General features: G+C 43.0%; 1 non-coding gene across 1 annotated transcript; it reads left to right on the forward strand.

Moving 5' to 3' along the window:
- The first annotated feature begins 37,546 nt into the window (after positions 1 to 37,546).
- Trnat-ugu (transfer RNA threonine (anticodon UGU)) lies at positions 37,547 to 37,619 on the forward strand. Its single transcript has one exon. It is a non-coding gene; the product is annotated as a tRNA-Thr (tRNA).
- Positions 37,620 to 72,089: the final 34,470 nt, after the last annotated feature.

Here is a 72,089-nt window from a genome sequence, read left to right on the forward strand (position 1 = left end):
ATGTTTTAGGATCATAGAACCCACTGATAGGGCGATATGGCGAAATTCGTCGCAGAACCTAGTTTGGGAATAAATAAATAACAAAAGTGTTTTGCGTCAAGGCGGACCCACAATCCCATATTGTTGTTTATTTTTTTACGTTCTGACGCACAGCGCCCCATGCCTAAGAAAACGTTTGACGCAATGTCCTGCCGTCTGCACCAGGCAGCGAAAGACGCAAGCGTATTCGCAGCGCGCTGCGATAAACTTCCGCACCTAGGGAAACGTAGCTGTAGGCTACTGACGACGCACCGCGTCTTTCTTATGAAGTTTTCCACAGCTGTCTTAGGCGTGGGGCGGTGTGCGTCAGAACGTAAAAAATAAACAATAATATGGGACTGTGGGTCCGCCTTGACGCAAAACACTTCTGTTATTTATTTATTTATTCCCAAACTAGTTTCAGCGACAAATATCGCCATATCGCCATCATCAGTGGATTCTATGATCCTAAAACACGCAGAAGTAGCTAACTTATAAAACAGTGTAAAACATTATTACATGTTTGGTCCGCTGTTATTTTCTGTCTACATAAATGATCTTTTGGATAGGGTGGATAGCAATGTGCGGCTATTTGCTGATGATGCTGTGGTGTACGGGAAGGTGATGTCGTTGAGTGACTGTAGGAGGATACAAGATGACTTGGACAGGATTTGTGATTGGTGTAAAGAATGGCAGCTAACTCTAAATACAGATAAATGCAAAATAATGCAGATGAATAGGGAAAAGAATCCCGTAATGTTTGAATACTCCATTAGTAGTGTAGCGCTTGACACAGTCACGTCGATTAAATATTTGGGCGTAACATTGCAGAGCGATATGAAGTGGGAAAAGCATGTAATGGCAGTTGTGGGGAAGGCGGATAGTCGTCTTCGGTTCATTGGTAGAATTTTGGGAAGATGTGGTTCATCTGTAAAGGAGACCGCTTATAAAACACTAATACTACCTATTCTTGAGTACTGCTCGAGCGTTTGGGATCCCTATCAGGTCGGATTGAGGGCGGACATAGAAGCAATTCAGAGGCGGGCTGCTAGATTTGTTACTGGTAGGTTTGATCATCACGCGAGTGTTACGGAAATGCTTCAGGAACTCGGTGGGAGTCTCTAGAGGAAAGGAGACGTTATTTTCGTAAATCGCTACTGAGGAAATTTAGAGAACCAGCATTTGAGGCTGACTGCAGTACAATTTTACTGTCGCCAACTTATATTTCGCGGAAAGATCACAAAAATAACATAAGAGAGATTAGGGCTCGTACAGAGGCATATAGGCAGTCATTTTTCCCTCGTTCTGTTTGGGAGTGGAACAGGGAGAGAAGATGCTAGTCGTGGTACGAGGTACCCTCCGCCACGCACCGTATGGTGGATTGCGGCGTAGATGTAGAACATTTCTGCGACACTCTCGCTCTGACTAAATGGAATCTTTAACGAAGGGCAGGCGCTGCGCGAAAGCGAGGCTGGTCGGGCAGCAGCTGCCAATGCCCGCTAGAGTCGGGGAGGTCAGGCAGGTTGCATCAGCGGAGAGGTGCCGCGCTCAGCCACGTGGTCCAGGGTCCAGAGGTCGCTTTTCCCGCCGGCCGCACGAGGCCGTCACGCACAGCCGCGGCTCGAAGTCCGATCCGGCGCTCAACACGCCACCCAGGGCCACGTCACCTCCACGTAGGGAAGCAGCGCTGCCGGGAGCGGCCGCCACCTGTTGCAGGCCACTGCGGCGACACCTGCGCGCGTACATAGTTTCGTGACGTCACACCCGCTGCGTCACAGACTGCGGCTGCGCCGTTTGTAGGTCTGGGCCATCTCTCCCACAGTGCCTGACCTTCTTCAGTTAACGCACGCGCCGTACCTGGCGCGACTGAGAAGGCTGACGTGCCTATGGTACTGCCGCTTCAACAACCCAACACACACAAGCGACGGATACCAGCAATCCGTCGCCAGATCGTGCAATCTGCCCCTAGTTCTACAGTGTGTTTCACAATTCATGTTACACACTTCTAGAGGAAGTTACACACTTCTGTAGAGGAGACTTGGTAGATCAAGTTTTACATACACTACTGGCCATTAAAATTGCTACATCACGAAGATGACGTGCTACAGACGCGAAATTTAACCTACAGGAACAAGATGCTGTGATATGCAAATGATTAGCTTTTCACAGCATTCACACAAGGTTGGCGCCGGTGGCGACACCTACAACGTGCTGACATGAGCAAAGTTTCCAACCGATTTCTCATACACAAACTGCAGTTGACCGGCGTTGCCTGGTGAAAAGATGTTGTGATGCCTCGTGTAAGGAGGAGAAATGCGTACCATCACGTTTCCGACTTTGATAAAGGTCGGATTGTAGCCTATCGCGATTGCGGTTTATCGTATCGCGACATTGCTGCTCGCTTTGGTCGAGATCCAATGACTGTTAGCAGAATATGGAATGGGTGGTTTCAGGAGGTTGATACGGAACGCCGTGCTGGATCCGAACGGCCTCGTATCTTATCCGCATGGCTGTAACGGACCGTGCAGCCACGTCTCGATCCCTGAGTCAACAGATTGGGACGTTTGCAAGACATCAACCATCTGCACGAACAGTTCGACGACGCTTGCAGCAGCATGGACTATCAGCTCGGAGACCATCGCTGCGGTTACCCTTGACGCTGCATCACAGACAGGAGCAAATGCTATGGTGTACTCAACGACTAACACGTCATTTTTTTGGATGAATCCAGGTTCTGTTTACAACAGCATAATGGTCGCATCCGTGTTTGGCGACATTGCGGTGAACGCACATTGGAAGCGTGTGTTCGTCATCGCCATACTGGCGTATCACCCAGCGTGATGGTATGGGGTGCCATTGGTTACACGTCTTGGTCACCTCTTGTTCGCATTGACGGTACTTTGAACAGTGGACGTTACGTTTCAGATGTGTTACGACCCGTGGCTCTACCCTTCATTCGATCCCTGCGAAACCCTTCATTTCAGCAGGATAATGCACTACCGCATGTTGCAGGTCCTGTACGGGCCTTTCTGGGTACAGAAAATGTTCGACTGCTGCCCTGGACAGCACATTCTCCAGATCTCTCATCAACTGAAAACGCCTGGTCAATGATGGCCAAGCAACTGGCTTGTCACAATACGCCAGTCACTACTCTTGATGAACTGTGGTATCGTGTTGAAGCTGCATGGGCAGCTGTACCTGTACGCGCAATCCAAGCTCTGTTTGACTCAATGCGCAGGCGTATCACGGCCGTTATAAAGGCCAGATGTGGTTGTTCTGGGTACTGATTTCTGAGGATCTATGCACCCAAATTGCGTGAAACTGTAATCACATGTCAGTTCTAGTATAATATATTTGTCCAATGAATACCCGTTTATCATTTGCATTTCTTCTTGGTGTAGCAATTTTAATGGCCTGTAGTGTAGGAACCCATGTCCGGAGACGTCATCCAGCGATGCTACAGAGCATCAAAGATAAAGGCGTCAGCGTCCGTAAATGTGTGTATATACACCGTGACTCCGTGATGATGTTACAGACTTTCTAGGATGATGTAAATGGTTAAATGTATCAATTTGAGGTAAGGGTCCCTGTACCGGAAACGAATGAGTCGCGAGTTATAAGCGGAAACCGTCCTGATACTTCTGAGAGTGGAATACATGTATTGGTACTGTTGTTGGTAAGACTGTATGTTAGGCAATTTTCAGAGTTGGCAGTATGGGCCAAAACAAGGACAAAATGTCCAGTAAACAAGGGCTCTAAAGTGTATGCTTTGAGAGCTATGAGCACTTGTTCAATAGAAATATGTTTCGCAGTAGCGGAGATGAACAAGTGCTCGTCGTTCCTTAGGTATGCAGTTTACTGCCTACGTTTACCGGACATTTTTTCCTTGTTTTGGTTCATAATATCACATCTGAAAGTTTTCTGCCCTACAGTCTTAGTAATAACAGAATGTTCAAATGTGTGTGAAATCTTGTGGGACTTAACTGCTAAGGTCATCAGTCCCTAAGCTTACACACTACTTTACTTAAATTATCCTAAGGACAATCACGCACACCCATTCCCTAGGGAGGACTCGAACCTCCGCCGGGACCAGCCGCACAGTCCATGACAGCAGCGCCTTAGACCGCTCGGCTAATCCCCCGCGGCTTTACTAATAACAGTACCAAAAGATGTATTCCACTGTCAGGACGGTTTTCGCTTACAACTTTCGACTCGTTCGTTTCCAGTGTAGAGACCCTTATTTCAAATTGATACATTTATCCTTCTCTACCACGGAATCACCGTGTATACAGGGTGGTCCATTGATAGTGACCGGGCCAAATATCTGACGAAATAAGCGTCAAACGAAAAAACTACAAAGAACGGAACTTGTCTAGCTTGAAGGGGGGAACCAGATGGCGCTATGGTTGCCCCGCTAGATGGCGCTGCCATAGGTCAAACGGATATCAACTGCGTATTTTTAAATAGGAACCTTCATTTTTATTACATATTCGTGTAGTACGTAAAGAAATATGAACGTTTTAGTTGGACAACTTTTTTCGCTTTGTGATAGATGGCGCTTTAATAGTCACAAACGTATAAATACGTGGTGTTACGTAACATTCTGCCAGTGCGGACGGTATTTGCTTCGTGATACATTACCGGTGTTAAAATGGACCGTTTATTAAATGCGGAAAAGGTCGTTATCGTGTTGATGTATGGCTATTGTGATCAAAATGTCTAACGGGCGTGTGCTACGTATGCTGCTCGGTATCCTGGACGGCATCATCCAAGTGTCCGGACCGTTCGCAGGATAGTTACGTTATTTAAGGAAACAGGAAGTTTTCAGCCACATGTGAAACGTCAACCACGACCTACAACAAATGATGATGCCCAAGTAGGTGTTTTAGCTGCTGCCGCGGCTAATCCGCACATCAGTAGCAGACAAATTGCGCGATAATCGGGAATCTCAAAAACGTCGGTGTTGAGAATGCTACATCAACATCGATTGCACCCGTACCATATTTCTATGCACCAGAAATTGCATGGCGACGACTCTGAACGTCGTGTACAGTTCTGCCCTGGGCACAAGAGAAATTACGGGACGATAACAGATTTTTCCACGCGCTCTATTTAGCGACTAAGTGTCATTCACCAACAGCGATAACTTAAACCGGCGCAATATGCACTATTGGGCAACGGAAAATCCAAGATGGTTGCGACAAGTGGAACATCAGCGACCTTGGCGGGTTAATGTATGGTGCGGTATTATGGGAGGAAGGATAATTAGCCCCCATTTTATCGATGGCAATATAAATGGTGCAATGTATGCTGATTTCCGACGTAATGTTGTACCGATGTTACTACAAGATGTTTTACTGCATGACAGAATGGCGATGTACTTCCAACATGATGGATGTCCGGCACATAGCTCGCGTGCGGTTGATGCGGTATTGAATATCATATTTCATGACAGGTGGATTGGTCGTTAAAGCACCGTACCAAGGCCCGCACGTTCACCGGATCAGACGTCCCCGGATTTCTTTCTGTGGGGAAAGTTGAAGGATATTTGCCATCGTGATCCATCGACAATGCCTGACAACATGCGTCAACGCATTGTCAGTGCATGTGCGAACATTACGGAAGGCGAACTACTCGCTGTAGAGAGGAATGTCGTTACACGTATTGCCAAATCCACTGATGTTGACGGACATCATTTTGAGCATTTATTGCATTAATGTGGTATTTAAAGGTAATCGCGCTGTAACAGCATGCATTCTCAGAAATCATAAGTTCACTACGGTACAAGTATCACATTGGAACAACCGAAATAAAACCTTCAAACGTACCTACGTTCTGTATTTTAATTTAAAACCTACCTGTTACCAACTGTTCGTCTAAAATTGTGAGCCATTTGTTTGTTACTATTACAGCGCCATCTATCACAAAGCGAAAAAAGTGGTCCAACTAAAACATTCATATTTCTTTACGCAGTACACGAATTTGTAATAAAAATGGGGGTTCCTATTTTAAAAAACACGCAGTTGATATCCGTTTGACCTATGGCAGCGCCATCTAGCGGGCCATCCATAGCGCCATCTGGTTCTCCCCTCCAAGCTAGACAAGTTTCGTTCTTTGTAGTTTTTTCGTTTGAGGCTTATTTCGTGAGGTATTTGGCCCGGTTGCGATTAATGGACCACCCTGTATACGCCGTGATTCCGTGATGATGTTACAGACTTTCCAGGATGATGTAGAAGGTTAATTGAATGTATCCATTTGAGGTAAGGGTCCCTGTATCGGAACGAATGAGTCGAAAGTTATAAGCGAAAACCGTTCTGATACCTCTGACAGTGGAATATATGTATTGGTACTGTAGGGTAGGCAATTTTCAGAGGTGACATTATGGACCAAAACAAGGGAAAAATGTCCAGTAAACAAGGGCTCTGAAGTGTATGCTTTAAGAGCTATGAGCACTTGTTCAATATAAATATGTTTCACAGTAGCGGATGAACAAGTGCTCGTCGCTCTTCAGGTATGCAGGTTACTGCCCACGTTTACCGGACATTTTTTCCTTATTTTGGTCCATAAATCACCTTTGAAAGTTGCCTACCCGGCAGTCAAATGTTCAAATGTGTGTGAATTCTTATGAGACTTAACTGCTAAGGTCATCAGTCCCTAAGCTTACACACTACTTAACCTACATTATCCTAAGGACAATCACGCACACCCATACCCAAGGGAGGACTCGAACCTCTGCCGGGACCAGCCGTACAATTCATGACTGCAGCGCCCGGACCGCTCGGCTAATCCCGCGCGGCTACCCAGCAGTCTTAGCAACAACAGCACCAATACATGTATTCCACTCTCAGAAGCATCAGGACGGTTTACGCTTATAACTCGCGACTCATTCGTTTCCGGTACAGGGACCCTTACCTCATATTGATACTTGTAACCTTCTACATCAACCTACTCGTTCGTTTCCGGTGTAGGGACCGTAGGCTCAGTACCGTTTCTTCCAAATCCACCAGAAACAAACGCAAAATAATTTTATTTAAAAAAGCGGATAAAGTGTCACTAGAAGCTTCCTAAGAGACAATCTCCAATCCTTCCGAACTGACTATGCAAATGTAGAAGAGATGTGGCACAAATTCAAAGATATAGTAGCAACAGCAATTGAGAGATTCATACGTCATAAATTGGTAAGAGATGGAACTGATCCCCCATGGTACACAAAACAGGTCCGAACGCTGTTGCAGAGGCAACGGAAAAAGCATGCGAAGTTCAGGAGAACGCGAAATCCCGAAGATTGGCTAAAATTTACAGACTTGCGAAATTTGGCACGGACTTCAATGCGAGATGCCTTTAATAGGTTCCACAACGAAACATTGTCTCGAAATTTGGTAGAAAATCCGAAGAAATTCTGGTCGTATGTAAAGTACACAAGCGGCAAGACGCAGTCAATATCTTCGCTGCGCAGTGCCGATGGTACCGTTACCGACGACTGTGGTTGGTTTGGTTGTTTTGGGAAGGAGACCAGACAGCGTGGTCATCGGTCTCATCGGATTAGGGAAGGACGGGGAAGGAAGTCGGCCGTGCCCTTTCAGAGGAACCATCCCGGCATTTGCCTGGAGTGATTTAGGGAAATCACGGAAAACCTAAATCAGGATGGCCGGAGGCGGGATTGAACCGTCGTCCTCCCGAATGCGAGTCCAGTGTCTAACCACTGCGCCACCTCGCTCGATCCGACGACTGTGCCGCTAAAGCGGAGTTATTGAACGCAGTTTTCCGAAATTCCTTCACCAGGGAAGACGAATGGAATATTCCAGAATTTGAAACACGAACAGCTGCTAGCATGAGTTTCTTAGAAGTAGATACCTTAGGGATTGCGAAGCAACTCATATCGCTTGATACGGCAAGTCTTCAGATCCAGATTGTATACCGATTAGGATCCTTTCAGATTACGCTGATACAATAGCTCCCTACTTAGCAATCATATACAACCGCTCGCTCTCCGATAGATTTGTACCTACAGATTGGAAAATTGCGCAGGTCGCACCAGTGTTTAAGAAGGGTAGTAGGAGTAATCCATCGAACTACAGACCTATATCGTTCACGTCGGTTTGCAGTAGGGTTTTGGAGCATATACTGTATTCAAACGTTATGAATCACCTCGAAGGGAACGATCTATTGATACGTAATCAGCATGGTTTCAGAAAACATCGTTCTTGCGCAACGCAGCTAGCTCTTTATTCGCACGAAGTAATGGCCGCTATCGACAGGGGGTCTCAAGTTGATTCCGTATTTCTAGATTTCCGGAAAGCTTTTGACACCGTTCCTCACAAGCGACTTCTAATCAAGATGCGGGCGTACGGGGAATCGTCTCAGTTGTGCGACTGGATTCCTGATTTCCTGTCAGGAAGGTCGCAGTTCGTAGTAATACACGGCAAATCATCGAGTAAAACTGAAGTGATATCAGGTGTTCCCCAGGGAAGCGTCCTGGGACCTCCGCTGTTCCTGATCTATATAAATGACCTGGGTGACAATCTGAGCGGTTCTCTTAGGTTATTCACAGATGATGCTGTAATTTACCGTCTAGTAAGGTCATCCGAAGACCAGTATCAGTTGCAAAGCGATTTAGAAAAGATTTCTGTATGGTGTGGCAGGTGGTAGTTGACGCTAAATAACGAAAAGTCTGAGGTGATCCACATGAGTTCCAAAAGAAATCCGTAGGAATTCGATTACTCGATAAATAGTACAATTCTCAAGGCTGTCAATTCAACTAAGTACCTGGCTGTTAAAATTACGAACAACTTCAGTTGGAAAGACCACATAGATAACATTGTGGGGAAGGCGAGCCAAAGGTTACGTTTCACTGGCAGGACACTTAGAAGATGCAACAAGTCCACTAAAGAGACAGCCTACACTACACTCGTTCGTCCTCTGTTAGAATATTGCTGCTCGATGTGGGATCCTTACCAGTTGGGATTGACGGAGGACATCGAAAGGGTGCAAAAAAGGGCAGCTCGTTTTTTATTATCACGTAATAGGGGAGAGAGTGTGGCAGATATGATACGCGAGTTGGGATGGAAGTCATTAAAGCAAAGACGTTTTTCGTCGCGGCGAGATCTATTTACGAAATTTCAGTCACCAACTTTCTCTTCCGAATGCGAAAATATTTTGTTGAGCCCAACCTACATAGGTAGGAATGATCATCAAAATAAAATAAGAGAAATCAGAGCTCGAACAGAAAGGTTTAGGTGTTCGTTTTTCCCGCGCGCTGTTTTTCCCGCGGGAGTGGAATGGTAGAGAGATAGTATGATTGTGGTTCGATGAACCCTCTGCCAAGCACTTAAATGTGAATTGCAGAGTAGTCATGTAGATGTAGATGTATTTCAAATTGATCCATTTATCCTTCTTTATCACGGAATCACCCTGTATATACGTACGTTTAGGGCGCCGGTGGCTATAACTTTATCGCTCTGTGGCGTCGTTGGATGGTCATGGGTTCCTATGTAAAACTTGGTCTACTAAGTTCCCTCTACAACCTCTAGAAGAGTGTAAAATGAACTGTGAAACACCTCCATCATTATGCGGGGAGTTCGGAAAATCCCGTTACAAACTTCTAGTACTTGTGGAGGGGTGTGTGCACATAATACTTTGAATAGGAACCTGTGTCCAGACAGTTCAGATGTTCAACTCATCCATTTTTGCTTGAGGAATTAAATTAGGCGTGACGCAGTACAATTATTAGGTAAGAACTGGAAAGGAAAAATAACGAAACTACATTTATCACTTTAGCACATTTGTTTGTATTGATAGTTTCTTTTTTTTTGTAAATAACTTTTCTGATAACTGTCATGACTTTCCTTTATTCATATTTTACACGACGCTTTTCGGGAGATGATTACAATTTTCAAGTGCGTTTTCACTTTGTACTATGCCATTTTTACGTAATGTTTTCGATGTGTGAGTTCTGTTTTGTTCTGTTGACTTTACTGCAATATTTTTTAAAACGCACAATTTTTAGTTATTTATCGGTTTTTCCATTAGTTAGTGGCGAAATTTTGAAGAACATGTACTTTCAATTTACTTATGGGTCTTTTGTGCAGTCTCATACGTGTTAAACACCACACACAGTTTTCGGTGCACAGTATACATCGAGAATAGCTTACATAAACAAACAGTTACAAAGAAGTTTCTATATGTAGTTGACAGAGGTAATGTAACAAGTCTTCCAGAGAGTATGATATGCTTTTGTACAGAGGGTATTTATCTTAACAATATAAATCATAATTTGCTTATATCTATTTTACAGTTGTGCTTATTTCTACGTGTTACTGTTTTTATTGAAGTATATTGTCAAAGCATCTGAAGAAATTCACTGATTCATTTTCAACTTTTTCGTTTAATATTTTATTTTCGTATTTTCTGTAATATGAATATATCTCCATTTCTTCTAACAAATCCACTTTATGCCCCGTATTTCGTCAGTGGAGTACTTTCACGTTTTGCTCTACTTTTCCAAATTGGTTATATGTGTGTGGCTATTGGTGATGTTTTTATGTCGGTTGGGTATGTAGGCTTTAATGTGCCCTCAGTAGTTGGTATTGAAATTTCGACCTGTTTGTCCCAGGTAGAACATGGAGCATTCCTTGCATGTTACTTTGTATATTCCACAGTCTGAGTAATGGTCATTAACACATAAACATTACGTGTTGACATTATTCCAAAACAAAAAAGAGCCCAGCAGACTGTACCTGCAGAACAGTACTGATGCATTACAACAGCGGCTCGATGTGGCAACAACCAACGTCGCCACAGACATTGTACCTGCGAAGCCTGTTCTGGTACACACTTTCTGTTTCTAGCGCAGCGGCCGGAACTCATGCCAGCAGATCTTCCTGCCTCTACAGGAGTGCTGTAAATTAAACTTGGCATACGACACCACAAGGAGAAGTCCATTGGAGGTAAATCCGCCGTTCTACAAGTCCCAGAACTTCGCGACGGAAATTTCCGAACACGCTGTATAATCTTCACGCCACTGTATAGTGCATGGCGGATGGTACAGCATAACAATGTTATCGATTTTCTGTCTTATTGCGTTCAGGTACTGAGCGTGGGAAAAATGTCATGTTTATGTGCCTAATCGCCTTTGTCTTATTCTCACGATTCCTACGCGAGATATAAACTGGTTGCGACATAGTTGTCACACATTCTTTTTCTATTCAGTATTTGATAGATAATGCCAACTGTAATTTCTTGAATGACTTCATCAAGCTACAGTTGGAAGAACCTATAATTTTTATCTTATCATCACATCCATGATACAAGTGTCAACATTAGCAGCTGATTTCATTTGTAATCTAAAAAAAGGCACACTGGAATGGGAAGCCATGCATTGAAACAACAGATATTACTGCGCCTGTGCTCCGTTGTTATTGGTGTTTGTGTTATTGCTAGCAGTGATTAGATGACATATCGTAGGCTTCGCTTGAATAGTTGCCAGTCAACACTCGAAAACAGGTTACTGCTCCTATGTAGCTACGCTGACATAGGAAACTCGTGCTTGTTGTTTGCTCTGCTCATACGCTTGTCGTTGCATTTATGTTTGGAAATTGGAGCGTCCTGAGGCATCACTTGACCATGTGCAGCACTGCGGCATGTTGTTCAAAGGGCGCATGCGGAGTTACTGTACTTTGGGAATTGTTTTGTCATATTCTATCCAGAAAGGAATGCAAAATAAGGAAGCAGTTCTTGGCATAACATTCATTTCAAAACTAGACTCTACAGCACAACTACGTGTTGACTTTAACACACATTTTTTTTATTCACGCTTTGCAATACTGTTATGCAGCATTTCCAGTCAGGTTTAGATGTATACAGCACTGCAAAAATCTTGTAAGAAGGAACACAAAATTCTCGCATAAATAAAACAGACAGTTTCCAGAATGATATTTTCACTCTGCAGCGGAGTGTGCGCTGATATGAAACTTGCTGGCAGACTAAAACTGTGTGCCGGACCGAGACTCGAACTCGGGATCTTTGTGTTTCGCGGGCGAGTGCTCTACCAACTTTTTTTTTTTAATCTCATTTTGTTCGTTTATCGTTCGTCGTATCTGCTCGTGCGGACGTCGCAAGGCACCCGTTTCAGTTTGTCGTTGATCCATTAACTCAGTTTTTTTATTACAGAGGGCAGCTAACCCTCTGACCGAACACGCTGAGTTACCGTGCCGGCTCCAACTGAGCTACCCAAGCACGACTCACGCCCCGTCCTCACAGCTTTACTTCTGCCAGTACCTCGTCTCCTACCTTCTAAACTTTACAGAAGCTCTTCTGCGTACTGGTAGAGCACGTTCCCGCGAAAGGCAAAGGTCCCGAGTTCGAGTCTCGGTCCGGCACACAGTTTTAATCTGCCAGGAAGTTTCAAAACAAACAGTTGATTGTGTACATCAGAACTAAGGACAATAAGTTATTTTATGACTATTTCAAACTGTATAAAAGATTAACAAGGTTATCTGTGAAGCCAAGAAACTGTACAATTGGAGGTCTACACCGATGATTGGAATGGATTGTTTGGGGGAGGAGACCAGACAGCGAGGTCATCGGTCCTACCAGGTTAGGGAAGGACGGGGAAGGAAGCCGGCCGTGCCCTTTCAAAGGAACCATCCCGGCATTTGCCTGGAGCGATTTAGGGAAATCACGTAAAACCTAAATCAGGATGGCCGGACGCGGGATTGAACCATCGTCCTCCCGAATGCGAGTCCAGTGTGCTAGCCACTGCGCCACCTCGCTCGGTACACCGATGAGCCAAAACAATTATGATCACCTGCTTAACAGCTTGTTAGCCCGTATTTGGAAAGAAATACGTACTGATTCTGCGAATCAGGGAACCGACAGTTTGTTGGTGGGTTTGTAGAGGTGTGTGGCATTAGATGTCTACGCACAGGTCATGTAATTCGCGTAAATAACGGGCCGCTGATTTGCGTAAGCGGTGATGGCGCCCGATAGCGACCCAGATGACTTCCATAGGTTTTACATCAAGCGAATTTGGTCACCGAGACATCACCGTTATTTCAGTATAAAGCTCCTCAAATCACTGTAGCACGGTTCTGGCTCCGAGACACGGACAGTTGTACTGCTGTAAGATGACATCGCTGTCGGGGAAGACATCAATCACGAAGGGAAGCAGGTGGTTCGAAGCTCTCAGCGTGTCTTCGATTACTACCACAGGTCCCATGCAAGCGCAGGAGAATGTCTCCCATAGCATAACGCTGCTCTCACCAGCCTGCGCCCGAAGCGTGCTGCAAGTTTCGATCCGCCGTTCACCTCGATGACGGCGTTTGTGGAGACAACCATCGACCTAGCGTAGCAAAAATGTGATTCACCCGAAGAGCCAACGCGCTTCCATTGATCGACGGTCGAGCCCCTATCGTTCCGTACCCTGTGCAGTCTTAAGGGGAGGTTTACTATCTTTTGGTTAAAAAAAAAAGATTTTTTTAAAATTGCATTTTTGGATCCATAAAAGTGTTTAGAATCCACCTCTGAAACGGTTTTTCCGAATACGGAACGGAAATGTTTGTTATTCTTTGTTGAACAAAAAAAGTGCACCTGCCTGAAATCGGCCTTTCTCCCGCACTAGTTTTTTTTTTTTTTTTTTTTTTTTTTTTTTCGGAGGACGAGTTATTGTACCGGTGCTTGGGAGGAAACACACAAAATTCAATTGAAAGTTTGAACGCGTGTGTTTGGAAGTTAGCCCCCAAGCATTTGCATTCTAGTGCGAAGACTGTGGAGATTGCGACTTTCCTAGCAGTGAGCAGCTTCAGCGAAGTGTATTCAGCAATTCTGAAGACCATGACAACGATGGACGTCACCCTGGGACTCTATTCGACGCAGTTCGCCAAGCATTCGGACGACCACCGGATTCAAGCGGCTGAAAACCGCTTCTCACCGGCCGTACGAGCGGCTCTGGAGCAGCGCAGGATGGCCCAGATCGAGCAGAACGCCCTCCATGAGGAAGAGGAAGGACTAGTTTATGGACCCGGAATAGCAGATTGAACGTAAGTTGCATAATATTGCATTTATATGTAGTTTTTCTCGAATTGACTTTTTTTTTCGCCCGGTATGATAACTTCAAATCTACTGAACCGATTGGCATGATTATTTGTTTCCGACGAAGCTAACTAATTTGTCTAGGAGCTGTACCACTTTTATTCCGATCCATCAACTATAAATACTTTTACTTGGCCGACGAAGTCGAAAAATCGATAAAAAAAACCTACTTTTTTTCAAATGGCCGCCATTTTGTTTCCTATGGTCCAAATATCTTAAGCGAGGTACAACTCCTAAAGAATCGTATATACTCCGTTAACGTCAACTCAATTTTGATTCCAGACGAGCCGGATGACCTGTGACATACGCGCGTGGAGGTCTACATCGAAATTTTGTTTCGTTCCGACGGTACGGCCGGCTTTGCTTTTCGACTTTTCCAGTCGAAAAAATTCCAGTTTGTAGAGGAAATATCAATAAACATTTTGACCAAATTTGACACTGATATCTATAATACATACCGAGAAAAAAATTCTCAAAGAACATGCTTTTATCGGGCCACAGATAGTAAACCTCCCCTTAACTGACGATGTCGTTGACTCGACACGCGAACACGCCGGCCGCGGTGGTCTTGCGGTTCTAGGCGCTCAGTCCGCAACCGCGTGACTGCTACGGTCGCAGGTTCGAATCCTGCCTCGGGTATGGATGTGTGTGATGTCCTTAGGTTAGTTAGGTTTAAGTGGTTCTAAGTTCTAGGGGACTGATGACCACAGGTGTTAAGTCCCATAGTGCTCAGAGCCATTTGAACCATTTTCGACACGCGAACAAGTAGGTGTGGTTTGCTGCGGAGCTCCATGTTCAACAATGTACGATGGACGCTGTGCTCCGGAACACTTGTGCGTGGGCCAGCATTGCGCTCTTTCGGCAGAGATGCCACAGATCACCATCTATCCTACTTTACAGAGCAGACAAGCATCCGAACCCCACGTTCTGTAAAGAGTCGTGGACGTCCAGCATTTAACGCCAAGTGGTAGTTTTACTGTCCTTCTACCTCTTTCCGTACATGATCAAGACCGTAGCACGTGGACATTCTACCAGCTTCACCGTTCTCGAGACACTTGTTCACAGGGTCTGCGTAATAATAATCTGCCCATTGTCTAAGTAGCTTATCTCAATGGATTTCCCCATTTGCAGCCCGTATATTCTCTAGTGTGATTTCCTGTCCGAGTCTGCTATGCTTATATACTTTTGTTACCGCGTCACGTTGCCGCAACACCACCAGACGCAATCCAACGACGCGTTGGGCAACAGTCATAATGTTTTGGCTTATCAGTGTGTATTCTACTCCAGGAGTAAATATAAAGCCGTGTGGGGAGTTAAAACTATAAAACACGGTATGCTGCCGGTGTATAATTTACCACAGAATAGCACCTAAGTCCGCAGCTCGTGGTCGTGCGGTAGCGTTCTCGCTTCCCGCGCTCGGGTTCACGGGTTCGATTCCCGGCGGAGTCAGGGATTTTCTCTGCCTCGTGATGACTGGGTGTTGTGTGATGTCCTTAGGTTAGTTAGGTTTAAGTAGTTCTAAGTTCTAGGGGACTGATGACCATAGATGTTAAGTCCCATAGTGCTCAGAGCCATTTGAACCATTTAGCCAATAGCACCTAAGACTTACAACACTAGTTAAGAAATAACGTGAAGCCTCTAGAGGACTTAACAGACAAATGTCTTCTAATAGAGAAACATTGTGTTTCACAGAAGGCACATTTATAAAAGTCTGTTAAAGCTGTCAATATATCTGAAACAAAATATTTTATTTAATACTACTGACAAAATCTGCCTGTTTAGTTATCTTCAAGTGAACATTTACATGTGTTCGTATGTGTACAGAAGTAAGAGACCTTACATTATGGCATAATAGAAACGGAACATCAGAGAATACACCAAGAGCAGCAGAATTTCGTAAACCATACTAAAATGCGTGATTCAGCTTACACTGCACATTCGCATGTCCAGATTCACACTGAAGTAGCTGGTATTGAGCTTCTCTGTATGGTTTTCGGGTTGCCAATGTTCTTGGAGTACCAGAACTGTATTCTCATGTTTTGTTCTTTATTATGGCATAACGCCATACGTGCCAGAAAATGAAAACGTCAGTGAACAATTGAAAGTAGCCAGTAGTGTGGAACGAAACACTTTTTTTCAAATAAATTGATTACCTCTACGGAAAAAAGTTAATAAATGCCACATTTCCTTAGCAAACCGACAAAAACAACAGTTTTGTGACGCGATTAACGCTTGATTGCTAATAACATGGTGATAAAACCAAAAAACTGAAGTTAATAACATATTTTAGTCTTCTGTGATTACGTGTATGTATTTTAATTCATTTGATAGCTCCCAGGCACAGAAAACCGTTTTGTTTTCATTTGAAGTGAGAGCTGTAATCGAAGAGAAAGCAGGAGTCACGAAACATAAACACGGGTCACTTGGAGACTACCCCCACCCCCCGCTACAACTCCGACTGGTCTGCGCATGTGCGAATCTGGCAGCCTGGACGCGGCAGTAAAATTTTCCCGGGTAGCACCAGGCTGCTTGCTGCTACTGCGCTTACAGCTAACACACACACGTCAAGTAGCCGGAAGTGGGAGAAGACGCCGCTCATACGCGACTTCGGCTATGCGCACGCGCGTAAGCCAGCTTGTAAATGCTCAAACGAACGTATATACACAACAGCGGGCCAGATCAGAAAACCAAAGAGTGGACAACATAAACTGACTGGTCCTCCACCAGAGCTGTGTGGCTGAAAAATGAGAATGTGTTAGCGATGTTCAGTATAATACTAATTTATTGTGCCATGTTTTGTCAGTGAAGGACTTGCCACTGTGGCACAATATGACATAAATTCTTGCGAAGGGAGAAGTGGCACATCTGCAGTTTGTTCAGCACAAATAATTATTCTACAGATTAGATTCAAACAGATTAGATTCACAGGCTCTGTGAGAATTCCTTACCAATAACAGAGACAGAAAAAAAAAGCAATGGACCTGCTAAACTATTAATCTTTTACCATTAATGAGGGTATTTACTTCAAAGTGGCAATAATCTTTAAGAAACAACTGTTTTAAGTATTCCAGCTGTTTGGTTTGATTGATACTCTTCTGAGAACAATTAAGGACTGAGTTCTTATGCTACATATATTCGTAAACCCCTGTGCTATGGAAGGTTGTATATGTGAGCTACCACACACATAAAATAAAAGATTAATGTACTGAGCGTGAGTGGTGAACCCGTATTGCTCAGCTCAAGTCTGTATGATTTACAATCAGGGTGGTATTTATATGGCCATCTAATAGATAAAAATAACCTAAAATGCTTTCAGGAAAGATTTTCCGGCATTTCAAACTGTGGCAACACGCATATAGAGTTGTAGAAATGCCTCCAACACATTCTGTATGGAGCTGTGCTTCCTAACCCCACGACGAAGTGCATGTCAGACCATGTAGGACATTAGTTGCAACCTCTTTCTGAAGGAAACACACAGATCAAGTTGCAGTAAATTTAGACGTAGTGTACAGATGCGGCTCCAAGGGGTGAGATCACGGGGGTCATGACTACCCCTCATGCGCAACAGCATTTGACTAAAAGCGTTTAAATTTTTAGTTACATCGGTTTTTAAGATTCTTAGATAATTTTTGGAAAATAAAGAAGCATGAAAACAATTTTAAAATGGCAAGGAATTCTATAAAATGCAACCTATGTTTAACACAAGACTTTTACAAATTCCTCGCTTGAAGGCTAGGCACGTGGGTAATGAAGAGACTGATTAGTGGATATAAACAAGCTGCACATATGAGTAGAGAGAATAAGGTGAGAGGAGGAGTTGACATATATGTCAAAAGTTATCACTGTGTAGAAAGCTTAGATACAAAAAAGTTTTGTCTAGAGCAACGTATAGAAGCATGTGCCTGTCAACTTAAACTGAAGGAGGGCTCTTTTATAATTGTAGCAGTATATAGGTCCTCTTCAGGAAACTTTTATTTATTCCTGGAAAACTTGGATGCCTTGTGTTATCTGTCAGATAGGGGAAAGCAAATTATTATTTGTGGGGACTTCAATGTTGATTCACTGAAAGAGTGTAATAGGAAGAATGACCTAGAAGTCTTGCTCGGTTCTTTCAATTTGACATCTGTCATTAATTTTCGTACTCGGGTAGTAAAGGACAGCATTGACAGATAACACTTTTATCGACCAAGACAGGTTTAAAAACATAAATTCTTGTCCTGTTGAGGAGGAGGGGAGGGGGAGATTAGCGTTTAACGTCCCGTCGACAACGAGGTCGTTAGAGACGGAGCACAAGCTCGGATTAGGGAAGGATGGGGGAGGAAATCGGCCGTGCCCTTTCGAAGAAACCATCCCGGCATTTGCCTGAAGTGATCTAGGGAAATCACGGGAAACCAAAATCAGGATGGCCGGACGCGGGATTGAACCGTCGTCCTCCCGAATGCGAGTCCAGTGTGCTAACCACTGCGCCACCTCGCTCGGTTTGTCCTGTTGAGAATGGGCCTTCTGATCATGATGCTCAGCTAGTTACAGTAAATGACATAGCTCTATTCAGTAATTTAAAACTACCCTCCAAAGTTGTGCATTCAATTAATGACTCAACAATTAGAAATTTCAGAGAAAATCTTCAGCAGTTAGACTGAGATGAGGTGTACAAGGCACCCGATGCCAATTTAAAATATAACTTATTTCATGACACACTTGTAAGAGAATTTGAAAACTGTTTCCCCAAGAAAGTAGTCAAATCTAATTATAAGAAACCATGCAAAAAACCTTGGCTTACTAAAGGAATAAAAATATCTTGTAACCACAAAAGGGAACTGTATCTAACAACAAGAAAGAGTAATGACCCAGAAACAGTCAAATATTATAAAAACTACTGTGCTACATTAAGAAAGGTTATTAAAAAGTCCAGAAGCATTTGCATCATGTCTGAGATTAATACCTCTGATAACAAAATCAAAACAATTTGGAATATTATTACAAGGGAGACAGGATGACGGCAATGGACCTGCTAAACCATTAATCTTTTACCATTAATGAGGGTATTTACTTCAAAGTGGCAGGATGACGGCATCACCATCAAAGCGAATGGAAACTTGATAAACAACAAGCCAGAAGTCGAAAACATTTGGAATAATCATTTTTTAAATCTTGTGGAGAAAACAGGATCTAAATGTTCATTAGAAGAAGCAAGGCAGTTAATGGAAGAGGCCTTACCCACATAATTTGATACAATTCAAATTCCACCCACCTCTCCTTCTGAACTTAGGAAGATAATAAACTCTCTCAAGAATAAAAGCTCACATGGAATTGACGGCATTTCCAGCAGGATATTAAAGCTTGTTCCCAAGAAATAAGTGGGATTCTTAGCCACATATGTAATAGCTCTCTGAAACAGGGTATTTTCTCAGATAGACTGAAGTATGCCATTGTTAAACCACTGCATAAAAAAGGGAATACGTCTGATGTCAACAACTACCGCCCAATCTCTCTTCTGACTGCCTTATCCAAAATTCTTGAAAAAGTAATGTATTGTAGAGTAGGTTCACACCTTTGTAAAAATAAAGTTTTAACAAAATGTCAGTTTGGTTTCGAGAAGCGTTTTTCAACGGAAAATGCTATATATACTTTCACTAATGAAATATTAAATGCTCTGATTAATCGGAAGTCACCCGTTGGTTTTTTTGTGTTTTCTATCAAAGGCTTTTGATTGTGTAAATCCTGTGGAATACTTCTAGATAAGCTCAAGTACTGTGGTATGAGTGGAACAGTACTCAAATGGTTTAAATCATACCTAACTGGAAGAGTGCAGAAAATTGAAATAAGCAGTTGACATAATATGCAAAAAAAACTGGTGATTTCTCAAACTGGGGAAAAAATCAAGGATGGGGTGCCGCAAGGTTTGGTCTTGGGTCCTCTGCTGTTCTTAATATATATTAATGACTTGCCATTCTATGTTCACGAAGGTTTAGCTGATAAAATTGTAAACAATGTTTTTCAGAAAATCATTAAGTAGTTCTCTGCAAATGGGCTCTCATTAAACTTTGACAAAACACAGTATATACAGTTCCACACAGTAAATGGAATGACACCATTAATAAATATAGACTTCGATCAGAAATCGGTAGCTAAGGTAGAATATTCAAATTTTCTAGGTGTATGCATTGATAAGGGGTTGAACTGGAAAAAACACACTGAGGACCTGCTGAAACGTTTGAGTTCAGCTACTTATCTAATCTAATCTAACTGACTGGCTGCAGAGAACGTTCCAGCAGGGAAAGGGTGCCTATTTGCAGGCTGACAACATCTACTATCAACAACAAATTGACAGTCATCTGTTATATTGCGTATCTGTCAACTTCCTGGATTTTGTGTATTACTTGTCAATTATTCACGAGCAATTTTTGCTGTTATCTCTGAACCTACTGATCGTCTTCGGCTGCGGTGTGTGCTATGATGGTTTCTCTGCTGAAGTTCTTTCGGGCATGGGCGGCGTATGGCAGGGAGGGGCGAGGCCATGTAGACGTCACTACAGGCATGTTTTTGTAAATTTCAAAGGAGTACAAAGCCTTTGTTTTTTTTCTTCTGTTCGAGGTTGCGATAGAGCAAAGATAATATATATATAGCTCCTCTCATACGACTATTCTGGATCAGAAGGTAACATTTTTCCATAAGTGTATGGCAAGACTAGGAAATGAGACACTTAAAGTAGTAAAGGAGTTTTGCTATTTAGGGAGTAAAATCACCGATGATGGTCGAAGTAGAGAGGATATAAAATGTAGACTGGCAATGGCAAGGAAAGCGTTTCTCAAGAAGAGGAATTTGTTAACATCGAGTATAGATTTAAGTGTCAGAAAGTCGTTTCTGAAAGTATTTGTATGGAGTGTAGCCATGTATGGAAGTGAAACATGGACGATAACTAGTTTGGACAAGAAGAGAATAGAAGCTTTCGAAATGTGGTGCTACAGAAGAATGCTGAAGATAAGGTGGGTAGATCACGTAACTAATGAGGAGGTATTGAGTAGGATTGGGGAGAAGAGAAGTTTGTGGCACAACTTGACTAGAAGAAGGGATCGGTTGGTAGGACATGTTTTGAGGCATCAAGGGATCACAAATTTAGCATTGGAGGGCAGTGTGGAGAGTAAAAATCGTAGAGGGAGACCAAGAGATGAATACACTAAGCAGATTCAGAAGGATGTAGGTTGCAGTAGATACTGGGAGATGAAGAAGCTTGCTCAGGATAGAGTAGTATGGAGAGCTGCATCAAACCAGTCTCAGGACTGAAGATCACAACAACAACATGGCAAGCCATGTTGACTTGTAGAGATTTATCTGGGTCATACATTGAATGCTATGGCAGAATGAATTCTACAATTACGATTCAGTGGGGCAGATTCCATTCTGTTTATGAACCTCATTTAATTCACACCGTGGTTTAGCAAGTCGGTATTCACTCACCAAATAGTTTTTGCATTTTTCATGCTTTTCCAACAATATATTAAGCAAATGGTATTTGTATAAGTGTGCTCAGCTTTACAGAAGCTCTCCTGCGAACCTTGCAGAACTAGCACTCCTGAAAGAAAGGATATTGCGGAGACATGGCTTAGCCACAGCCTGGGGGATGTTTCCAGAATGAGATTTTCACTCTGCACCGGAATGTGCGTTGATATGAAACTTCCTCGCAGATTAAAACTGTGTGCCGGATCGAGACTCGAACTCAGGACCTTTGCCTTTCGCGGGCAAGTGCTCTACCAGCTGAGATACCCAAGCACGACTCACGCCCCGTCTTCACAGCTTTACTTCCGCCAGTACCTTGTCTCCTACCTTCCAAACTTTACAGAAGCTCTATTTTAATCTGCCAGGAAGTTTCACGTCAGCGCACACTCCGCTGCAGAGTGAAAATCTCATTCTGGATTCTACTGTTTTCTTGTACAGAGAACCTTCGATACATAGCGTTGTAAGGTACCGGGTTCGATTCCCGGCCGGGTTGAGGATTTTCTCTGCCCGGGGACTAAGTGTTTGTGTTGTCCTCATCATTTCATAATCATCATCATTTGTGACAGTGGCTAGATTGGACTATGTACAAAAACTGGGCTGTATAAAAATTGAGACTTAGTAAGGGCGCTTATGACTATGCAGTTGAGCGCTCCACAAACCAAACATTATCATCGCATAGCGTTATAAATACGGACTATTCGCCGAACAGGAAGCTAGCTTACATTAAGAAGCAGAACTATTAAGACTGAAGAATGAATAAGTAAAAAGTCCTAGCACTCTTTGTCACTAAAAGAGACCATTGGGAGAGATTCATCAATACAAGCAAACGAGCATAAACGCCCTTAATGATCGTGATTCTGTTGTGCAAGCGTTGCCTGATTGTCCTAGATGTGACTGTCCTACTTTGCACACGCTGTACAAAATATTTTTTCTTGTCTACCGGCACTATTGCTCCAGTATAAAGAAGTTTTTCAACATCGCGGCCTACAAAGACATGGCTGAGGTCGACAATGAAGGAAGATCGAATTAATGGCTTAGCTCTGTTGAACACTCACCGTGACATTGATTGTCCTATTGACGATGTAATCAACCAATTTTCCAGGAAGAATAGACGCATAGAATTCATCATTTAAGGAAGAGAATCACAGTCGTAACTTCTTTTTATCATAAGATGGCATTATCTTGTACAAGAGTATAATCATTTTAAATAAAACTTTCTTAAACTTTGCATGTGACCTGATTATTTTTTATAACAGTAAAAGTAACTCCGCCAGTGCCGGTCCCAAGCCCGGGGCCTCAATATGCAAGTGGTGAGGGAGGAGGAGGGAGAGGAGTAACAACCTCGTTAAAAAACCTGGGACCATCTGGCTCCAGATGGTAGTACCCTGTAAGGGCCCCTCGCCAGTGTAACAGTTCAAGACAGACAACGGTTGGAAAGCGGAAGAGGATTTTACAAGTCCCAACGGTGTAAAAGCGGAGGATCTGTCTTCGTATCTTACTTGCCTTAGCGTCTGTACTCCAGCGGGGCTGCTACAAACAGCGTCTGTTCCCCATGTTAGGAGCGGCCTAAACATATGCTGGCAGCAGCTCTAAAATGCCTTTGGGAGTGGCGACCCGATCGTAATAATAGCCTATATTTGAAATGGTACTTCAAAACCAGCCTCGGAAAAGGTTAGGGTGTTCCCTGCAGGTGATGCACAGTTTGTGGGGTGCTGGGGGAACTGTGAGAAGTGGGCGACTAGGCACCAGCACAATGAAGGTGGGTACCATTAATGTGATGACCCTTACTGGGAAGACAGAACAGTTGATAGATTTCGTGGAAAAGGAGAACATAGAACTGATGGGATTTAGTTAAGTTAGATGGAAGGGAAGAGGAAGGAGGAAAATGAGGAAAGGCTGCACCCTCTACTAGAGTAGTGCGCAAGAAGCAAAAAATGGAGTAGGTATCATGGTAAAACCAAACCTAGAGGAATGTGTGGAAGCAGTAGAGTACACAAGCGATAGGGTGATGAGGATTCAGCTGAGGACAAGGAATGTAGTGAAGGACTTCATCCAATTATATACACCACAAACAGGAAGTAAAAAAGAGAACATAAAAGGATTTTCTAGAGGTATTAGAGAGTATAATTACAGATATGGAAGCAATAGTAATGGATTACCTAAATGTGCAAGTAGGCAAAGAAAGGCTAGGGAAGGAGGAGATAATTGGCCCATATGGATATGGGAGGAAAAATGAGGAAGGAGAGAAACTGGTTGATATCTGTGAAATAAACAGGCTGATTGTGGGCAACACATGGTTCCATAGAAAGAATAGCCAAAAGTTAACGAGATATGGATGGAGTGATAGACGGACGAAGACGGTCATCGATTACTTTCTGGTGGAAAAGAAAAATTGGAGACGGATGACGGATGTAACTATAATCCCAGGTGGGGCTATTGATGGAGACCATCGAGTGGTGGTGGCAAAGATGAGATTCGATGAACTGAAAGACATAAAGGAAGAAAGGGAAAGGAAAATAAAAGGGTGGAAACTAAAGGATGGCATGGTACAAGAAAAGTTTGCTTAAGTGTAAAATCCCTAACACCGAGTATGGCAATGTGGAAGAGGAATGGAGTAAGTTCAAAGAAGCGTTTGTAAGCTCTGCTGAGAAGACCTGTGGGAGAGTGACTGTAAGGGTAAAGGAAATGGAGACACCATCGTGGAATGAGAGGGTGAAGGAGGCAGTATGAGTAAAAGAAAAGAAGAATGCCTGGCATGAATGGAACAGAGACCGAACAGCTGAAAGTAAAAGGAAATACCAGTATAGTAAAAATAAATGTAAGAAAACGGTAGCAGAAGAAAAGAGGAAAAGCTGGGAGAAATTCACCCAAGAGTTGGCAAAAGATGTTACTAGTGGTAAGAGGATGATATATGGAATTACAAAGAGTATGAGGAAGTGAAAGAAGAAGTGGAGAGCTGTTAATGCTGCCAGAGGAGATAAGGAAAAATGGAAAGAGTACTTTGATAAATTACTAAATGTGAACAATGGCAATGGAGAGGGAATATAAGTATGGCGGGGGGGGGGGGGTGTCTGGAAGAAGAGGAGGATATAACGTTAGAAGTGGAACTAGCTCTGAGAAAAATGATAACAGGAAATGCACCTGGGATAGGTGAAATTACTGAGGAGATGATAAAGGCAGCTGGAGCAGTTGGGCTACAGTGGTTATATAGACTAATAAGATGCATTTGGACCCAAAAATGTGTACCTGAAGAATCGGGAAAGGGAATAATAATCCCAGTTTTTAAGAAGGGTGACAGGAAAGTATGTGACAACTATCGAGGGAGACACTCATATTCCAAGTAGCAAAAATAATGGAGAGGATACTGGAAAGAAGAGTGAGAGAAAAAATGGAAAGGCAGTTAGAAGAGGAGCAGTATGGCTTTCGTCATGGTAGATCAACAATGGACCCAATCTTTAGTATGAGACAGTTGATGGAAAGACATTGGGAGTATGGGAAAGATCTGGTGATGACATTTTTCGACCCTGTGAAAGCATATGACAGTGTTTCCAGGGAAAAGGTATGGACCTAATGAAAGCATATGACAGTGTTTCCAGGGCATCCTTGAAGAGAAAGGGAGTTGGAAAGCAAACGCTTGGAGTCATCCAGGAAATGTATGAAAAAAGCTCTAGCTGTGTGCAGACACCAGTCAGAAGAACTGAATGGTTTAATAATGTTACAGGTCTAAGACAAGGAAGTGTGATATCACCACTACTATTTATAATGGTGATGGATGAAATAGTCAAAGAGGCGAAAGAAGCCCATAGAGGAAGGTAGATGAAGCTGTTACTATTTGCTGATGATATTGTGGTTTGGGGAACAAGCAGTAAGGAGGTACAAAAACAAATAGACATCCTAAATGACAAGGTCGAGAAATATGTAATAAAATTTAGTGTGGAGAAAAGCAAGACCATGGTGGTAACCAGAGGGGATAGGGAGGGCAAGGGACAAATTCATATTAAGGGACAGGATATTGAAATAGTGGACAACTTTTAGTATTTGGGAAGTGTATTAATGGGGAATGCTCGTTTGGAGACAGAAATTAGCAAAAGAATACAACATAGTACTACATTTTACCAGTGTGTGAGGGGTGCTATACTAGACTTATTTCACACCCATACCAATTTACCGTCAGAGACTTGGACTATGATTAGAAGAGAGGAGAGTAGGATACAGTCCAGTAAAATGAAGTTCTTGAGAAGTATACTTGGGAAGACGAGGAGAGACAGAGTGAAAAAATGAAGATGTTAGGAAGGAAATTGGAGTGGAGAAGTTGACTGAGAAAATTGAAAAGAATAGATTAAAATCGTTTGGGCATGTGAGAAGGATGGGAGAGGGAAGAATACCAAGAAGAGTGATGAAGTTCAAGATTGAGGGCAAGAGGCCAAGAGGAAGACCTAGAACAAGATGGACTGATACAATAAAGATGAGTTTAAGAAGGAGAAACCTCCTCTGGAACCAAACTGTGGAAGAAGAATGGTGGAAAGACCGAGTAAAGTGGCGAAGTACCATTGATACCCCAACCTGACCAGATGTTGAATAGAGGGGAAACGAAGACGATGATGACAGTAAAAGTAAAGGTAGCTCAAGGTATCTTTAGCGCCCCTTCCTTGAGGTTTTTCTGTATCTGCCACTGCCTCTCATGCAGCACGGCCTATATGCCAAGGGCTTGTAAACCCTTTTTCCGCCCATACATAAGGAAAATGATACTAAAACAGAACACACATATTCTGTAGACTGCCTTTGCACCAGGGATTGGAAAACGGTTTATGGCCTGTTATGTGTAGGGTGCCTGCAGAGCAGGTCGCTAGTGCTGGTCGATACTATTCCCACACAACACACTGTTTTGCAGGGCAGCCTACATAGCAGTGAATTACAATGTTACATGTCTGTATCTCCATATTTGTTAGAGCTAGTGTGTTATAAACTCACCTCTGTTGGTCCTCTCACAGCAAGGAGTTTGTGTGACAAATTTGGTCCAAATTGTCCAGGGACTTGAGAGGAGTTCCTGGACATACATACATATTCTCAGCTTTATATATTAAAGTATAGAAGTAACATTCATTCATTTACAGATATCGTACGAAATACGTCACAGTTTGTGAGTGCAATGGTGGAACTGGCGAACCACAGATAATGAATTAAAGCAAGACAGAAGGGAAAAGAACAAAAAACGATCTTTGCTGAATGTAGGTAGGGACAACTGAAAGAAACAGTATTTCTCTCATTTAAACACTCCTATAGCCATAGTCTGGAGACTTATGTTCACAATCATAGTGCTAACTAAAATACTGAAAATGGAGAGTGTAAATTATAGTTATTCTAAAGGTATGTACTAAAAATTAATGTAAGCAAATAATAATTATCATTATATTAAAGCATTTTACTATTGCTGTTATTATTAAATCCAAGGCAATTGTAGCACATTATAAGTTGGAGTGGCAGCGAATTTATATGCTGGGGGCAGAGGGAAAGTGAGAAACAATCCCATCTTTCTTCTACCCCTCCTCAACCTTGGACCTGTGCATATGTAGTGATAGTCAGGCAGTATTCTCTGTAATGAACCATTCACTAACTGTGACAGTTAAATTACTGTCATAAGACTCTATGCATTTTCAGAGTGATTTCTGTCATTTCTCAAGAGTACATGGGCTCTGGAATGCGTAAATGTGAAATACATTGTGCAATGCGGATGTACTAACGGAAGATACACAGCAAGCACACAACAAATGTTAGTTGTCTATGGTGACAAGAAATGTGCCACATGATACTGGTTGTGCAAATACATCGGATCATTTACAGAATGTCAATGATTAGAATGAGCAAATGAAGTGTTTCTGGTGGAACCATTTGACTTAACAGCTCCACATTCCTCCCTATGAAGCACATGGAAAGTCTTGTGCTACATTAGTTGACCCAGGTATAAATTTATTGTGTAAATATTCTTTTTAAACAAAGTTCAACACGAACTCCTCTATCCAGAACATTTAGAAACCCCACGATAATGAAATGAACAACTGGTTTGGCGTAGAGACCTACCACCTTATGAAGTTGTGTCTAAACATGTACTGGACAATATTTAAAATGTGAGTTTCATCATGTGTTACTAAACATCTGTCTTTTCGGTGTTCTACAGTTTATCAAATCCCACTTTAGTGGACAGATAAATCATCCTTGTTTGAAAATGTTTGTTTATGTTATTGAAAGATTATCCTTTACCTGTAGTTTGGAAATACAAGAAATTATCGAAAAACAAAAAATTCGTAAACTATCTGGAAAAGATGGAATACAGGCATAAATGTAGAAAATAGTAAGTGCAAACCTAAAAAAGATCTTGTGCACTAATTCAAAAATGGAGATAAAATAGATGTCGATAATTGTAACAGAACCCCATTCCTAGTCAATAACCTACAAAATTCTTCATGGTGCAATGCTAAAAAGGCTAGAAAGGCAATTCGAAAAACATGTGGGAGTATATCGAGAAGGTTTCCTGAGTGGAAGATGAGTGGAACAAATCTTCAACCACATTTCACTACGAAGGTACTACACGATGTCCAGGCTAAACTAAGTAAGATTTTAAGAACGCTTCGATTATACTTACAACCCTGTTCTCTACACTACAAGAAGTTCGAGTAGATAATAAACTACTTCATATCAGTAAAAAATCTCCTGTGAACACTAAATCAAAAGTTAAAAACTACTGTGAAATTTCTAAATTTTTTGAAATCAGAACAGATGGTCTTGGAAAAGTTCATCAGAGAATGGGAAAGTGCTTTATAAAAAGCTGGAATAAATCGAAAAATCAAACTATGAAAGAAACATTACGGAATTAAAATCAACTGCCTGGACTTCGCCAGTGATTCTGGAATCGTTGCCAAAAATATAGAATAACCCATCACCCAAATAACCCTCCTTGTAAGAATATCAGAAAAACAGGCTTACAAATCTGGGCATCCTAAACAGATTACTTGACAACTGTCGTAGGTGCCCAGTTGAAAACAGATTTTAAAAATAAAAACGAACTTAAAAAATTTAAATACCTTGGAGAAGTCACTTAAACCAAGAAGAAAACAATGCCATATCCCGAAGATGGAGCAAAGAAAATAGGAATATTCCACTAAATTACAGTCTCATATCATTAAAGTCGATATGCCACAGGATTCTGGAACATATATTGTGTTCGAACATTACGGATTACCACGAAGAGGGCGGTCTATTGACACTGTCAACACGGATTTAGTAAACATCGTTCTTGTGAAACACGCGAAGTGTTGAGTGCTACTGACAAGGGATTTCAGATTTATTCCGTATTTCTAGATTTCCACAAGGCTTTTGATATTGAATCTCACTAGCGGCTTGTAATTAAATTGCGTGCTTCTGGAATATCGTCTCAGTTATGCTACTGGATTCGTGATTTACTGTCAGAGAGGTCACAGTCCGTAGTAACTGACGGAAAGTCATCGAGTAAAACAGAAGTAATTCCTGGTGTTTCCAGAGGTAGTGTTACAGCCTTCTGCTGTTCTTTATCTATATAAACGATTTAGGAGTCAATCAGAGAACCCGTCTTCGGTTGTTTGCAGATGATACTGTCATTTATCGTCTATTAAAGTCATCACAGCCAGGTGTGTGTAATCGGCGGCCGCGATCTCGACTCTAGTCCTCCACCGTCATGGAGGATGAAGCTTTGACAATGCCAGCCACTCGTGCTGGAGAAAAGTCAGAAAAACCATGAAACAAACGTAGGTCGAAAAACCCGAGACAGAAAGCAACAGGTAATTTGTCAACAAATGGCCACAACAGCTTTAACAATTTTATACTTGTGAGTTAAGCTACCATTTGCAACAAACGCCATAACTGTAACGCGGAAAAGACTTTATCCTGTACCGTGCGGCAAAATATCAGCACAAAACAACATCGGGCGTGCGCTAAGGAACCTTAACAGCACCGATAATGTTCTCGATGTTCGCGAACTATTTGTCAGACAGCTTCAGCAGCGCTAATTCGGTGTTGGTTCTTGTACGGTGTATGCGGCAAGATATCCCAATAGACGTCAACAATCTCGGCGACTGTTTATCAACCTCTTCAACCGGTTACGTGAAAGTAACACCTAGACCACGTAAGTAAAAGAAACAAGCCATGACTGAAACGGAGGGGACGGCAATTAGTGTTTTGCTGCTATTGCAGTTGAATCGCACAGCCGGCCTCTGTGACCGAGCGGTTCTAGGCGCTTCAGTCCGGAACCGCGCTGGTGCTACGGTCGCAGGTTCGAATCCTGCCTCGGGCATGGATGTGTGTGATGTCCTTAGGTTAGTTAGATTTAAGTAGTTCTAAGTCTGGGCGACTGATGACCTCAGTCCCATAGTGTTTAGAGCCATTTGAACCATTTGATCCGCACATTAGCTTCCGGGCAATCGCAGGAGGAAGTGGCATGAGTCAGGCTAGTGTTCCAAGCATTCTCCATCGGCATATGAGCCATCCTTATCACATCTCTCTCCATCAAGAGCTGCCTGGAAACAATTATGAGAATCGTTAACTTCCGTACGCGGGCATTAAGACAGGATACTGGATCTTGTTTAGTGATGAAGTGACATTTATCAATCGTGGCCAGATAAACCGCCGAAACATGCGCCATTGGCCTGTTGCCAATCACCGTCGGCTTCGTTAGGTGAAAAATCAGTGTCCATGGAGTCAATTCAATTACATTCAATTTATTGCCACGAATTTTAGACCTGTTATCTGGAGACTTTAGACAGGGCGCACATATAAGTTAATTATGGTGACATTTAATCTTTTATATTATGTATGTAGCAGTAAATCATGTTAACGGCAAACAATGGCAATATTAAGCTAGAAATAACACAGAATATTTAAAAAATAAGAATCAACAAAAAAAACATAAAATAAAGGGAATTAATTCAAGTTTCAAATGAATAACGTCCATCTTACATTACTACATATGTTACTGACAGCCTCGGAAGAACTCGATGTTTGCCAACTAACTGCAACTACATCTACTTCTAAACCTATTGTTGTCACACTATTCTCCATAACCCACACTGGTATGTGCGTGCCTCGGAGATATATATATATATATATAAATTAGGGTATGCGTAGACTCGAGGATTTCTGAGGCACGCACATATGTATATAACAAGAAAAAGAAAGAAAGAATGAATACGTCAAAGATCCGCCTCAGTTGCGTGAAGTTACTGTTCTTAACCCAAGGTTTCAGCTAGATTACACTGGGATCTTTGACGTATTAATTTATCACAATTGCTGACAGGGTTGCAATATATATACACTACTGGCCATTAAAACTGCTACACCACGAAGATGACGTGCTACAGACGCGAAATTTAACCAACGGGAAGAAGACGCCATGATATGCAAATGATTAGCTTTTCAGAGCATTCACACAAGGGTGGCGCCGGTGGCGACACCTACAACGTGCTGACATGACGAAAGTTTCCAACCGATTTCTCATAACACACAGCAGTTGACCAGCGTTGCCTGGTGAAACGTTGTTGTGATGCCTCGTGTAAGGAGGAGAAATGCGTACCGTCACTTTTCCGACTTTGATAAAGGTCGGATTGTAGCCTATCGCGATTGCGGTTTATCGTATCGCGACATTGCTGCTCGCGTTGGTCGAGATCCAATGACTGTTAGCAGCATATTGAATCGGTGGGTTCAGGAGGGTAATACGGAACGCCGTGCTGGATCCCAACGGCCCCGTATCACTAGAGTCGAGATGAAAGGCATCTTATCAGCATGGCTGTAACGGATCGTGCAGCCACGACTAGATCCCTGAGTCAACAGATGGGGACGTTTGCAAGACAACAATCATCTGCACGAACAGTTCGACGACGTTTGCAGCAGCATGGACTATCAGCTTTGAGACCATGACCGCGGTTACCCTTGACGCTGCATCACAGACAAAAGCGCCTGCGATGGTGTACTCTACGACGAACCTGGGTGCACAAATAGCAAAACGTCATTTTTTCGGATGAATCCAGGTTTTGTTTACAGCATCATGATGGTCGCATCCGTGTTTGGCGACATCGCGGTGAACGCACATTGGAAGCGTGTATTCGTCATCGCCATACTGGCGTATTACCCGGCATGATGGTATGTGGTTCCATTGGTTATACGTCTCGGTCACCTCTTGTTCGCATTGACGGCACTTTGAACAGTGGACGTTACATTTCAGATGTGTTACGACCCGTGGCTCTACCCTTCGTTCGATCCCTGCAAATGCTTACATATCAGCAGGATCATGCACAGCTGCATGTTACAGGTCCTGTACGGGCCTTTCTGGATAAAGGAAATGTTCGACTGCTGCCCTGGTCAGCACATTCTCCAGATCTCTCACCAATTAAAAACGTCTTGTCAATGGTGGCCGAGCAACTGGCTCGTCGCAATACGCCAGTCACTACTCTTGATGAACTGTGGTATCGTGTTGAAGCTGCATGGGCAACTGTACCTGTACACGCCATCCAAGCTCTGTTTGACTCAATGCCCAAGCGTATCAAGGCCGTTATTACGGCCAGAGGTGGTTGTTCTGGGTACTGATTTCTCAGGATCTATGCACCCAAATTGGTTGTTCTGGGTACTGATTTCTCGGGATCTGTGCACCCAAATTGCGTGAAAATGTAATCACATGTCAGTTGTAGTATAATACACTCCTGGAAATGGAAAAAAGAACACATTGACACCGGTGTGTCAGACCCACCATACTTGCTCCGGACACTGCGAGAGGGCTGTACAAGCAATGATCACACGCACGGCACAGCGGACACACCAGGAACCGCGGTGTTGGCCGTCGAATGGCGCTAGCTGCGCAGCGTTTGTGCACCGCCGCCGTTAGTGTCAGCCAGTTTGCCGTGGCATACGGAGCTCCATCGCAGTCTTTAACACTGGTAGCACGCCGCGACAGCGTGGACGTGAACCGTATGTGCAGTTGACGGACTTTGAGCGAGGGCGTATAGTGGGCATGCGGGAGGCCGGGTGGACGTACCGCCGAATTGCTCAACACGTGGGGCGTGAGGTCTCCACAGTACATCGATGTTGTCGCCAGTGGTCGGCGGAAGGTGCACGTGCCCGTCGACCTGGGACCGGACCGCAGCGACGCACGGATGCACGCCAAGACCGTAGGATCCTACGCAGTGCCGTAGGGGACCGCACCGCCACTTCCCAGCAAATTAGGGACACTGTTGCTCCTGGGGTATCGGCGAGGACCATTCGCAACCGTCTCCATGAAGCTGGGCTACGGTCCCGCACACCGTTAGGCCGTCTTCCGCTCACGCCCCAACATCGTGCAGCCCGCCTCCAGTGGTGTCGCGACAGGCGTGAATGGAGGGACGAATGGAGACGTGTCGTCTTCAGCGATGAGAGTCGCTTCTGCCTTGGTGCCAATGATGGTCGTATGCGTGTTTGGCACCGTGCAGGTGAGCGCCACAATCAGGACTGCATACGACCGAGGCACACAGGGCCAACACCCGGCATCATGGTGTGGGGAGCGATCTCCTACACTGGCCGTACACCACTGGTGATCGTCGAGGGGACACTGAATAGTGCACGGTACATCCAAACCGTCATCGAACCCATCGTTCTACCATTCCTAGACCGGCAAGGGAACTTGCTGTTCCAACAGGACAATACACGTCCGCATGTATCCCGTGCCACCCAACGTGCTCTAGAAGGTGTAAGTCAACTACCCTGGCCAGCAAGATCTCCGGATCTGTCCCCCATTGAGCATGTTTGGGACTGGATGAAGCGTCGTCTCACGCGGTCTGCACGTCCAGCACGAACGCTGGTCCAACTGAGGCGCCAGGTGGAAATGGCATGGCCGTTCCACAGGACTACATCCAGCATCTCTACGATCGTCTCCATGGGAGAATAGCAGCCTGCATTGCTGCGAAAGGTGGATATACACTGTACTAGTGCCGACATTGTGCATGCTCTGTTGCCTGTGTCTATGTGCCTGTGGTTCTGTCAGTGTGATCATGTGATGTATCTGACCCCAGGAATGTGTCAATAAAGTTTCCCCTTCGTGGGACAATGAATTCACGGTGTTCTTATTTCAATTTCCAGGAGTGTATATTTGTCCAATGAATACCGGCATCTGCAGTTCTTCTTGGTGTAGCAATTTTAATGGCCAGTAGTGTAGTTCACTTCTAAGCTGTGCAAGTATTTGGGTATCTGTGTCTTTGTTATCATCAGGAAGTAGTGCGATTAACAAATATTCTGCTGATTCCCTTCGTCGAACCGTTATTGAGTCATCCCACTTACGAATTGTGGACGTGATAGTAGGTCTTTTAACCTTTTCAGTCAATACTTTATACAGTCTTCCCTTTACCTCAAATTGCATTTGCCTTTGTCGAAATTTTTTCCAGTGTTTTCCCTTAGTTTCCTGATGCAATGCTTTCTAGCGCATCTTAATTGCCCTTTATTAATGGAGCCTAGCAGTGGGCTCTGATTGCCCTCGAGCACGTTGATAAGCTCTTCTTGTCAATCTTACGCTTCGCCTCAGTGTGGAACGTTCTGGGCTCCTAACGGTTTACCTTTTTCTTACGAATATAAATGTCGTGCGCTCTTTGCAAGTGTTCAGTCACTATCTGCGTATCAAAATCTACATGTACAGGAAGTGATTCCATTGGAAATGCTGCAAGGTAGGCAATTAAGCCATCCCAATCCGCTTTCCTGATGTATAACCCAATCTTGCTTTCCGCTGATGTCTCCCTGTGATTAGTCTTAGCTGCTGCAATGCGGTTTGCTAAAGTGACATCTATATTAGTAGCTACACCTGCTCGCCCCTCTATTGTACTCGGCTGGACTTCTAGATTTAAAACAATGCGGTCAATTTCCTGTAGTGCGTCCTCTAGTATCGTCAGTTTGCCTGCTGTGCTACAAAGAGGATTTTGCATTCGCGTCTGTTGCCACAAGGAGACACGCACCTAGCCCATATAGAGCAACCGCACTATATGCATAAGCTTACTACAACCAGCTTCGTCTGCGCGTCCTTCGCTTCTATGTGACCATGTGCTTGTCACACAGCTGTGCCACATTTGTCACAGGGAACATCCTACTTGTAACGACAATGGCAGACATTGCCTCATCGTGGCCAGTTACCGTTACACCAGCTGCGACATAGTCGCGCATATGGACAGTGATCCAACACTGACAAATGTTTTTTATTCCAGTCTTTGATCACAATATTAATTCTTTTGACAATGACCAGCTTCAGTCAGTAATGACCATCCTACACTTTAGGACATGGTGTAGAAGAGATCTGAGGATGGTCATTACTGACTGAAACAGGTTATCGCCAAAAGAATTGATATTGTGATCAAAGACTGGAATAAAAAAATTTGAGTTACTGTTACCATATCGGCAGGAAAATGTGGGACCTGATTACCTCTACGGTGCCGGCCACTGTGGCCGAGCGGTTCTTGGCGCTTCAGTCCGGAACCGCGCTGCTGCTACGGTCGCAGGTTCGAATCTTGCCTCGGGCATGGATGTGTGTGATGTCCTTAGGTTAGTCAGGTTTAAGTAGTTCTACGTCTAGGGGACTGATGACCTCAGATGTTAAGTCCCATAGTGCTTAGAGCCATTTGAACCATTTGAACCTCTACGGTATGTTTCTTGCAAACAGGTTGTATCAACACTCACCTCGTCAGTTAGTTTTCGTAAATGAGTCATTGACAGTTTACTTCGAGCAATATTTACCTGCAGCATCCTTATCCTTTTACGTGTTTCGAGTGTAAACAAAGCACTTCAGAGAGGGGAGTTCATGATCACAGCAAGTGCATCCACACGCCTTTACAAGATCCACACATAAATACTCAATGTCGAATGGCTCTTTTCCTCTCGTGAACGCCTGCCGAAGGAGGTCACATAAAAAATGTTCAAATGTGTGTTAAATCTTATGGGACTTAACTGCTAAGGTTATCAGTCCCTAAACTTACACACTATTTAACCTAAATTATCCTAAGGGCAAACACACACACCCATGCCCGAGGGAGGACTCGAACTTCCGCCGGGACCAGACGCACAGTCCATGACTGCAGCGCCTGAGACCGCTCGGCTAATCCCGCGCGGCGAGGTCACAAAATGGTTGAAACTCTGTTGACAAAGTATTTACTCTCAAAAGAATCCTGTTTAATGCGCCGGGTGTAGTATACGTAATAGATTTTCGTTTAGGATGCCCAGTTCAAATAGTATCTCTAAGAACAACTTGCAGTACACTGGGATACTCCAAACGACTTAACTGGACATTAACTTCTAAATTATTATAAATTTTGTTAGTGTGCAATTGAAAATCATTTTTAGTAGGGCTCAAAATGGTAGGCATATTTTTTTGTAGTTGATAGAAGGACCTGATTTTTCGCTGCACTTGGCAGTTTAGTGATTCTTGTACTCATCGGAATTATCACGGCCACCACACTTCTCGCGGAAACAGAGGAGGCTGTGGAGACGAGTTATAAGTTGGATGGGCATCTATTGCTACTGCAGATGCAGTGACGATGTTTTCATGATCATCACCATCTTTACCATACGTCCATGTAGTGTAAAAATGTGGAATGGGGTACTGAACCGTCAGCTCATAGGCCCGTTTTTCATAGTCGAATCACTGAACGCCCACAATAATCGCAGCCTCTAACAGACCATCTTCCACGGATACAGACGAAGTTCCTCTGGAGACTTGGAGAAACCTGTGGCACCAACATGATGTCTGTCCAGACCATACTGCACGAAGTACCACAGTTTGTCTTCTGTTTACAAGGACATACCAACTACACATGATGAAATGCACCGACGTATAACTACAGCCTGCTCGGACATCCCCGCTGAAATGCTAGGAAGTGTGCAGCAGTCGTTCCACACGAGACAGGAGAAGTGTGTTGCCGTTGCCGGCGGTCATTTGGAACACAATCTTTGATGTTGATGCTCAAATGTCTCGTTACTGGTGATAATCCATGTAACTAGTGTATGCAAATACATGTAACTAGTGTATGCAGTTGTGTTTTTCTTTAGTGTGTGGTACAAGTGTCGGTGTGGGAACGTTTCAAAATACGATATCTCGTAAACGACTCGCACTAGAATCTTGCAACAAACCCATTGACATTCGAATTTACCCTACTTTTAGTTTGTTAATGCCAATGGGTATTGTTCCATTTTAAAAAAAGTGTATGTTAGCACAAAAGACACACTTCCTAAGTATTATTACAATCTGTTGATTGGTGAACAACGTGAAACCCTGACTACCAATCCATTCCATGAAAACCACACATCAATAGTACTTCCAATTTCGGCAGTATTTGCGATGCAAGTTTTAGGTGATTCTATAACTTGAAGTCATATTGACCATTAATCGACCGTAACTGCTTCAAAAGAAGGAAAAGATCTCAGATACCGCTTCTAGCCACAAACTTTATTGACTACTAAACTATTTATTTAGCGACATGTTTCGAGGTGATACCTCATGATCAGGCTATACTGGCATTATAAAAATATTTAACACAAGTGTATACAGATTCTAAAGTTTCTTTACATGACTCTAGTGATCATCCAGTGGAGAGAGGGAAGGATAACCTACAAGGTCACTTTGCATATTGGTCCGTTGTTCAGATGAAAATTTTTATAAAACTGGTAGACGTATGTGAAAACCTTTTCATATTTAGGTGATTCATCCTGTATATAAAGTTCTAGGCGTATAGTGAACTGGAGACTAATTTCAACTTCGTTATGCCATAAGACGATGACGTGTGCTAAACGATCGAATATGTACCGTTGTTAAAGAGGAACGAGGATGCCAGATAGCAGCAAGATAACAGTAGTACACCAGCCAGTGCGCTGAGTCACGCTGCTCAGTGACAACACAAGGAACGGTAGCGCAGTTGCGTCTGCCTCCTTAGCTCAGGGGCTAGAGCACTGGTCTTGTAAACCAGGGGTCGTGAGTTCGATTCTCACAGGGGGCAAACATTTTAAATAGAAGAAGGATATGTAACTCTCACAACCGGAGCCCTGCATGTGAACGTAGATTTCGTATAACATTTGGTCTGAGCAATGAACTGTATGTATTTTATCCATAATGGTTGCAGTTGAGAAAAGGTAGATCATGTGCAGAACAGATTCTTAATTTAAAAACAATTTTGAGAGTGAGAGCTATACAAAATAAAAATACAGTAATTACTTTCGTAGACTTCAAGAAGGCCTACAACTCAGTTGACAGACAAACACTATTCCAGATACTTTATGAATCAGGGATAGATGAAAACACCAGAAGACTTGTTGAACAAACGCTCACAGATACAACATCAAGAATTAAGTTTCAAGGCGAAATTTCTGAACCATTCAAAATCAAAACAGGAGTTCGACAAGGTGAGGGACTGTCCCCAATTCTCTTTAACTTGGTTTTAGATAAAGTAGTAAAAACATGGGAAAACACATTAAAAAACAGAGGCACAAAGGGTATAAGCATGGGCCAAGGAAAGAACAAATTTGAAGTAAAATGTTTAGCCTTTGCGGATGATATGGCATTGATAACTGAAAACCGAACAGACGCAACAGTTATGCTTGATATGTTACACGAGATTGCTGAAAAGACCGGGCTAAAAATATCCTACGAAAAAACCGAGTATATAGAACACAAACATAATACAGAAAAGTTTATGAAAACAAAGTATGGAAAAATTAAAAGAGTTGATAGATTCAAATACCTGGGGGAGTGGATCCAAGCCAATGGACTGGATAACACAACAAATAAAGAAAGAATAAAGAAGTTGGAATTTGCATATAAATTAACACAAAACTACTACAATAAGAAATCAATATCCATACAAGCAAAGATTAAACATTATATTTCAGTTATTAGGACACAAGCAACATATGGATCAGAGTGCCTAACACTGAATAAGAAAGGCGAATTAAGAGAACTAGAAAAAAGAGAAAAATATTAAGAAAAATTCTAGGTCCTGAGAAAAACAAGGAAAACAGGTGGATTAAAAGGAGAAATGAAGACCTAACAAAAATACAGAAAAGATCACAGATACAATGAGGAAGAGACGGCTAAAATTTTATGGACATTTAAAAAGAATGGAAGAAACACGAATTACAAAGAAAATTTTTAATTACGTTAGTAAGCTGAAAAACACCGTAGGATGGATAGAAGCAGTAAAGAAAGACGCCAACAAAATAGGTGTTACAGAAGAAATAATACGTGACAGGAATAACTTTAGGCTACTTATAGAAAACGCAAACTATGAAGAAGATGCGCCAAAACCTCGACCCAAGAGAGTGTGGACAGATGAGCAGAGACGAGCAGTTGGCGAGAAAATGAAGAAGTACTGGGAAGAACGGAAGAAAAAGAAACACCATAAGTCTTAAGTTGTATGCTGTCCATAGCTGGCCAAATTCATAATTAAAAAAAAAATGGTTGCAGTTGAACTCCGTGACTCTTCCTTTACAGCGTGCAGAATAATAATCGCTATCAGTGGCAATAATGTGACTGCGATTAAGGATGACCTAGATTGTTCAGCGGCCCAGTTGGTTTACGGCGAACAGCTAAGGCTGCCAAGTGTAACGGAACCTATTAAAGGCTTTATTATAAAGAAGTATGTGATACCCTCCTAATTCAACCAGTTTAACTAGCAATTATGATAATAGAAAAGTAATGGTGTATGTTAGCAATGATTGCATAACATGTCTACATAAACAGTCAACCCATTAAAATATAATTAATAACTGACCCACACAAAAGTTAACATCACTTGAACGCTGATACAGCAAATTAATATGAAATACGAATAATATTGGTCAACTTAGGTATTTTGGACCTCCTTAAATAAAAATTATCCAGTGAAACCTATTTATTCACTAGGACTGTTTTCACTCACTATTCACGTAAACACATCTATTTTAAACGAGAACCACTGTAATTTTTAATAACTCACGTTATTTACTTATGTATGCAAATGAGAGAAGTCAATAGATGTACCTTTGAAAAACGGCCTTTTGCAACAAAGAATTGTTCTGACAAGTTGACAAATCTGTCTGTCATTTTAATGACCTGTTAAATTATGTCACTCGATGTAAATTAATGACTTTTTTGCACAAATTACGATAACAGATGGATGCCTGACTTACAAACCACATCTCTTCTTAATAGTTCTTTGACGAGGTTATAAATACAAGCAGCTAGAAGCCTCGTCAGCTCAGTCTTGATAGAACTATTGTAAAGTGTGTATGTTATTGTCTTATGTGGAAAAACAATGCAAAGATGTTGTAAAAGAAGTGTTACTCTGTACTGTGACAACGTCTTTGGATGGTCAGCGGAGTTAAGATGGCTACCATGCCAATAAATAGTTGAAGTTCACTTATGCTGTCGTTCATTATTTATCAACAAGCACATCAACAACACGGGACCTCACCTTTTTACCCCTAGACGAATACATACAGAGCCAACATTAACATCAAATACAGCAGTGAACCAGCCAGCAGCAGCAGCAACTACTACTACAAAACAATTTACTGGCGCCAACCCAATTCTCTACATCAAGCTTCGTATGTTGGAGGGATATAGTGCGAATATAGGAATATCAACGATTGGGTGACCGTTATACAAGGAAGCTACTTTCTGCAAAACCGACGCGATGTTTCGTAATACTGTAAGGCAAGCCAAGCGATGAATGGTGTGCTTCCGGAGCATTTCTAGACCAGACAGCGAGTACACATTTCAGCAAAACTCGCAACACCTGACGAAAACGGCTAGGTCGGTCGTCGCAGTATTGTGCATGAAACAGAAACAAGTCGGCTGAACATCTGGAAGCACGCCATTTATCAATAGCGCCGAGGTAACCTGAGAGATCAAGCTGAATGACACGCTGAAAAATCAGTGCAGCAGAAATGTATAGGACATCAAAAAATTGGATCCTAAATGGGTTGCGTTACGTCGAAATCGTGAGGAGTGCGATACTACACAAGATATTTACAGGTAAGTCCACGTAATACCGATAAATCAGTAATTTTACAGTAGAAGTAAGGATACAGTTCTTTTTCACTATGTAAGCTACAAGTTCGTTTGTCTTTGAAGTAGTACATACCTTCTGGCTAATCCCCGCCATAATTTCTTCTTTACTTCTGATGTTACCGGAAACTACTTTAGTATGCACTGAAGTGGAATAACACTTGTAGTGCTGATGTTCAGCGCAGTGGATAAACGGAAATTTAAGGTTAAGTATGTGATTTGGGAATGGGGTGAAAACCTATGAGGCTTTGTTATCAGCATGGTGACTGTTTTGTAAGCCGCCATTTTTAAGTAACTCGGAATTTTCAAGTATAAAAGGCATCAATTGACATATCAAAAGAGAATTACACACACGCACACAAAATGCTTCCTTTCATTTGAGGACAACGTGAGCCATTCTCGAGTATGTTGCATTTTGTGAAGAAAAAGGGAACATATTACTTCCTCCAACACACCTCTCGCGAAGTGAGCACGAGGAGAAAATTCGAGAAATTAGAGATAATACAGAGGCTTACCAACAATCATTCTTCTCACGTGCCATTCGCGAATGGAATAAGGTTGGGTTGGGGGGGGGGGGGACACGACCAATTAGTGGTACATAAGCACTCTTCGCCATACACCGTTAGGTGGCTTGAGGAGTTTGATGTAGATGTACTGGTGTTTCTCCTTCGGCAACTTCTAGGATTTGCAGAGGGGAGTGAGTACGTAATTTTCTGAATCGGAGCCCATGTTCGGAAACGTACCGTTTTCGTTCTACTAAGGTCTCAATTCAGATGTTTAACTCAACCACTTCTGCTTGAGGAAGTGAAACTATGGAGAACTTTGCCACCTCTCAGCAACGTTTTTTAAACGGAACGGCATGTGATTGTATTCAAACAGTCTGAATGGAATAGTAATCGCTGTTTTCATTTACATCCTATGGAGGCTCTGGTATTTGTGAATATGCCATTTTGCAATCAATGACAGTAAAAAACTGTGCTCGGGCAATATCGTTGTTGAATCTGCCATGTGAGGAATATTTATATGGCACTGTACAAGCGTTAAGTACTCTATAACTGCCGCAGAAGTGCCATATATTCTTCTTTAATACCATGCCGTGGAGGGGTACTATTACACTTTCTTGTATTTGCTTCTCAATATCTGTCTTTGCTCCCAAACATTTTTCAGTTGGTAGTCTTCTTGGTTTAGCAGGTGGTAGTCTTTTGGTGAGGTCCGAATACGGTTCATTGTGTCATGTTTGCACTGCTGACGGGACGTTGTCTCCGCTGTGATCTCCGAAAACTCTTGAATGATGCGCTCGAAACGGCAGTTAATTTGCAATGAGGTCTGGCGTCAGTCGAAAATAGTATTCCAGCTTTTGTAAGATGCTTGATTACAGCGGCCATGACGAAACTCCATAGAAACAACTTGTTCAAACCGTGGTCCAATTCAAGACGTTTTTTGCCATACGCCTGAATATGGGAATTGTTGGCAGCTGTCAGCAACTGTGTGCTAGGAGAACCATCTGCTTCAAGCAAGGTTGTGGGTACAGACTACCGTTAGACCCCGTGTTTACGTGACACTTTGTCGCAGACAGACAACTCGAAACTGTTCCTTCCACGTGCACGAAATCTACCTTCAGTGGTCTGTCCGCTTGCGAGGAACGACTCACTGCTCTATTCATGTCAGCTAATCTTAATTCTTTGAAACCCGCCATAAATGAGATGCAGTGGCTTTTCGTGTTTCTTTTTCTAGGCACTCCATCCTTTACAGTAACCTCGGAATGCAGAACTGTTGTGAACTTGAGGTTTTAAGTTCTGCAATGGCGATGAGCGTCTCTGAATTGAGGCCTTTGTACATGTTGGCCTCATTTGCGATCTGTAGAACATTAGCACTATGAGAATTGTTAAAGAACACTCCGCTTGATAAAGTGGCTGTTGCCTCAGCGGCACTACCAAGAACTGGACTATTTTGTCCTGTAGCCGGTGAAAGGTCCGTTGTCGAAGGTGCGGCTCTTACCTGCGACAGAAGCGGAGACTTCCCGTTGTTCGTCGCTCAGGTATACTGTATGGGGACGCGGCCGATAATTTCATCCACAACCGCCACTGTTTCTCAAGGCGCAGAGGTAGCACCAGCGGGCAGTCGCCAACGAGATGGAGAGAGGCATGGCCGAATTGCATTTGACTTTGAGTAACTAAGATATTTTACTTCAAGAAGAAGACGGTGACACGGCAATAGAGGGTGTTTAAAAAAAGAATGACTTGATTTTCGACGGTAATGATTGCAAAACATGGGACGTGCCGGAAAGGAAAAGTGTGTAGTTTGAATGAGTGTGGCCTAGAGTTTCAGAAAATCGCCGTTAGATGTCAGTCAGCGCGTCAGTTCTCAGTAGAGGGCCTGAGTGGCCAACCGGACGGTACGGCGGCCATTTTTCTGCCAAACTGCGGGTGGGACTTTTGAATGGGCAGTAGTGGAGTACACACTCACCGAATCAAAAGCACAAGAGAATATGGCGAAATCATTCGTTAAATGCCTTTCTTTACAGCTATAATATACTCATAGTAGCCTACTACGTACAGCACTGGAAAATTTGATACAGTAGCTGTAAAAATTATTCGTTACTTGCATTTATCTCCTTTAAAGTTCGTTTACTAGACATATTGCAATGAAAGAAACGTAAAAAAAATATAGTATATAGCATTTGTTTTGCATCGGAAGTGCATAACGCTAAAGATTTAACGTACCTGTATTACGTCAGATGAATAAAAGTCGTATTAGTACTTCTTGTCACGTCTTCAAACTTTTTGCATGTCGCAAGTAAACAACTGCTTACGACTTTCATGCGTACTGGGAGATGAGGAAGCTTGCACGGGATAGAGTAGCGTGGAGAGCTGCATCCGACCAGTCTCAGGACTGAAGACCACAACAACAATAAAAAATGGTTCAAATGGCTCTGAGCACTATGGGAATCAACTTCTGAGGTCATTAGTCCCCTATAACTTAGAACTACTTAAACCTAACTAAACTAAGGACATCACACACATCCATGCCCGAGGCAGGATTCGAACCTGCGACCGTAGCGGTCTTGCGGTTCCAGACCGTAGGGCCTAAAACCGCACAGCCACTCCGGCCGGCAAACGTGCCTGCGTCAACAGTCAGGCAACATGTAGGCCTACCGACTTCATCACAAAACGCTTCATTATTTCAACTCGTATTTAAGATCGCAAAGGCTAATTACGTACTAAAAACGATATACAACTAAATCGAACATGCATGCACAGCGCATAACAAGTCTCTCGATACCTTTTAATCATTTCCAAAAGTCCTCTGAACTTCAATTCAACTCAAAAGCACGGCGAACATAGGAAGCGCGAGAGTCGTTTGGCAGAAAAATGGCGCCAAAGCTAATCAACCAATCACTGGCAACTTCACCTACGGCCACTCTCTCTGTATACAGGCTCTCTACTTCTCAGTTTGCAGTCAATCAGAAACAAGATGGAGTCCGCTCGACAGAAAGGGTTTTGTATGCTGCCGTTTGCAAAGAGTGAGACAGTGATTTCGCTCCAGCATGTTTTTGTCGGCATTTTGGCCTGATCCGCGTGCACCCGAAAACACTCGTCGTGTTGCCGCCAATTCGAAGAGACAGGTTGCTTGTGCAATGGTAAGAGTCCAGGTCGACCTCGCGCTTCTCATGACACGATGGAAAGAATTAAGCGAACGTTTGAGCGGAGCTACTTAAGTCTACTCGCCGCGCAAGCAGAGAACCGGCAATGCCTCATACGACTGCCTGGCGAGTGTTAAGGTGTCGATTGGTCTATAAACCATACAGACTACAATTAGTGCAAGCTCTTCGAGTTGGTGATACAGGAAAATGGTTGACTACTACAATGCCCTGCAAGAGAACATGGAAGATAATACGTTTCTCCCACAGTTAATTTTCAGTGATGAAGCACCGACATAATGTGCACACATTGGGGCTCCAGAAACCACATGACGTTACTGAGCACGAAAGAACATTGTTTGTATCATTTCTCATGAAAAAATGTACAGTCTTTTCTTTTTTGAGGAAAACACAGTGACTGGAATGAGCTATCTTCAAATGCTACAGAATTGCCATTTTCCACAACTTCAGGAGGCCTCGCGTGAATTCGTTTTCCAACAGGATTGAGCTCCACCACAATGGCACAACAACGTATATCAGTTTCCCAATGGCACTCTGCCTCAACGTTGGATAGGGCGCAGCACCTCGAGATATTGCCCTGCATCCTTGCCCTCCAATATCATCAGACATGACCCATGCGATTTTTTCTTTTTACCTCGTGACGCGAAGAACAAAAACAACCGCCATAACTTCTGTAAAAGCACATACATTGTATAAAGTTGATGATGGTGGTGGTGGTGGTTAGTGTTTAACGTCCCGTCGACAACGAGGTCATTAGAGACGGAGCGCAAGCTCGGGTTAGGGAAGGATTGGGAAGGAAATCGGCCGTGCCCCTTCAAAGGAACCATCCCGGAGTTGATGATGAATTTGGGTATCATCTCGATGTTCGTGTTGCTGCTGGCGAACAGAGACTATTTATAATAGTATAGCTAAAAGTTGAAGATTTTGTCAGTATTTCGCAATTGATCCCCTGTTTGTAGTATGTTTTATCAATAAATATGGAATTTTGAAAGCAGATCATACTTTTTGAAACACCCTGTGTTACTGTGGCTCCTCAGAAGAAGAAGAAGATTAATAGTATTTTTGCGACATAAGCTCTAGTAAAATTTTCATTAACAGACCTTTTAAATGAAACACAAAATTCAGACTTTAATTTAGGTTAGTTTGTGCGTATGTCGCATCTTACCGAAAAAATTACAGCCTGTTCAAAAAATGCATCAGTGTAGCTGAAAATCTCGCAGTGACGCAAATTTTCCTTTCTTATCCACAAATTTTTGGCTAAAATTATTAAGATTCAGTATTTCTCTTTATCACAGTTGTAATGGTTTAACAACTCGTAACGTTTTTACACATCATGAAACGTTAAGTAATTCATTTCTTATTAAGAGATTATGTTTTCAAATGGTAATTTAAGCCATTCCTGCTACATGCTGTCATACTTTTCCTTTAAGGTGAAGACACTGAAACGTTTGGAAGATAGCCATTTATTGACATTCTTGCGTACTATTTAGGAAATATCGTCTGCATTACTCTGTTAAAACTTATTATTTACTCTCCCACCAACGACAAGTAAAGCAACGAAGAGTGAAAGAATTTAATATAAACAGTATTCATTGAAACGGTCAGCTGCTTTAAAGAACTTACGAAATGTGGTAAAAAATTTTTTTTAATTTTATCAGAATGAGATTTTAACTCTGCAACGGAATGTGCTCTGATATGAAACTTCCTGGCAGGTTGAAACTGTATGCCGGACCGAGTCTCGCACTCGGGACCTTTGCTTTTCGCAGGCAAGTGCTCTACCATCTTTTTTTACCAGTTTTTTAAATTGCATTTTGTTCATTATTGTTCGCTGCATTTATACGCTGTTCGCAGCTCGTGGTCTTGCGGTTGCGTTCTCGCTTCCCGCATATGGGGTCCCGGGTTCAATTCCGGGCGCGGTCAGGGATTTTTTTTCCTGGCTCGAGATGACTGGGTGGTGTTGTGTCGTCTGCATCATCATCATTCATCCCCATTGCGGTAGGAGAAAGGCAATGGAAAACCACTCGGACCTTGCCTACTACGGCGGTGCGGGTCCTCCGCATCGTCCCCTACACTCGTCGGAGTGTGGGACCTCATCATCATCATTTGTACTCTGCGGACGTCTCATGACACCCGTCGGACATCGGCGTTGATCCAGTCACTCAGTTTTTTTTTTTTTATTTCTGTCTGAACACTCTGAGATGCCGCGCCAGGTGACCATCTGAGCTACCGAAGCACGACTCACGACCCGTACTCACAGCGTCAATTCCGGCAGTACCTCGTCGTCTACATTCCAAACTTCACAGGAGAGCTTCTGTGAAATTTGGAAGGTAGGAGACAAGCTGCTGCCGGAATTGAAGCTGTGCGGACGGGACGTGAGTTGTTTTTGGGTAGCTCAGACGGTAGAGCACTTGCCCGCGAAAGGCAAAAGTAGCGTGTTCGAGTCTCGGTCCGGCACACGGTTTTAATCTGCCAGGAAGTTTCATTTTCATTTTATGTTAAGAGGAAATGCATCATGCTTCTAAGACCACCAGTGTCAAGTAATGTCAGTTTTCTCTGACAAACTATTAAACTTCTCATTATTGAGTTGTATATCCATCACTTAATTCCTAAATTCCATATACTTTTTTGACTCAACTAAAATAGTGGGGTAGGATGGGGTGTTCTCATACCCATACCCATGCTCAGTAGAAGTCATTTTACATCATCTCCCTTTGCAGGTGCCTCTAGATATTTTATTTTCAATTTTGTGTATGCTTTTTCGCTTTCAGTGTACCCTTTTTTTTTTTTTTTTTTTTTTTTTTCAAACAGGAGATACATTTTGTTCTCAACACTCATAGGACTAATACGAACTCAGGATGCCATACTAGCAAGTTACAACTTGCCTTGTTTTTCTTCAAGTGAGCTTGGTGCAGGTGGCTGCTCTGGGGGGAAAAAAAATTCTGAGAAGTAGATAGAGGCCTCGTCTGAAAATATCCTTTGTTTGCTGGCAATTGGATGGAAAATTGGACACATCTGCTGTCTGTATAAAAACACCATTTGTTCATTCTGGGACAAAAAGATAGCCTGGCTCTCCTAATGCCTGTTGCATCCCTCGAAATATATTTTGTTGTTTTCGTTAGGGCACAGCTGTGGGAGGAAGACTCTAACCGTCGAAAATAAATCTAAATCTTGCGTTGGGGGTGGGTGGAGATGGGTGGGGGTTGGGGGAAGGTGAGGGGGTAATTAATTGATCAGTTTAATTAATCTGGATATCAATTTCATATCAAAATTGGGGTTGTACCCTACTACTGTACCGAGCGAGGTGGCGCAGTGGTTAGCCACTGGACTCGCATTCGGGAGGACGACGGTTCAATCCCGCGTCCGGCTATCCTGATTTAGGTTTTCCGTGATTTCCCTAAATCATTCCAGGCAAATGCCGGGATGGTTCCTCTGAAAGGGCACGGCCGACGTCCTTCCCCATCCTTCCCTAATCCGATGAGACCGATGACCACGCTGTCTGGTCTCCTTCCCCATCCAACCAACCATACTACTGTAAACTTTCAGGCATACTGCTTTCATCATCTGCCAATAGTTTCTATTCTTTGCCTGATGTTATTAAACATCTCTCTGTTTACAAAACTGAAGAACATTAAATCTCCAAAAGTATTTGGGCCAGAGCAGCGAAAACATGTGGATTCAATGGAATTTAGATGACTCCCTAAAGTTTTTGCAGGCACTGTATTGATACACTCTAACTACAACCAGAAATATTTTGTTGCAGATCTGTCTCCAATATTTCAGCCTTTCAGTCGGAAGAAAAAACTGACAGTATTGTTTCAAACATTGTGCCTGATTCCAGAGACAATACAGAGGTTAAATCCATATCAATATGTAAGAGCCTGAGATGAGACAGATATACAAGCTTCATCAAAAATTTCAGGTGAACATACAACTTCCGTGCAGATTAACAAATTTCATCGTTCCAGTGGCACAAATTTACATGAGAGGAAGGGTGGAGTCTCAGTGTATATAAAGCCCAACCCCTACCACACTCATCATTAGTCCTTGACAGTGCCTAGTTGTGATTCTCACAATATGAAACGGTCAACCAATAGTGATTCCAGCGGCAGTGGCCATGGGAAACGTCCAAACTTGGTGCAATTGCCATGTAAGTATTTATAAAAATAATCATGGTTCAAATCTACATCTATATTTATACTCCGCAAGCCACCCAACGGTGTGTGGCGGAGGGCATTTTACGTGCCACTGTCATTACCTCTCTTTCCTGTTCCAGTCACGTATGGTTCGCGGGAAGAACGACTGCCGGAAAGCCTCCGTGCGCGCTCGAATCTCTCTAATTTTACATTCGTGATCTCCTCGGGAGGTATAAGTAGGGGGAAGCAATATATTCGATACCTCATCCAGAAACGCACCCCATCGACACCTCGACAGCAAGCTACACCGCGATGCAGAGCGCCTCTCTTGCAGAGTCTGCCACTTGAGTTTGCTAAACATCTCCGTAACGCTATCACGCTTACCAAATAACCCTGTGACGAAACGCGCCACTCTTCTTTGGATCTTCTCTATCTCCTCTGTCAACCCGACCTGGTACGGATCCCACACTGATGAGCAATACTCAAGTATAGGTCGGACGAGTGTTTTGTAAGCCACCTCCTTTGTTGATGGACTGCATTTTCTAAGGGCTCTCCGAATAATTCTCAACCTGGCACCCTTCTTACCAGCAATTAATTTTATTTGATCATTCCACTTCAAATCGTTCCGTACGCATACTCCCAGATATTTTACAGAAGTAACTGCTACCAATGTTTGTTCCGCTATCATATAATCATACAATAAAGGATCCTTCTTTCTATGTATTCGCAATACATTACATATGTCTTATGTTAAGGGTCAGTTGGCACTCCCTGCACCAAGTGCCTATCCGCTGAAGATCTTCCTGCATTTCGCTGCAATTTTCTAATGCTGCAACTTCTCTGTATACTGCAGCATCATCCGCGAAAAGCCGCATGGATTTTCGGACACTATCTACTAGGTCATTTATATATATTGTGAAAAGCAATGGTCCCATAACACTTCCCTGTGGCATGCCAGAGGCTACCCTAACGTCTGTAGACGTCTCTCCATTGAGAACGACATGCTGTGTTCTGTTTGCTAAAACCTCTTCAATCCAGCCACACAGCTGGTCTGATATTCTTTTTTCTTGCTATTGCAGTATTAATTCGCGAAACATTGGCAGGACTAGAACGTCAGCTAGAAGCTGAAAGTCGCCAACAAGCCGAAGAGGTTGTGTTACCATCATGTAAGTACATCTCCAAATTTTGTGTGATAGTTTACATGTTAAGAAAATAGCTCTTGATGTATTCAGATCGTATAAAATGTTTATAACATTTCTGGTCTCGCTGTTGGAGCAATAGAGCAGAAGCTAACGGACTCTGAGCGGCTGCTGGAGGCCCTCCCTCCCACGGAGGGAAATTCTCCAAGTTCGTCACTGCGAGAGATGGTGTCAAGGCGAAGCTACCATTTCTCCTACATGGAAGCGACAGTATGACAGCAAGAGGAATACTGGATAAAATCGGCAAGGAAACACTGGAAGCCATTTCGAAAAAATATAAAAATCTTGTGGTTATACCATATAAAGTGGAATTGGCCGACGTTAAATTTGATTTTGTAATGGAAGAGTTCTCTGAAATATTGCAGCAGCTACTTGTAGACAATTATTGCCTTTCGGATTTAGAAATAACGCAAGACTTTCCCGGAATTTTTAATAAAATCGAGTTGCACCACTACCTAATATCAACCCACGACTGCTGTATGGAAGGAGATCGCCAGACAAGCAGCAATGTGATTGTGGACAACTATAAGGCAGCTGCAATAGACTGTTTAACGTGAATGTAAAAGATATACCCTATGTTATCAAAAGTATCCTCCCCCCCCCAAAAAAAACATACGTTTTTCATTTTAGGTGCATTGTGCTGCCATATACTGCCAAGTACTTCATATCAGCGACCTCAGTAGTGTTTAGACATCGTCAGAGAGCAGAATAGGGCACTCCGCGGACCTCACGGTCTTCGAACGTGGTCAGGTGAGTGGGTGTCACTTGCGTCATACGTCTTTACGCGTGATTTTCACACTCCTAATCATCCCTACGATACTGCGTGAAGATTTTGACAGAGCACTGAAAGACCTGAGTCGAAACAAGGCCCCGGGAGTAGACAACATTCCATTGGAACTACTGACGGCCTTGGGAGAGCCAGTCCTGACAAAACTCTACCATCTGGTGAGCAAGATGTATGAGACAGACGAAATACCCTCAGACTTCAAGAAGAATATAATAATTCCAATCCCAAAGAAAGCAGGTGTTGACAGATGTGAAAAACACCGAACTATCACTTTAATAAGTCGCAGCTGCAAAATACTAACACGAATTCTTTACAGACGAATCGAAAAACTGGTAGAAGCCGACCTCGGGGAAGATCACTTTGGATTCCGTAGATATGTTGGAACACGTGAGGCAATACTGACCCTACGACTTATCTTAGAAAATACGTTAAGGAAAGGCAAACCTACATTTCTAGCATTTGTAGACTTAGAGAAAGCTTTTGACAATGTTGACTGGAATACTCTCTTTCAAATTCTAAAGGTGGCAGGGGTAAAATACAGGGAGCGAAAGGCTATTTACAATTTGTACAGAAACCAGATGGCAGTTATAAGAGTCGAGGGACGTGAAAGGGAAGCAGCGGTTGGGAAGGGAATGAGACAGGGTTGTAGCCTGTCCCCGACGTTATTCAATCAGTATATTGAGCAAGCAGTATTCACCTACTACGTTTGCTTCTCTCCCTTTTCCTACTACCGAATTCCAGTCACCAATGACTATTAAATTTTCGTCTCCCTTCACTATCTGAATAATTTTTTTTATTTCATCATACATTTCTTCAATTTCTTCGAAATCTGCAGAGCTAGTTGGCATATAAACTTTTACTACTGTAGTAGGCGTGGGCTTCTTGTCTATCTTGGCCACAATAATGCGTTCACTGTGTTGTTTGTAGTAGCTTACCTGCACTCCTATTTTTTTATACATTATTAAACTTACTCCTGCATTACCGCTATTTGATTTTGTATTTGTAACCCTGTATTCGCCTGACCAAAAGTCTTGTTCCTCCTGCCACCGAACTTCACTAATTCCCACTATATCTAACTTTAACCTATCCATTTCGCTTTTTAAATTTTCTAACCTACCTGCCCGATTAAGGGATCTGACATTCCACGCTCCGATGCGTAGAACGCCAGTTTTCTTTCTCCTGATAACAACGTCCTCTTGAGTAGTCCCCGCCCGGAGATCCGAATGGGGGACCAGTTTACCTCCGGAATATTTTACCCAAGAGGACGCCGTCATCAATAACCATACAATACAGCTGCATGCCCTCGGGAAAAATTACGGCTGTAGTTTCCCCTTGCTTTCAACCGTTCGCAGTACCAGCACAGCAAGACCGTTTTGGTTAGTGTTAAGAGGCCAGATCAGTCAATCATCCAGACTGTTGCCCCCTGCAACTACTGAAAAGGCTGCTGCCCCTCTTCAGGAACCACACGTTTGTCTGGCCTCTCAACAGATACCCCTCCGTTGTGGTTGCACCTACGGTACGGCTATCTGTATCGCTGAGGCACGCAAGCCTTCCCACCAACGGCAAGGTCCATGGTTCATGGCCAGAACTAGTGACAGCAAATATTCCTCTGTCTCTACGGAAGACTCTTATGTTAAACTGTCCTATACGACTCCATTAGAAGTAGTCCATAGAAGCTAAATCCGGCGATCGCGAGGACCACCTCGGCCTATCCATCTTTCACCTTATCGGCTGTTGAGATGTCTCCGAACTGACCGTGATAAGTGAGCTGGTGCACCATCGTGCTGAAACTACATTTCTTGACGTACTTTCAGTGGAACAGCTTCCCAGAACTGATCCAGTACGTTCTGTAGGAAGATCAGTTATGTAGGGCCAGTCAGCTTGAGTGGAAGGAGGCACAGCCCAATCACATGACCGTCCAGAATACGTGACCACACGTTAGTACCAAACCGCTGCTGAAATCCCTGAACATGCGTGGCACAGGGGTTTCCGTCGGCCCAGACATGGCTGTTCCGCGAATTGAGAACAGTCTCATGTGAACTTACATTCGTCTGTGAACAGAACTCTGCGTGAAAATAAGGGTGCGTGGATGCAGAGGTACAGGAACCACGTGGGGTAGACAACGCGATGTGGCAAATCGGTTGGACCCACAGCGTGTACCCTTTGTAATTGGTATGTTATTGTTGTTGTGTTTGGATCTTATGGGTCCCCAACATCGAGGTCATCAGCGCCCTTCAACAAACGAATGTGGGGACAAACTCTATAACTTTTGCACACTCATGGACTTGAAATGACCAAAAAGTCACTCCATCTCACGTGCGCTGAAACAAATTACGGAGAGGGAAAGTAGCTATACTTGAAATTAAAACACAGAGAAAACAAAATACAAAAGAACTAAAAGAGTGAGTACCAGAGCTATGAAGCTGTCTTTACGTACAGGCCTAAGCATGGGGACGCCGTTGGTTGCTCTGTCGTTTTCTGTTGTTGTTGTGTTGTTGTTGTGGTCTTCAGTCCTGAGACTGGTTTGATGCAGCTCTCCATGCTACTCTATCCTGTGCGAGCTTCTACATCTCCCAGTACCTACTGCAGCCTACATCCTTCTGAATCTGCTTAGTGTATTCATCTCTTGGTCTCCCTCTACGATTTTTACCCTCCATGCTGCCCTCCAATACTAAACTGGTGATCCCTCGACGTCTCAGAACATGTCCTACCAACCGATCCCTTCTTCTAGTCAAATTGTGCCACAAGCTCTTCTTCTCCCCAATTCTATTCAATACCTCCTCATTAGTTATGTGATCTACCCATCTAATCTTCAGCATTCTTCTGTAGCACCACATTTCGAAAGCTTCTATTCTCTTCTTGTCCAAACTATTTATCGTCCACTTTTCACTTCCATAAATGGGTTCACTTCATACAAATACTTTCAGAAACGACTTCCTGACACTTAAATCTATACTCGATGTTAACAAATTTCTCTTGTTAAGAAACGCTTTCCTTGCCATTGCCAGTCTACATTTTATATCCTCTCTACTTCGACCATCATCAGTTATTTTGCGCCCCTAAGTTTTCTATAATAGCGTCCTCAAAGTCCAATTGCCTCTAGAATTTACTGTCTTCGAGGCAGAATTATATGCCATCTTGTGGGCACTGGAGCACTTGAGACGTTCTTCCAGTGCAAAATTTTTTTGTCTGTTCAGATTCTCTGAGCACCCTTCACTCTCCAACTTTTGTACCCAGGAGACGAAGTCGTCCAGAATGTCCAGGACCCCCTCCTCCATCTACAACGACTGGGGAAGGAGATATCTTTCTTCTGGGTACCAGGCACAGGAGGATCTAGCAGCCAAGAAGGCGTTTCGCGATCTTCAGGTGTCTGTCTGTCTGTCTGTCATGACCCTGCACGCTGTCACCTCGTTCCTGACGTCCAAAGTCAGCGCGTCGATGGGAAGACGAGTTACTGGAAGTGACTGACTGTTAGCCACACTGTACTGCATTGTGTTTTATTTTCCGACCAGAGGACCGCGGCGGGCTTGCCGAAGAATGTGCCCTCTATTTTAAGTAAACGTTGAAACGAATGTGGTTAGAGTTTTTAAGTTTTGTAAATTGTCCATCAAGATTTTAGGGAGGTATTTTTAATGTGTTAACAGGGTGACTGGCTCACCCAAGTTTTTTGTAAGTGGCACTATGTAACTTTTGCTCACACAGAGCATCCCAGACGATACTGTGACTAACACACACTGCACGTGCAATTGTTCGAGTACTCGTTGACGGGTTCTCGTCAACGCGATGCAGTATAGCTTCAAATTCTGTTCTTCTGTATCTTCAAATTCGGGCTTGCGGGGTTGCCGTGGAGAGCCACAGTCCAGTCTCATGGAGCAGGTACGTGTTTCTCGGAGCTGCGGCGTAACTTGAGCAAAATGTTTGTATGATCGCGTGCTACGTTTCGGAAAACGTTCGTGATACAGCCGAATAGCAGCTCTTCCATTACCTCGAGCTTCGCCGTGTACAAGGAACATGTCTGTACTCCGAAAACGTGGACCGAACCTTGTTCACTGTATCGGAGACGATGAGGTGTTGAATAGGTCTTGCAGCAAGGCTGACGTTAAGTGACATCAGGTCATCGTATGACGTCGTAGAAGTCATCTTGTCTACCCTACTGCATACCAAGACAAGCAACCCTGAAACTTTTCTCTTTCCCTCAGTAGACGTGGACGCGTTACACATCTGAACTGGACCGTCGTAGAACGGAAACGGTACGTTCCCGGACATGGATTCGTGTTCAGAATATTTTGTACTCTCTACAAGTCCTAGAGGTTTGTAACGATAATTTTCGAACACCCTGCATCTCGAAGGCTTCTCTATAGGATTGTGGATAATTGTCATCGTAAATAAAAAATATTGGTTTAGCTAAAGTTCATTTAATCGTTTCCTAACTCAACAGTATGCTCTGCTACAACTGATTCCACCATCTTCCCTAGTCGACAAACACTTTTGTATCACTTTCTTTTGAGAGCCACAATAATTAGCACAGCAGTACACCTATAAACCGAATTAAAACATCTGAAGCAGGTTCTCCAGAAAAACAGCTATTTAGGGAAAAAAGGAAATAGAGTTCTGCGACCAAACAAAACTACACTGAATAACAAGGATAAAATACTATATTGGTAGAACACAGTTTCTCTCCTTCTTATTAGAAACATAACTGACGAGATCAGTAAATTTTCAGGAACACATCATCAGTCCATTTTTAAAACAAAAAAAAAAATAATCAAAACTTCCTCTGTTAGCGTGCAGGATGTATCGAATTCCACGTACACGTTGTGAGGTCTGCATTGGATCTACAAACAGAAGTGTGAGCATACGTCAAAAGGAACACCAAAGTTTTTGTCGATTAGAGAATGAGCTGTAGCGGAGCCTACTCTCCAGTCAAAAATTTCGTCTACAGTGACAAACCATAATGCATGACTGTGTACAGAAGCCATAAAAATATGGGGGCAATTTTAACATGCAAGAAGAAGCCATGAGACGTACTAATATGTAGACAGTAGGCCTACAGAACTGATGGATAACTTATCTTTGACAGACAACATTTTGATTTTTTTTTTCAACGATTTTATCTGCGAATCACAAACTTCGCCCACGTTTCCTTTTCAAGTTATTTATGACATTTTTCGATGTGTGGGTTGGCAGTCGACAATTCCGAGTCTAACCACAGTCTAACATAAAAGTCGCGACACTTCGCCTCGATTTTGTTGCCCACAACGCCAACAGCGCCCTAAGTGGCCAGTAGGTTGAACTGTGAGTTCGGCGCGATCGTGAAAGCGAATAGTGATTGTTTACTTTGATTTATACAATGGTTTTTACCATCTAGAGCGTTTGTAGCGCAATAAATTGCAACAGTAATAAGACTCCACAGCTGCCTTTTTTTAGGTTTCCTAAGGATCCTGAGAGGTATATACCATCATATTACTAAACTGTATCGTCAGGATTCACTTGCAAACTATATGTGTATAAATGATGAATGTTTCGTTTTAGGAGCAGAAAATGGCTAGTTAATAACAGACGAGAAGACCTTATGAAGAAAGACCCAGTTTACCTATATAATAATATTAGGTTTTGTTCGCTACATTTGGAACAAAACCAGTTCATGAACGCAGACAACAACAAACTCGTGCGGAATACAGTACCCACACTGACATTCCAAATAAGCCACCTCAACTGACGATGAAGAGGAAACTGCCACAAAGATTACACAGTCAATCTAAAGCTGTAAAACAGTCCTATGACACAGAAGCAGAAATTTCAACTCTCCATGTATCAGTGTCAGATTCGTGTGAATCATCAATACAGACCTGCTTTGACGATGAAGTGGTTAGATTAAGTGCAGCTGTACGTGTCTTACAAAAGCGTGTAAAGTGTCAGAATGTGCAGATCGCTAGACTTCGAGCAAAACTATTACGGGTCAAGGAAAGTGCCTACAGACAGATCATTTGAAAATTATTCAAATATTTGGTTTTTCGTGAAATGTAATGTAATCAGCTCATTATAATGTTTTCAGCATATTTCTCCCACTATTTGGCAGTTGCTTGTCCCACTTGGAATAATATAAAGATGAAGGTCGCACTTGTGGCAACAGGCGACAATGACAAACACAGCAGCCCTACAGAACGAAAAACGAGCTGTCGATCGCTTTTGCATCCTAAGCATCACGGACCACGGCCATCCGACTCAGGAGATTCACTAGCAGGAAATACACTCGGCCATGAAAGCCTACACTGCACGATCAGTGGAGTGTTTATATGAGCAATCAGAAGCAATAATGTAATGGGAAACCAGTGCTTGGGAAACGAGATGTGGGATACCCATCATGAACATACAGCGTGTGTTGCAGTAGTTTCAGGCCCAGCAACGCATGCAGTTGCGGTTTTGGGCGCCAGGTGGCAGCAGAGAGCCGGCCGCGGTCAATGGCGGCAGCTTCCGCGGCCAATTGCGGTCCATCAGGGCAGGAAGTGGGGGAAACTCGGCGGAGGGCGCCGGCCGCTCTGCGTCGCTTGCCTTCCCGTACGTCACGCACGCGCAGTCACAGCAGCACCGTGTGAACCCCATAACCCACACGCAGCACAGCTGCCGCAGGACGACACTGCAGCCGCCCACTTTCAACCCAGCCTGCAAATTCCTCATCCATCCAACTCCCAAAGTACGCTAACGGTACAGGCATCGAGGCTCTGAGCACTATGGGACTCAACTGCTGTGGTCATAAGTCCCCTAGAACTTAGAACTACTTAAACCTAACTAACCTAAGGACAGCACACAACACCCAGCCATCACGAGGCAGAGAAAATCCCTGACCCCGCCGGGAATCGAACCCGGGAACCCGGGCGTGGGAAGCGAGAACGCTACCGCACGACCACGAGATGCGGGCACAGGCATCGACACCGTACCATATGGGTCCCCAATAAATCACTCGACATATGCCGAACAGGTGTCTTTCAGAGCCGGCAACCTCTCATTCTCTCAAGAGGTTTTCTTAAGATTTACTTATTTTAGTTGATGCCTTGTATAATACTTGGATATATAATTGCTTTTTTTCTGAAGGAATATTGTTTGTTGCTAGTCAAATTGATTAATTTATTTTATGAATTTTGTAATCCTACTCGTATAATGCATGACAGTGGTCTCTTGGACCTCGTAGCGCACCAGTTGCCTTTCCCACACTTTTATTTTATCAGAACCACTTATTGAAATAGCTAGATAACAGTAATCAGTTTGGCACAATTATACTGTTTGTTGAGAGATCAGAAGCACTGTAAATGTTACAATCCAGTGCTCAGTCGAAGGTAAGTGTATTTCTCAATCTCAGAACACTTGAAAAATCCCCTTAGAAAAATTAGTGAATTACTGTGCTGGTAAACCCCTTACGTTATTTGATTTTCAAACAGCTGAGCAAAACTGAACGTGCTCAGACATTTCTCTTCACTTATTCTGATCATCAATAAAATGGCACACAATATTTTTAGCGCAACGCAATCGGACTTTCAATAATCCCTACGAAAGAATGGCCCTGACTAACAATAACCCATAGCTTTCATGAATCACTTACCTCACAAAAATCTTCGTTACTCGAACTACTGCAATACAGCTAGCGCTAATACGGCCAGCTTAATAGAAGATTCTAACTACTGAAGGCACTAACTACTGATAGGGATAGTTAGCAAATGAAAGATTTTGATAGAGAACAATCAATGTATTTACCTTAATAGTGTTCAAAAGTCAAATATTATATCAGTTCATGACATCCAGTCTTACAAATTTACTCTCTCTAATGGACACACGTCCAGATCATCCGCTCTCAAAACTCCGCAATCTCACTCCCCACACCCACCACTGCTGGCAGCTCACCTCTAATTGCGCAATACTACGCGCTGTTCACATCCAACTGCCCAACACTACAATGGTAAATATTCCAACAATGCAAACCAGCCAGACTGCACACAGCACAGCCAGTGATTTTCATACAGAGCGCTAGGTGGCGTTACCAACATAAAAACCTAAACAGCCTACTTACACTCTTTCAGATGAACATAAGTTTAGTGCCATAAACAGAATAAGTATTTAAGATACTATTATTCCTTACTTAGAACACAGTTATATACCATGCTACCTGTGAATGCAGAAGAACATCCGAGGTCAGCACACAACTTTAAATCATTTATTTTTGAATGGTTTGAAGATGAAGCTCTGTCTGATCAACAAGAAAGCACAGAAATTCGGACACAGATGGTCATCATGAAGATGAATCCACGTCTTGTAGCACCCCATCACGAATAAAGCAGTGAAGAATTAGATGATACAGACTACGAAATTGCTGGTTTCCTACTCGGTCCTGATGGAACTCAAATAGGTACCCCACTCATACAATTATACTCGGTGGCGACTTCAATCTACCCTCGATATGCTGGAAAAATTATACGTTTTAAGTCAGCGGCAGGCATAAAACGTCATCCGAAATGCTTTCTCAGAAAATTATTTTGAACAATTGGTTCATGAGCCTACTCGAAGCGTAAATAGTTGCGAAAGCATACTTGACCTCTTAGCAACAAATAATCCTGGACAAATAGGGAGTATCATGACGAATACAGGGATTAGCGACCACAAGACAGTTGCTGCTAGGCTGAATACCGTAACAACCTCAACCATCAAAAAGAAATGCAAAATACATCTGTTTAAAAAATCTGATAAAAATGCGCTTGACGCCTTTTTATGAGACAGTCTCCACTCCTTCCGATCTGATCACGTAAGCGTAGAAAAGATGTGGAGTGATTTCGAAGAGGTAGGATTGACGGCAACTGAAAGATATATACCACATAAATTAATAAGTGATGGTACTGATCCCCATTGTACGCAAAACGGGTAAGATCGCTGTTGCAGAAGCAACGAAAAAAGCATGCCAAATTTAAAAGAACACAAAATCCCCAAGATTGGCAAAGTTCTGCAGAAGTTCGAAATATAGCTCTCGCTTCAGTGCGAGATGCTTTTAATAATTTCCACAACGAAACTCTGTCTCGGAATCTGGCAGAAAACCCAAAGAGATTCCGGTCATTTATAAAGCACACCAGAGCCAAGACGCAATCAAGACTGTGCGGCTGGTCCCGGCGGAGGTTCGAGTTCTCCGTCGGGCATGGGTGTGAGTGTTTGTCCTTAGGATAATATAGGTTAAGTAGTGAGTAAGCTTAGGGACTGATGACCTTAGCAGTTAAGTCCCATACGATTTCACACGCACGCAATCAAGAACAACTGCGAAGATGAGAAACATAGAAGCACATGTCCTCGGTTGTACTAAATCAGCTTAAATCACTTAAAGACAAGGCTTCCGGCCCAGATGGTATACCAGTCAGGTTCCTTTCAGAGTATGCAGATGCAATAGCTCCATATTTAGCTCGCTCACTGAAAGTTCCGTAGCTAAAGACTGGAAAGTTGCTCAAGTCACACCAATACCCAAAAAGGGAAATAGGAGTAATCCGCTGAATTACAGGCCCATATCACTAACGTCGATTTGCAGTAGGGTTTTGGAACGTATACTGTGTTCGAACATTATGAAGTACCTCGAAGGAAACGATTTATTGACACATAGCACGGATTCAGAAAATATCGTTCTGGTGAAATACAACTAGCTCTTTATACTCATGAAGTAATGAGTGCTATCGACAGGGAATGTCAAACTGATTACATATTTTTAGATTTCTAGAAGACTTTCGACACTGTTCCTCACAAGCGTCTTTTAACCAAACTACGTAACTACGGAATACCGCCTCAGTTGTGCGACTGGATTCGTGATTTCCTGTCAGAAAGGACACAGTTCGTAGTAATAGATGGAAAGCCATCGAGTAAAACAGAAGTTATATCCAGCGTTCCCCAAGGAAGTGTCATAGGCCCTCTATTGTTCCTGATCTATATTAACGACATAGGAGACAGTCTGAGTGGCCCTCTTAGATTATTTGCAGATAATGCTGTAATTTACCGTCTTGTAAAGTCATCAGATGACCAAAATGAACTGCAAAATGATTTAGATATCTGTGTGGTGCGAAAAGTGGTAGTTGATCCTGAATAAAGAAAAGTGTGAAGTTATTCATCTGAGAACTAAAAGAAATCCGCTAAATTTCGATTACGCGAAAAGTCACACAAATATGATGGCTTTAAATTCTACTAAATACTTAGGAATTACAATTACAAATAACTAAGTTGAAACGATCACTAGATAATGTTGTGGGTAAAGCAAACCAAAGACTGCAATTAATTGGCAGAACACTTAGAAGGTGCAACAGATCTACTTAAGAGACTGCTTACACTACACTTGTCCGCCATATTCTGGAGTATTGTTGTGCGGTGTGGGATCCGTATCAGGTGGGACTGACAGATGATATTGAAAAAGTTCAGAGGAGGGCGGCTCGTTTTGTATTATCGCGAAGTAGGGGAGATAGTGCCACAGACATGGCACTTGAATTGGAGTGGCAGTCATTAAAATAAAGGCGTTTTTCGTTATGACGGAATCTTTTCATGAAATTTCAATCACCAGTTTTCTCCTCCGATTGCGAAAACATTCTATTAGCACCCACCTACATAGGTAGAAACGATCATCACGATAAGATAAGAGAAATCAGGGCTCGCACAGAAAAAATTAAGTGCTCGTTTTTCCCGCTCGCCGTTCGAGAGTGGAACGGTAGAAAAGTGGTTGAAATGGCTGAGCACTATGGGACTTAACTTCTGAGGTCATCAGTAACCTAGAACTTAGAACTACTTAAACCTAACTAACCTAAGGACATCAGACACACCCATGCCCGAGGCAGGATTCGAACCTGCGACTGTAGCGGTTGCGCGGTTCGAGACTGAGGCGCCTAGAACCGCACGGTCACACCGGCCAGCAACATCTCCTCCACTAACAAGCGTTAGAGCCACAGCAAGATTCCAACCTTAGTAACATCATTTCGCAAACCATCGAAGAAACTGAAAAGCAAAATCAAGTTAAACAACAGTAAATCACGAGCTACAACATCCGTCCCCAGTAGCTGAGTGGTCAGCGCGACAGTGTCACTCCTAAGAGCCCGGGTTGGAGTCCCGGCTGGGTCGGAGGCTTTCTCCGCTGAGAGAGTGGGTGTTGCGTTGTCCTAATCATCATCATCATCATCGACGCGCAAGTCTCCGAAGTGGCGTCAACTCGAAAGACTTGGATACGGCCAACGATCTATCCGACGGGAGGCCCCAGTCCCACGACATGTACATTTTACAAGCTACAACAAAATTTGCCGAAACCAAATACTAAACCTAGCAAGGTGGCGCAGTGGTTAGCACACTGACTTGCATTCGGGAGGACGACGGTTCAGTCCCGCGTCCGGCCGTCCTGATTTAGGTTTTCCGTTATTTCCCTAAATCGCTCCAGGAAAATTCCGGAATGGTTCCTCTGAAACGGCGCGGCCGACTTCCTTCCCCATCCGTCCCTAATCCGATGAGACCGATGACCTCGCTGTTTGGTCTCTTACCCCAAACAACCCAATCCGAACTATATACTAAGTAGAAAAAGTCACAGTCTCGAGCGGCCAGCTAATATGCAACAGGATAAGCAATGTAATTTCAAACAGAAAATACCCATTCCGCAATGGCCGTCCGTACTTAACACAGTTACTCAAAATTTTATAATCAGTGACGTGCGTCGGTCGCGCCGTTTAAACAGAAGACGCAAACCGCACACAGACATGACCTTCTTGCCGGTCGTACAGTAAAACAAGTTCAGTACATATACATAAAGCCAGTAAATAAACGAGGAAAACACAGATACACAGCCGCTCGCCGCTCAACACCGAACACTTAGCAGAATATAGGAGTTACAACTGCCGTTTGACTGGCCAAACAATGTACAAGATACTCGACAGTAAACAACTTCAAGTGAGATACTAGATCTACGTCTACAAGGATACTCTGCAAATTACATTTAAATGCCTGAAAGAGGATTCATCGAACTACCTTCACAATTCTCTATTATTCCAATCTCGTATAGCGCGCGGAAAGAACGAATACCTATATCTTTCCCTACGAGCTCTGGTTTCCCTTATTCTATCGTGGTGAACGTTCCTACCTATGTACGTCGGTGCCAACAAAATATTTTCGCATTCGGAGGGGAAAGTTGGTGGTTGGAATTTCGTGAGAAGATTCCGTCGCAACGAAAAACGCCTTTCTTTTAATGTTTTCCAGCCCAAATCTTGTATAATTTCTGTGACACTCTCTCCCATATTTTTCGATAGTACAAAACGTGCTGCCTTTCTTTGAACTTTTTCGATGTACTCCGTCAGTCCTATCTGGTAAGGATCCCACACCGCGCAACAGTATTCTAAAAGAGGACGGGCAATCGTAGTGTAGGCAGTCTCCTTAGTAGGTCTGTTACATTTTCTAAGTGTCCTGCCAATAAAACGCAGTCTTTGGTTAGCCTTCCCCACAACATTTTCTGTGTGTTCTTTCCAATTTAAGTTGTTCGTAATTGTAATACCTAGGTAATTAGTTGGATTTACGGCTTTTAGATTAGACTGATTTAGCGTGTAACCGAAGTTTAACGAGTTCCTTTTAGCACTCATGTGGATTACCTCACACTTTTCGTTATTTAGGGTCAACTGCCAATTTTCGCATCATTGAGATATCTTTTCTAAATCGTTTTGCAGTTTGTTTTGATCTTCTGATGACTTTATTAGTCGATAAACGACAGCGTCATCTGAAAACAACCAAAGACGGCTGCTCAGATTGCCTCCAAAATCTGTTATACAGATAAGGAACAGCGAAGGGCGTTTAACACTACCTTGGGGATAGCCTGAAATCACTTCTGCTTTACTCGATGACTTTCCGTCAAATACTACGAACTGTGACCTTGTAATATTGTAACTTTAATTTTGTATGCTGAAATCGGTGCTAATTGACAATGAAAGTGGGTTAAAAGCCGTGATCTGTCTGGGGACGTTAACCGTGGATTACTGGGCAACTGTTTCATCAGATATTTAGTCTAGGTTTACCAAGCAGACTAACATTAATGATAATCTTTTAATAGTCATACAAAACCGGTAATATATATATATAAAAAAAGGAGAATTTAAATAAAAAGAAAGAAATCAGTTTATATTTGGAAATTTATTTTAAGATTGTTCATTGAAATTTCAGCATATTATACGTGAGTTATAACTGAGCTGGTGCCTTATTTACGATTGAAAAAATGTGAGATTGTAATCTTACGGGACACATAAAATATGGAGCCAAGATTGGGAGACTGCATACAACACTGCATTCATAAAATAACACACGAAGAACATTGAAACATAAGCAAGAAGAAATGAACCACAACCAACAGATTCAGTTTTTACCCAAAGAAATTACGTTCATACCACAATCCTGTCCGTCATGTAATTACCACACACTGGTATACTAAATTCATATTAACTCTTTGTGAAATCTTCGCAAAAAGAATAGCTGAGGGCTACTTTGATGATTACACCACATGCTTCACGTGGTCAACTTTGTTTACACAAAGCGTACAACTCCACAATAATTTTGATAATTAAAATAAATTAGATCGAAAAGCAATTGACAAAAGAAAAACCTTGAACTGGTTACTAACGTCTTACTATTAACCTGATGGGTCAAACATTTATATAAGCACGTGGTAGTGGTCTCGCAAAGTACACCCCACGTGGGCTGAACATAAAGAAAAGTTGCTATATTGAAAATATAGTCAAGACGAGACGTTATAATCACACAAGCATTCGCATTTAAGATTGATCTTAGTTGGAGTTACTGATCAACACGTAGTTCCACTTTACTCACAAAGTAGTAACAAAGCAACTACCGGAAAATAATCTGAACTTCACACGAGAATTATACTGCGCTGCAATTTAAGATAACATCGGATATTTTAGACCTAAACCCGAAATAAAGGTGATTAAATTTTCAGTTAGGCTAAACTTAAGAAATCCATTGTCCTACGGACTTAACAGACACGCGCTTAGCCGGAGATCTTACCACTTCAGGCGCTCGCCACGGCCACACTGCAACTGCCCTATTGCCGAGCGTGCTTCCTGAGGGTGGCTCACAAAGACCAACGGAAGTGGCCAGGGGGGCAGCTTCCTATACCAACATGACAACGGACAGACAGGACCATACTAAGGATAGAAACCTCTTTGCTTTTAGGAAGCGTAGCTACCTGTTCCGACGTTGGTCCTACTGTTCTCTAGCAGACAGCCTTGTCTGCTACCCTCAAGCATGCAACTAGAAATACATATGCTCATTCATCCTCTCACACAAAAGAGAAGGGGGATGACAGTATCTTATCATATACAGTATATAAAAGAAAGCAGATGTAGGTTCCGTATGAGACTGTGTGACATGAATTACATATAAGAATTACATATAAACTGTGCTTTAAAGAGTAGTAGTGTGACAGATCGTTCTTGTTTATGTGTAAAAGTAACACGTTCCACTGCTCAGTCTCCTCCCAGATAGTCAGAAACGCCACAGTACATTTAGAAGAGGAATTTATTCCATAAATGGCAACAGATTTAAGAAATTAAACATGAAAGGAATCCAACAGAGACCTTTCAACCTATGTGACAGGAAATCACAAATCCAGTCACATAACTGAGACGATATTCCATAAGCACGCAATTTCAGTACTAGCCGCTTGTGTGGTGTCAAAAGCCTTCCGGAAATCAGTCAAGATACAGTAGAATTACGTGGAAAACCAGCAAAGAACGTGAAAGCAAGTACACAGCCACTCGCTGTTTAACTCTGAACACTGATTCACAAAGGAGGTACTCAAAACGGCCGTATAACATGCCACACAATTTACCCAAAGCAAACAACCGTGGACAAATAACAATAAGGTCCAGCAGAACTACCAGTTAAACAGAAATACGGCAGTGACAAGCTAGTTCTAAAAGTACTTTCACAGACTGAAGAAAGAACATAATCACAGGCCAAAATAGGAAAGTTCTCACCGCAAACGAAGTGGTTAGTCGCCAGCAAAATAATAAATCCAATTCTTACGGTACAGGCAGGAGGTGGAGGAGATCAGTGTTTAACGTCCCGACGACAACGAGGTCATTAGAGGCGGAGCACGGGCTCGGATTACGGAAGGATGGGGAAAGAAAGCGGCCTTACCATTCCGAAGGACGCGACTTAGAGAAATCACAGAAAACCTGAATCAGACGCAGGGTTGAACCGTCGTCCGAATGCGAGTAAGTGTGCTAACGACTGCGCCACCCCGGTCGGTCCGATACATCTAGCCACATGGCATAGCTACAGGGCTATTACAAATGATTGAAGCGATTTCATAAATTCACTGTAGTTCCATTCATTGACATATGGTCACGACACACTACAGATACGTAGAAAACCTCATAAAGTTTTGTTCGGCTGAAGCCGCACTTCAGGTTTCTGCTGTCAGAGCGCTCGAGAGCGCAGTGAGACAAAGTGCCGACAGGAGCCGAGAAAGCGTATGTCGTGCTTGAAGTGCACTCACATCAGTCAGTCATAACAGTGCAACAACACTTCAGGACGAAGTTCAACAAAGATCCACCAACTGCTAACTCCATTCGGCGATGATATGCGCAGTTTAAAGCTTCTGGATGCCTCTGTAAGGGGAAATCAACGGGTCGGCCTGCAGTGAGCGAAGAAACGGTTGAACGCGTGCGGGCAGGTTTCACGCGTAGCCCGCGGAAAATTGGTTCATGCCAGAACTGGAGACCGACAGCGCCGACTTCATCTTTCAACAGGATGGTGCTCCACCGCACTTTCATCATGATGTTCGGTATTTCTTAAACAGGAGATTGGAAAACCGATGGATCGGTCGTGGTGGAGATCATGATCAGCAATTCATGTCATGGCCTCCACGCTCTCCTGACTTAACCCCATGCGATTTATTTCTGTGAGGTTATGTGAAAGATTCAGTGTTTAAACCTCCTCTACCAAGAAACGTGCCAGAACTGCGAGCTCGCATCAACGATGCTTCCGAACTCATTGATGGGGACATGCTGCGCCGAGTGTGGGAGGAACTTGATTATCGGCTTGATGTCTGCCGAATCACTAAAGGGGCACATATCGAACATTTGTGAATGCCTAAAGAAACTTTTTGAGTTTTTGTATGAGTGTGCAAAGCATTGTGAAAATATCTCAAATAATAAAGTTATTGTAGAGCTGTGAAATCGCTTCAATCATTTGTAATAACCCTGTACTTCGATGTCCAACAGCACCTGCTTCCAACTGTTGCCGCCAGTGGCTATATTCAACCTGCAGAAGAGTGGCACCTTATCCACAGACACCGGGCGCGTACAGGCGTCCTCGTGGTTAACACTTCGCTCACAAGGAGAAAAAACTCCTCTTCCCGTTTTTTTCTTTATTGCTACTTCATCCCGCTCGTCCAATATTGAGGGATTGAGGGGTGAGGGGTGGGGGGGGTGGGGGTGGGGGTGGAGGTCGGCTGTCAGCGGTACAATTCTCCACTCTTCAGCCAAGCAAACTAAAAAAAGTTGTAATGAGAATATGCAATCATTTATGACTGTTTTCTATTTTAAAGTAAAAATCAAAGACGGACGGTTAAAAAACAAAAATACGTTTTAAAAACACGTCGCAGTAGGGAAAAAGTCTCCCAATAAAAGCATTGAACCACTGCACATTCACTTAAAATCTGAAAGACGTGCTCTACAGATAGAAGTATTGCCAGGGGAGAGCCTAAATTCCATAGGATTGAGGGGTGTGGGTAGAAAGCTAGGGGATCTGTTATGTAGATAAACTGTGGAGGTAAGATGTAGGAGCTGAGGTGGAACAGTCGGTGGGAAAGACAGAGGGTAAGGGGTAGTGTGTCGTGGGGGTAGGACAGTGGTTGCAGTAGGAAAGGGATGAGGAAGGATGGTGAGGGAAAGGAGAGAGTAGCCCTGATGTGGATTGGGGTAGGTGGAGAAGATCTAAATTTGGTAGGAGGGAATAAATGTCGGGGCGGATCTCATTGTCTGGGGAGGTAGTTGGTTGAAGTTTCGTTGGGATAGGATATGGAGTGGGTGTAGGTGTAAGGATGGAGGGATATGAAACTTCCTGACAGATTAAAACTGTGTGCCGGACCGAGACTCGAACTCGGGACCTTTTCCTTTTGCGGGCAAGTGCTCTGCCAACTGAGCTACCCAAGCACGACTCACGACCCGTCCTCACAGCTTTAATTCTACCAGTACCTCGTCTCCTACCTTCCAAACTTCACAGAAGCTCTTCTGCGAACCAGGCTTCTACTAAAGTGATTCTGCCCTCTGACAGTGATTGTCATTGCTAACCTGCGCTGGAGGTTATCGCTTTTAATCAGAACCTTAAATAAAACTTGAATGCTGAGAAAAATTAATGAAATGTTGAGTATCATATATCAACATGGGATTAATCTTTCATAAGAAAATGACAAGAGTTTTCTAATTATAAAACAGTACAAACAACACGATTTAAGCGAAATGACTAATAATTCATGAACTCTTGGCTACACAAATTGAACCAATAAATAATTAGCACTACACTGAGTGGCGTTTGGTTGGCAAAGTCTAAGGTTTATCTGTCAAATCTACCCTGGCTCGAAACGTGGATAACGAAATCTGAAATTATCTCGACCTGAATAGACATTGATCATTTGTTCTACACAGAAGTTACGCTGCGTTGGTGGAGCTGAGAACAAGTGGCGAGAGTTTGATTATGTTTGCCCTAACAAACCGGAACAGCATCACTATAGCCCTTTCTTGATGCGTAGGTGATGGTCCTGGCCCAAGCATCGGCAGAGTAGCGATGTACACCGCCTGTAATTCATTATCACGGGCACAATATATGCAAAGTTGCAAGTAGGCGATCTGTCAGTACATTGCAATTACTCTCTAACGGAGCCCTGTAATCTCAGCACATTCCAGCTTGTGACACTCAGTCACCGGTCATACCATGGACCAATTTCACTCATTTATATAGCAGTGCGCACAAGGAGATCGACCCGAAACCAATAAGACTGTCCTCAGCACAATGACTTGTCCGAGACGATTGACGTTCAAGCTGTTGGTACAGCTAAGACTTCACCACAGGTTCCCCAGTCGAGACCAGTGTCAGTGTGAAGACATGCTCAGGACGAGTGTCCCATGTGCAAACCACACATAAGAAGAGTCAATACCAGAATCTCTTCTCCAGACTGGAGAATGATCAGAAGAATATTTCTCCACTCGTCCCCTTCCATCAAAACTCAGTAAACCTGAAAACTGCATCAACGCAACCACCCCTACATGAATTTCACGCCCATCACAAGACTTCATGAGCGCCACATCACCCCTCTAGTTCGTCTGCTCTACTTCCTGGCCATTCCTAGCCAAAGCTAATAATACTCTTTTCGCTGCTGGAGAAGCAGCCAATCCCTGACTCGTAAATTTCCGCATAGGGAGGAGGAGACGTTGAAGGCCTGAGACTTTCCAAAAAAACTCGGCAAGCAGAGGAATGAACCACCTGATAGCTCCTTCTATAGCATCCCGTCGAAGGCGAACATGGAAACTCCCTAGTTTTGTGGACGCCAGATCTTTCCACAATGGTCGTTCACGACACTGTCGAAGCGCCTTGGCCGGACGAACTTCTTTCTCTCCTACTCCTCAGGAGACAACGCCTTAAAGTAGCACCGTCCGTGCGGGCGAGGAGGTTTGCCTGCTCTGGATCCAGAGGGCTATGCCTGCTGTAGCTTAGCTACCAGAAGGGTCACCCAAGTCGGACAGGCCAAAGGGAAGGAGCCAGATAAAGTGTGTCCCACAACGGCCTATCGCTCCCCCCTTTCCTATCCCAAACCTGTCCTCACTATGTCCTTTTCCTGTCATTTCCTGTTATACGTATAAGACTTCAATGGCAGCGACAGCTGAGAAAGAGTCTTTCGGAATGGTGAAGCTGGTGGAAGAGGCGCACTTTTCTCTTTGGGTACAAAAAGAGTACAAGTAGCGACTGTACCCCAGAGGGGCGGCTACAGACAGCGTCTGACTCATAGTGAGCAGCAGATTTTAGGCTGGGCGACTTACTGCCTATGTGGAAAGTAACGGGAAACTACCACATTACATTCCCAAGCAGTACATGGTATGTCTCTCCATGTGAAAGAGTCCGGGGTTAAAACTTCCCTCATTCGGATCTCTGGGAGTGGAACACATTGAGAGTAGATATATTTGAAAGGAAGAAAGGGACAAAAAGGAAGGAAAGATAGGGATTGGAACATGGCATGTGAGGACAACTGCAAGCAGGAAAGCTAGAGAATGCAAAACAGGAGATGAAAAGGAACAGAATGGGGAGATATAAAGTGGAGATTATAAGCTCTTTTACTCAGGGGAAATCAAGAGTGGTGAAAACGGAGTAGGAATATTGATAGGGTAAAAGCTGAAAAATAAGGTAATGAACGAACAATATTTTGATGGAAGACTGATAATGAGACGACTGAAGGGTAGTTCAAAAGATCTGATGTTAATACAGGTATATATCCCAACAAGCCAGCATAGAGATGAGGAAGTGGAAGAATATTATGAGAAAATACAAGAACTCATCGAGAAAGAAAATAGAAATGTCTGCATTATCATCGTGGGAGACTGGAATGCAGTGATGGGGTAAGGAAGAGATGAAGATACAGTAGGAAAATTTGGATTAAGAATAAGGAATGAGAGAGGTGAACGACTAATTAGTAGTTCATTAGCAGATGGTAACATTATTTGAACACCACAAAACGAGACGTTAAACATGGATATCAAATATAAATAGGGAAATATATCAGTTGGACTACCTCCTGATGCAAAAAAGGTTTAAGAACTGTTTCAATAATGTCAAAGCTTATCCAGGAGCGGATATAAACTCAGACCACAACCAAGTAGTGGGAGAAATACAAATGAAGTTGAAAAAAGTTTGGAAAGGTAACGCAAAACAAAGACTAAACATAGAAAGACACAAAGAGGTAGGAAACGCATCGGATCTGGAAAACAGATTTATGAAAAAATGGGAAAGAGGTAGTGTTGATGAAAGTGTTAGTGACAAATGGATAAAAATGAGGGAAGGACTTATGGACTCTGCCAAAGAAGTACTAGGAATTAGAGTATCCCAAAGTACCAGAAAAGAATGGATCACAGAAAACATGTTGAAAAAGAAGGAAGAGTAGAGAAAGTGGGAAAAATGTAGAAACTGAAGAAGGCAGAAAGAGGTACAGGAAACTGAATAATGAATTAAGAAGAGAAACTGAAGGAGCAAGGGAAAAATGGATGAAACAGAAATGCGACGAAACAGAGAAAATGGAGAAAGAGGGAAGATATGAGATAGTTTTTGAACGTAACGAAAGAGGAATAACATGGAAATAGAAAGAGCGGATGGTACACTAGCAGACGAACCACAGGAGGGTTTGAGCAGATGGCAAGAATATGTTGAATGCCTGTATGAGGAGGATGAAATACAAAGCAAAATTAAAGTTGAAGAGGAGTAATATGTGCCGGAAGATGGAAAGGGATTCGCCATCTTGGAAGTAGAAGTAGAAAAGGCGCTGAAGGAGATGAAGAATAGGAAGTCAAGTGGAACTGATGATTTTCCAGCAGAACTGTTGAAGAATCTGGGAAACAAGGCAAGAAAAGAAATAGTCTACCTCTGTAATGAGATATATGACAAAGGGAATGGGTCAGTGGACTTCCTTGCAACAGTTATAATACCAATAGAGTAAAAGAGAAACACTAAAAAATGTGAAGAGCATATGGCCATCAGTCTAATTTCTCATGCAGCTAAAGTGCTGCTGAGAGTGTTGAACATAAGACTATATGGCAAGCTGGGTACAGGGATTAGAGAGGAGCAGTTCTGATATAGAAGACGAAAAGGAACAAGAGATGCGATTGTCCTGTTAAGAACTATAGGGGAAAGATGTATGGAAAAAAGGTAGATAAATCTTTTCTGTTTTTATAGCTTTAGAAAAGGCTTTTGACAGCGTTCAGTTGAACAAGCTGATGGATATTTTGAAGAGGAAAGGAGTAGATTGGAAAGAGAGAGAACTGATACAGAATCTATATTTACACCATAAAGTCAGGATAAGAATTGGAAATGAAATGTCAGAAGGAAACAGCATTGGACGAGGTGTTAGACAAGGTTGTTGCCTTTCCCCACTGTTGTTTAACGCATACCTTGAAGAGATTATTGCGAAAGGCTTGGATGGGGAAAGAGGAATATGTATTGGTGGAAAGAGAATAGAATGTATAAGATTTGCTGATGGCACGGTATTAGTTGCAGAAAGTGAGCGGACAGTGAATAACATGCTGAAAGATCTGAATGAAGCTTTTGTGGAATATGGGATGCAAATAAACACAGCAAAAACAAAGAGTATGGTCATCAGTATAAGGCACAGACTGTCCAGTATTAAAACAGGACAAGCTACCATTAGCCAAGTAAGTGCATTTAAATATCTTGGAAGCACAATAACTGAAGACTTGAGATGTCACCAGGAGGTGAAAACTGGAATTGCCATAGCGATGGAGGCATTCAACAGAAAGAGGAGACTTATGTGGCAAACTAGATCAAGGTCTGCAGTTTGGCACTATATGGGGCAGAAACATGGACGCTGAGACGA

This window comes from Schistocerca cancellata, chromosome 2 (genome assembly GCF_023864275.1).
Source record: "Schistocerca cancellata isolate TAMUIC-IGC-003103 chromosome 2, iqSchCanc2.1, whole genome shotgun sequence".
NCBI classification, from domain to species: domain Eukaryota; kingdom Metazoa; phylum Arthropoda; class Insecta; order Orthoptera; family Acrididae; genus Schistocerca; species Schistocerca cancellata.